The 60,352-nt window shown below is 37.6% G+C and overlaps 1 protein-coding gene across 2 annotated transcripts; it reads left to right on the top strand.

Annotated features, from left to right (window-relative positions):
- Positions 1 to 25,913: 25,913 nt before the first annotated feature.
- Positions 25,914 to 58,454, top strand: SOX30 (SRY-box transcription factor 30). Of its 2 annotated transcripts, XM_036848230.1 has the most exons (5): positions 25,914 to 27,234; positions 29,224 to 29,463; positions 30,679 to 30,858; positions 37,305 to 37,797; positions 57,908 to 58,454. In XM_036848230.1, exons 1-5 carry the CDS (start codon positions 26,226 to 26,228, stop codon positions 58,287 to 58,289), a joined length of 2,304 nt encoding a protein of 767 aa, XP_036704125.1. In that variant the 5' UTR covers positions 25,914 to 26,225; the 3' UTR covers positions 58,290 to 58,454. The 2 variants fall into 2 exon arrangements, with proteins under 2 accessions (XP_036704125.1, XP_036704126.1); XM_036848231.1 differs by lacking the exon at positions 37,305 to 37,797 and having other exon boundaries at positions 26,226 to 27,234; positions 57,908 to 58,026.
- Positions 58,455 to 60,352: the final 1,898 nt, after the last annotated feature.

Below are 60,352 nucleotides of genomic sequence, written 5' to 3'. Positions count from 1 at the left end.
GTTCTCTACATCTGTGTCTCAATTTCTGCCCTGCAAACTGGTTCATCTGTACCATTTTTCTAGGTTCCACGTATATGTCTTAATATACGATATTTGTTTTTCTCTTTCTGACTTACTTCACTCTGTATGACAGTCTCTAGATCCATCCACGTCTCAACAAATGGCCCAATTTTGTTCCTTTTAATGGCTGAGTAATATTCCATTGTATATATGTACCACATCTTCTTTATCCATTCGTCTTTCGATGGGCATTTAGGTTGCTTCCATGACCTGGCTATTGTAAATACTGCTGCAGTGAACACTGGGGTGCATGTGTCTTTTTGAATTACGGTTTTCTCTGGGTATATGCCCAGTAGTGGGATTGCTGGATCATATGGTAATTCTATTTTTAGTTTTTTAAGGAACCTCCATACTGTTCTCCATAGTGGCTGTATCAATTTACATTCCCACCAACAGTGCAAGAGGGTTTCCTTTCCTCCACACCCTCTCCAGCATTTGTTGTTTCTAGATTTTCTGATGATGCCCATTCTAACTGGTGTGAGGTGATACCTCATTGCAGTTTTGATTTGCATTTCTCTAATAATTAGTGATGTTGAGCAGCTTTTCATGTGCCTCTTGGCCATCTGTATGTGTTCTTTGGAGAAATGTCTATTTAGGTCTTCTGCCCATTTTTGGATTGGGGTGTTTGTTTTTTTAATATTTAGCTGCATGAGCTGCTTGTAAATTTTGGAGATTAATCCTTTGTCAGTTGCTTCATTTGCAAATATTTTCTCCCATTCTGAGGGTGGTCTTTTCGTCTTGTTTATGGTTTCCTTTGCTGTGCAAAAGCTTTTAAGTTTCATTAGGTCCCATTTGTTTATCTTTGTTTTTATTTCCATTACTCTAGGAGGTGGATCAAAAAAGATCTTGCTTTGGTATATGTCAAAGAGTGTTCTTCCTATGTTTTCCTCTAAGAGTTTTATAGCGTCCGGTCTTACATTTAGGTCTCTAATCCATTTTGAGTTTATTTTTGTGTATGGTGTTAGGGAGTGTTCTAATTTCATTGTTTTACATGTAGCTGTCCAGTTTTCCCAGCACCACTTATTGAAGAGACTGTCTTTTCTCCATTGTATATCCTTGCCTCGTTTGTCATAGATTAATTGACCATAGGTGTGTGGGTTTATCTCTGGGCTTTCTATCTTGTTCCATTGATCTATGTTTCTGTTTTCGTGCCAGTACCATATTGTCTTGATTACTGTAGCTTTGTAGTATAGTCTGAAGTCAGGGAGTCTGATTCCTCCAGCTCCGTTTTTTTCCTTGCTTTGGCTATTCGGGGTCTTTTGTGTCTCCATACAAATTTAAAATTTTTTGTTCTAGTTCTGTAAAAAATGCCATTGGTAATTTGATAGAAATTGCATTGAATCTGTAGATTGCTTTAGGTAGTATAGTCATTTTCACAATGTTAATTCTTCCAATGAAGAACGTGGTATATCTCTCCATTTGTTGGTATCATCTTTAATTTCTTTAATCAGTGTCTTATAGTTTTCTGCATACAGGTCTTTTGTCTCCCTAGGTAGGTTTATTCCTAGATATTTTATTCTTTTTGTTGCAATGGTAAAGGGGAGGGTTTCCTTAATTTCTATTTCAGATTTTTCATCATTAGTATATAGGAATGCAAGAGATTTCTGTGCATTAATTTTTTATCCTGCAACTTTACCAAATTCATTGATTAGCTCTAGTAGTTTTCTGGTAGCATCTTTAGGATTCTCTATGTATAGTATCATGTCATCTGCAAACAGTGACAGTTTTACTTCTTCTTTGCCAATTTGTATTCCTTTTATTTCTTTTTCTTCTCTGATTGCTGTGGCTAAGACTTCCAAAACTATGTTGAATAATAGTGGCAAGAGTGGACCTCCTTGTCTTCTTCCTGATCTTAGAGGAAATGCTTTCAGTTTTTCACCACTGAGAATGATGTTTGCTGTGGGTTTGTCATATATGGCCTTTATTATGTTGAGGTAAGTTCCCTCTATGCCTACTTTCTGGAGAGCTTTTATCATAAATGGGTGTTGAATTTTGTCAAAAGCTTTTTCTGCATCTATTGAGATGATCATATGGTTTTTATTCTTCAATTTGTTAATATGGTGTATCACATTGATTGATTTGCATATATTGAAGAAAACTTGCATCCCTGGGATAAACCCCACTTGATCATGGTGTATGATCCTTTTAATGTGTTGTTGGATTCTGTTTGCTAGTATATTGAGGATTTTTGCATCTATATTCATCAGTGATATTGGTAATTTTCTGCTTTTGCTGTATCTCTGGTTTTGGTATGAGGGTGATGGTGGCCTCGTAGAATGAGTTTGGGAGTGTTCCTTCCTCTGCAATTTTTTGGAAGAGTTTGAGAAGGATGGGTGTTAGTTCTTCTTTAAATGTTTGATAGAATTCACCTGTGAAGCCATCTGGTCCTAGACTTTTGTTTGTTGGAAGATTTTTAATCACAGTTTCAACTTCATTACTTGTGATTGGTCTGTTCATATTTTCTATTTCTTCCTGGTTCAGTCTTAAAAGGTTATACCTTTCTAAGAATTTGTCCATTTCTTCCAGGTTGTCCATTTTATTGGCATAGAGTTGCTTGTAGTAGTCTCTTAGGATGCTGTGTATTTCTGTGGTGTCTGTTGTAACTTCTCCTTTTTCATTTCTAATTTTATTGATTTGAGTCCTCTCCCTCTTTTTCTTGATGAGTCTGGCTAATGGTTTATCAATTTTGTTTTTCTTCCCAAAGAACCAGCTTTTGGTTTTATTGAACTTTGCTATTGTTTTCTTTGTTTCTATTTCATTTATTTCTGCTCTGATCTTTATGATTTCTTTCCTTCTGATAACTTCGGGTTTTGTTTGTTCTTCTTTCTCTAGTTCCTTTAGGTGTAAGGTTAGATTGTTTATTTGAGATTTTTCTTGTTTCTTGAGGTAGGCTTGTATAGCTATAAACTTCCCTCTTAGAACTGCTTTTGCTGAATCCCATACATTTTGGATCATCGTGTTTTCGTTGTCATTTGTCTCTAGGTATTTTTTGATTTCCTCTTTGATTTCTTCAGTGATCTCTTGGTTATTTAGTAACGTATTGTTTAGCCTCCATGTGTTTGTCTTTTTCACGTTTTTTTCCCTGTAATTCATTTCTAATCTCATAGCGTTGTGGTCAGAAAAGATGCTTGATATGATTTCAATTTTCTTAAATTTACTGAGGCTTGATTTGTGACCCAAGATGTGATCTATACTAGAGAATGTTCGGTGCACACTTGAGAAGAAAGTGTAATCTGCTGTTTTTGGATGGAATGTCCTATAAATATCAATTAGGTCCATCTTGTTTAATGTATCATTTAAAGCTTGTGTTTCCTTATTTATTTTCATTTTGGATGATCTGTCCATTGGTGTAAGTGAGGTGTTAAAGTCCCCCACTATTATTGTGTTACTGTCGATTTCCTCTTTTATAGCTGTTAGCATCTGCCTTATGTATTGAGGTGCTCCTATGTTGGGTGCATATATATTTATAATTGTTATATCTTCTTCCTGGATTGATCCCTTGATCATTATGTAGTGTCCTTCCTTGTCTCTTTTAACATTCTTTATTTTAAAGTCTATTTTATCTGATACAAGTATTGCTACTCCAGCTTTCTTTTGATTTCTATTTGCATGGAATATCTTTTTCCATTCCCTCAATTTCAGTCTGTATGTGTCCCTAGGTCTGAAGTGGGTCTCTTGTAGACAGCATATATATGGGTCTTATTTTTGTATCCATTCAGCAAGCCTGTGTCTTTTGGTTGGAAATTTAATGCATTCACGATTAAGGTAATTATCGATATGTATGTTCCTATGACCATTTTCTTAATTGTTTTCGGTTTGTTTTTGTAGGTCCTTTTCTTCTCTTGTGTTTCCCACTTAGAGAAGTTCCTTTAGCATTTGCTGTAGAGCTGGTTTGGTGGTGCTGAATTCTCTTAGCTTTTGCTTGTCTGTAAAGCTTTTGATTTCTCCATTGAATCTGAATGAGATCCTTGCCGGGTAGAGTAATCTTCTTTGTAGGTGTTTCCCTTTCATCACTTTAAGTATATCATGCGACTCCCTTCTGGCTTGTGGAGTTTCTGCTGAGAAATCAGCTGTTAAGCTTATGGGAGTTCCCTTGTATGTTATTTGTCATTTTTCCCTTGCTACTTTCAATAATTTTTCTTTGTCTTTAATTTTGCCAGTTTGCTGTGTGTCTCAGCGTGTTTCTCCTTGGGTTTATCCTGTATGGGACTGTCTGCACTTCCTGGACTTGGGTGGCTATTTCCTTTCCCATGTTAGGGAAGTTTTCGACTATAATCTCTTCAAATATTTACTGGTCCTTTCTCTCTCTCTTCTCCTTCTGGGACCCCTATAATGCGAATGTTGTTGCGTTTAATGTTATCCCAGAGGTCTCTTAGGCTGTCTTCATTTCTTTTCATTGTTTTTTCTTTATTCTGTGCCACAGCAGTGAATTCCACCATTCTGTCTTCCAGGTCATTTATCCGTTCTTCTGCCTCAGTTATTCTGCTATTGATTCCTTCTAGTGTAGTTTTCATTTCAGTTATTGTATTATTCATCTCTGTTTGTTTGTTCTTTAATTCTTCTAGGTCTTTGTTAAACATTTCTTGCATCTTCTCGATCTTTGCCTCCATTCTTTTTCCGAGGTCCTGGATCATCTTCACTATCATTATTCTGAATTCTTTTTCTGGAAGGTTGCCTATGTCCACTTCATTTAGTTGTTTTTCTGTGGTTTTATCTTGTTCCTTCATCTGGTACATAGCCCTCTGCCTTTTCATCTTGTCTGTCTTTCTGTGAATGTGGTTTTTGTTCCACAGACTGCAGGATTGTAGTTTTTCTTGCTTCTTCTGTCTGCCCTCTGGTGGATGAGGCTATCTAAGAGGCTTGTGCAAGTTTTCTGATGGGAGGGACTGGTGGTGGGTAGAGCTGACTGTTGCTCTGGTGGGCAGAGCTCAGTAAAACTTTAATCCGCTTGACTGCTGATGGGTGGGGCTGGGTTCCCTCCCTGTTGGTTGTTTGGCCTGAGGCAACCCAAAACTGGAGACTACCTGGGCTCTTTGGTGGGGATAATGGTGGACTCTGGGAGGGCTCATGCCAAGGATTACTTCCCAGAACTTCTGCTGCCAGTGTCCTTGTCCCCACGGTGAGCCACAGCCACCCCGCCTCTGCAGGAGACCCTCCAACACTAGCAGGTAGGTCTGGTTCAGTCTCCCCTGGGGTCACTGCTCCTTCCCCTGGGTCCCGATGTGCACACTACTTTGTGTGTGCCCTCCAAGAGTGGAGTCTCTGTTTCCCCCAGTCCTGTCAAAGTCCTGCAATCAAATCCCACTAGCCTTCAAAGTCTGATTCTCTAGGAATTCCTCCTTCCATTGCCGGACCCCCAGGTTGGGAAGCCTGATGTCAGGCTCAGAACCTTTGCTCCAGTGGGTGGACTTCTATGGTATAGGTGTTCTCCAGTCTGTGAGTCACCCACCCAGCAGTTATGGGATTTGATTTTACTGTGATTGCACCCCTCCTACCATCTCATTGTGGCTTCTCCTTTGTCTTTGGATGTGGGGTATCTTTTTTGGTGAGTTCCAGGGTCTTCCTGTCGATGATTGTCCAGCAGCTAGTTGTGATTCTGGTGTTCTCACAAGAGGGAGTGAGAGCACGTCCTTCTACTCCACCATCTTGGTTCCCAACTCTGCATTTTTACTTCCCCCCTACACATTTAATGTTTTGACATCATATTTTACATCATTTTATTTTGTGCATCCCAAAATACTTATTGTGGATATAGAGGATTTTTACTATTTTTGTCTTTTAACCTTCCAAATAACTTATAAATGGTTGATCTACTACCTTTAGTATATGATTGCCTTTACTAATGAGATTTTTCCTTTCATAATTTTCATATTTCCAGTTGTGGTCTTTTCTTTTCCACTTAGAGAAGTCCCTATAATGCTTCTTTTAAAGCTGATTTGGTGGTGCTGAACTCTTTTAGCTTTTGCTTATCAGTAAAACTCTATCTCTCCTTCAAATCTGAAGCAGATCTGCCTTGCTGGGTATGGTATTCTTGGTTGTAGGCTTTTTCCTTTCATCATTTTGAATGTATGATGCCATTCCCTTCTGGCTTGCAAAGTTCCTGATGAAAAGTCAGCTGAGAGTCTTATGGGAGTTCTCGTGCATGTAACTAGTTGCTTTTCTCTGCTGCTTTTATGATTCTTTCTTTATTTTTTGTCATTTTAATTATTATGTGTCTTGGGGTAGACCTCTTTGGGTTGGGTTCATCTTGTTTGTGACTCTGTTTTCCTGGACCCTAATATCTGTTTATTTTCCTATGTTAGGAAGGTTTTCAGCTATCATTTCTTCAAATAAGTTCTCTGCCCCTTTCTCACTCTCTTCTCCTCTGGGACCCAACGTTAGTACACTTGATGTTAGTACACTAGATGTTGTCCCAAAGGTCTCAAAATTTTAAGAGACCTCATTTTTAAAAATTCATTTTTCTTTTTTTCTGCTCAGCTTGGGTGATTTCCACTATTCTGTCTTCCAGTTTGCTGATCTGTTCCATCTAATCTACAGTTGATTCCTTCTAGTATATTCTTTACTTCAGTTATTGTATTCTTCAGCTTTATTTGGTTCTTCTTTATATTTTATAATTCTTTGTTAAACTTCTCACTGTTTTCATATATTCTTCTCCCGGGTTCATTGAGCATCTATATGATCATTTACCTTGAGCTCTTTATCAGGTAGATTGCTTTTCTCAAATTCTCTTAGTTCTTCTTCTGGGGTTTTGTTCCTTTGTTTTGAACATATTCCTCTGTCTCCTCATTTTGCCTAATTCTCTGTTTGTTCCCATGTTTTCGGTAAGTTGGTTATGTTTCCTGATCTTGGAGAAGTGACCCTGTGTAGGAGATGTCCTGTAGGGCCCAGTGGTACATTCCCCTCTGATCACCAGAGCTATATGCTCTGGGATGCCCCCTATGTGGGCTGCATGGGTCCTTCTTGTGGTGGGAGTGGCCCCCAGCTTGGTTGGCTGTTAAGCCTTGCCTCATGAGGTGGCTGCTGGTCTACTGGTGGGCAGGTTCAGACCCCGAAATGGCCAGCTGTGGGACCCTTGGGGCTCAGAGCTGGTGCTGGCCTGCTGGTGGGCAGGTAAGTCCCTGGTGCTAAAAGGCTGGAATGAGGCTCCAAAATGGTGCTTTACAGCACCAATGTCCTTGTGGTAGAATGAGTTCCCAAAAATGGTTGCCACCAGTAACTATGTCCCCAGTGGGAGTCCTAGTTGCCTCCCGCCCCTTTGGGAGGTTCTCCAAGATCAGCAAGTGGGTCTGACCCAGCCTCCTTTTATTTTATTTTTAATAAATTAATCTATTTTTGGCTGCATTGGGTCTTTGTTGCTGTCCGTGGGCTTTCCCTAGGTGCGGCAAGTGGGGCTACTCTTCATTGCGGTAAGTGGGCTTCCCATTGCGGTGGCTTCTCTTGTTGCGGAGCATGGGCTCTAGGTGTGTGGGCTTCAGTAGTTGTGGCTTACAGGCTCTACAGCACAGGCTCAGTAGTTGTGCTGCATGGGCTGAGTTGCTCCGTGGCATGTGGGATCTTCCTGGACCAGTGGTCAAACCTGTGTCCCCTGCATTGGCAGGCAGATTCTTAACCACTGTGCCAACGGGGAAGTCCCCCAGGCTCCTTTTAAACTGGTGCCTCTGCACTAGGATTCAGAGCATGTGAAATTTTGTATGCAGTCTTTAAGAGGGGAGTATCTGTTTCCTACAGCCATCTGGCTCTCCTGCATGCAAGCCCTGCTGGCCTTCAAAGCCAGACATTCTGGGGGCTCATCTTCCTGGTACAAAACCCCTGGGCTGGGAAGACTGATGTGGGCCTCAGATCCCTTGCTCCTTGGGGAGAGCCTCTGTAATAATTATTTCCTCCCATTTATGGGTCACCTATCCTGGCGGTATGGGTCTTCACTCTACTGCATCTCCACCCCTCCTACCCATCTTATTGTGGTTCCTTCTTTATATTTTTAGTTGTGGAAAACGTTTTCTGCTAATCTTCAGGTCATTTTCTTAGATATTTGCTCTGTAAATAGTTGTAATTTTGGTGTGCCCATGGCAGGAGATGAGCTCAGGGTCTTCCTACTCTGCCATCTTAGTCACACCTCCTCCATGTTTGACTTTTATTACTGGTTCTGACTACCTGGGGAACAAAAGTGTTTGAATGCTAATACACTGAATTTCCCCTCTAAATATTTGCAGCATAGTTTTCCTCTGTTTCTGTGAAGAAACGTCAACTTGGGAAGAGAATTCAAGGGATTTCAGAGACTGAACCATATCACATCACTGATACTGCATGAATTTACACCATTTAAGGAAATCTTTTCTCTCGGTAATATTTTGTTTTTGAAGATCACTACTTGAGAACATATGTTTTAGGCAGAATCTCAGAAACTACTACCTCCTTGGATTTGACTCATCATGGATGCAATCTGGAAGTTATCCTCCTCTTTAAATTACTATATTTAAAAGTACAATTCTGTAATTATAGAATTTCAGGATGAGTAACGGCAATTAAATCAGAATCTAAGCAGAGTAACTCTCTCTATATCCAAAATATCTTTACTCTCTAACTATATTTAGGCTTTGTTTTACATATGTCTGAAGATGAACATCATCTTTTCCATTTCCACACTGAATTTTGGCCCAACTTATCTTTATTTTCCCAGTAAACCAGGCTTGAAAATTTGGAATCATTGTTGGCTCTTCCCTATTTTTCTCTAATAATAATGGCTAACATGTTCAGTGTTTGTTACTTGTGAAATTCTGTATTGGGCCCTTTATATAGAATATTTAATATCCTCACAACAATTCTTTTAGGTATATACTATTATTACACCCATTTCATAGCTGAGGAAACAGCTTTATAGAGATTAAGTGACTTGCCCAAGGTCACATAGCTAGTAAGTGGTATAGCCAGTGCTGGAAGCCAGAAATGTAATACCTGAGGTTATGCTCTTAACCATTTTTTCTACACTGCCTCCAATGATATCATCACATTGATTTACAGATTTATCCATTCATTTATTATTTATTCATTGCACAAACACTTCTTAAGCAATCATTCTAAATCAGGGACTATAGAAGGAGCTAGGAATTGATTAAGACAAGGTCCCTACTCTAACAATTTAGGGAGAGAAGCATGTTAACAAAAAATTCAAGCATATTACAAGTGTTTAATAAACGTTATTTTTGTTTCCCTTTCTATCAATTTGCATGCTTTTGGCTGAAAATAACTGGGAACCTGACTTAAAAAAATTAAACAACATGGGAAATTTACTTACATCACAGAAAGGTTTGGAGTTTGGCAGTTCCATGGTCCATTCTGTGGCTCCGTGATGCCATCAAGGATTGGAACACTTTTAATTCTTCTGCTTCACTATCCACACCATATACATGAGAGCTCTCTCCTCATGTTCAGAAAATGACTGCCATGGTACCAGACATAACATCCTCACACTATAACATCTAAAGCAGAGGGAAGGAAATGAACAGAAAAGAGCTTTTTTGTATATCTGCTCTTTTACAGGGAAAAATATTTCCCCCCAGAAGCATCCAACATACTTCTCTTTATGTCTCAGTGGACAGAGCTTGGGTCACATGTCCACCACTATACCAATCTCTGACTATGGGGAACAGTACTTGGCACCGTGCCTTCTGAATAAAAGCAGGGTTCTGTTAGGAAGGAAAAAGATGGAGGGTAGGCAACCAATAGTATTGCCATATCCCCCTTCCAATATGAGTGCCAAAATACAGGTATACAGAAAGTGCTGTGAAAGCATTTATTAGATAAAGAAATGTTTCACTCTGGCTAGAACTACTGGCTTTTTTAAAAATTGAAGTATAGTTTATATATAAGTTATAGGTATACAATATAGTGATTCACAATTTTAAAAGTTTATAGTTATATAGTTATTTTAAAATATTTATTTAAAATATTTATAGTTATTTTAAAATATTGGCTATATTCTCCTCTAGGAGCTTTATGGTATTTGGTTTTATACTTAGGGGTCTTTAATCCACTTTGAGTTTATTTTTGTATATGGTGTTAGAGAATGCTCTAATTTCATTCTTTTACATGTAGCTGTCCAGTTTTCCCAGCACCACTTATTGAAGAGACTGTCTTTTCTCCATGGTATATTCTTGCCTCCTCAATTGCAGATTGATTGGCCACAGGTGCATGGGTTTATTTCTGGGTGCTGTATTCTGTTCCACTGATCCATATGTCTGTTTTCGTGCCAGTACCATACCGTTTTGATGACTGTAGCTTTGTAGTATAGTCTGAAGTCAGGGAGTGTGATTCCTCCATCTCTGTTCCTCTTTCTCAAAATTGTTTTGGATATTCAGGGTCTTTTATGTTTCCATATAAATTTTAAAATTATTTGTTCTAGTTCTGTGAAAAATGCCATTGGTATTTTGATAGGGATTGCATTGAATGTGTAGATTGCTTTGGGTACTATGGTCATTTTAATAATATTAATTCTCCCAATCCAAGAACATGAGATATCTTTCCATCTGTTTGTGTCATCTTCAATTTGTTTCATCAGTGTCTTATAGTTTTCTGAATAGAGGTCTTTTTATCTCCTTAGGTAGGTTTATTCCTAGGTATTTTATTCTATTTGACGCAATGGTAAATGGTATTGTTTCCTTAGTTTCTCTTCCTGATAGTTCATTGTTAGTGTATAGAAATGCAACAGATTTCTGTATATTAACTTTATATCCTGCAACTTTACCAGATTCATTGATGAGCTCTAGTAGTTTTCTGGTGGCGTACTTAGGATTTTCTACGTATAGTATCATGTTATCTGCAAACAGTTTACTTCTTTCTTTCCAATTTGGACTTCTTCTATTTTTCTTCTCTGATTGCTGTGGCTAGAACTTCCAAAACTATATTGAATTAAAGTGGCAAGAGTGGGCATCCTTGTCTTGTTCCTCATCTTAGAGGAAATGCTTTCAGCTTTTCACTGTTGACTATGATGTTAGCTGTGGGTTTGTCATATATGGCCTTTATTATGTTGAGGTATGTAGAACTAATGACTTTTTAAGGACTGGTACATTTAAGCTGAGTCTTGAAGGGTAGATAGGAGTTTACCAGGCAAAGGATGAATATCTCAGAACACTAGGGATGATGGACCTTAAAGAGTATTTACTGCAAACTCCATTCAACACATGCATTTCCTTCACAGTATTTTTCAAATCTGCCTCATTCCTTTCTATGACCTATGCCTCCAGCCAAGTCAAAGCCAACAGTGCTTTGGCATCCTCACGTTGGCAAACGGTGATTATATGTAGTAGGAGGTCCAAGATAAAATAAATGTGATAACCACATTTTTGCCAGCTGACCAAATGCTCTTTTGATCAAAATAAGGTAATAAAGGACATAATAGGCACACTGTAAGGGGCCTTAAATATTTGTTCCTTTCTCAGCTTCTTTTCTCTCTTTTCCCATCTTTCCCATTTATTAACTATCTTTTTTTTTTTTCATTTTGTTGTTTATTTTCTTAATTTAAAAAATACACACAAAAAGAAGTCCCATAATCTCACTTTTTTTCCTTAAAATTTACAAGTTAAGGTTTCCCTACCCTCTCACCTTGAGAGATAAGGCTTTTTTCTAGAATACTAGAGATATGTATCTGTACCTATCCATCCACGTGCCTATATCAGTATCTATAATTAATGATTTAACCTGATGCAAACCTTCATTAAAAAGATGGAAACTTGCATCCTTGGTTTAGGTAATCTATTGATATTATTCTATTTTTAGCTTTATCTGCTTAATCTGTGATAGTTTCTGGATTACAAGGCAGTTGTTTAAGTGTAGTTGATTGAAGGCAGATGGTTGCAGAGCAGGTGCCTTGAGGCAGTGTAAAGGGCTGAGAAGCAGTGTAGGACTCCATCCTTATCTCAAACCTTCCCCCACCCTGCCTGCTCCTACCCACACAATGACCGTTTCTCAGCCGCTTACACGAACTAAACTCCAGTTTTCAGACTTTCCAGTGTGCATTTCCTTCTCCCTGGAACGTCCTTCCATTCTTCTCAAAGCCCAGCTCTTCCTCATTTTTGTGATCCCAATTGATGTGCCAGCTCTACCGAGATATTCTCATTCTCCATCTAGAAGAGCTTCCCACCCCCAAACATTGTCTCTCCCAGTATTCTTTTGTTTTCTTTCAATTCACACCATAGTGGGTTATTTTTGTTTATCTGTGGATTAGCATCTGTCTCTCCCCAATTCAACAGAACAAGCTCTGTGAGGCTCATGGTGGTGCCCATCTTTTTCAGTACTGTGCACCCAGCACTTCACATAGGGGCTGGCAGATAATAGGTGTCCAATAAGTATTTGTGGAATTAATGAGCTGTATATATCATTAACACAAATCCACAAACGTATAACTAGCTTGCTTTGCAACCGTGTGGCTGTAAAGAAAGAAAAGGCTGCTCTTTGATTGCTTTTTATTCGTCATGTTTTACCAAATTGAAAGTTACTAGTAAATTTCTAGTAGTAGCTTTGTCAGTAGTAAATTACAGAGCATGCTGTGTTACTAAACTGGGTTACCACTCTTGAGAAACCCAAGCAACAGGGATAAGAATCTCTCTGTGCATTTCTATAATGACTTGGCAGAAGCTGTGGGATGGAGGAAAGAATTGGACTCACTCTCATCATAGGTCTGCTATTTTTTAGTCATTTATTAGTAAATTCTTTTCTTAAGAGCCTTGAAGAGCCTCCATTTTCTTACCTGTAAAAGGCAATCGTTTTGTCTCATAGGAACAAGGTAGATGATACATGACATACAGTTAAAACCTGCCATAATATATAAATGAATCTGCATGGCCTTGTTATTTTGAAATTAATGAAATGGGGAACACATGCAGCTGGCTGCCTGGGAATTCCAGGCATCTGTGAGCCCATTGCCAACAGTTGTTTCCACAAATTTGTTTTTGTCTCAGAGTGGGTTGCCCAGGAATCTATGTAATGTTAGTAAAAGTGTTTTGTGAATTGCAAAGTGCCAAATAAATTTATGGTGTCATTACTATTATTACTATTATACGGTTAAAAATAGATCCTATTAATAAATAAGAGAAATCTATTAATAGTGACTGTCAGCTTTTGCCTTTTCTTTTTTTTTTCTTTTTCTTTTTTTTGTACCTATTAATGCTAAATAGTTTTATTTGTTGTAATTATTGCTCTTTATTATTGTTATCATCATCGTTATTATTATCAGGTTTTTTTTTTTAAACATCTTTATTGAAGTATAATTGCCTTACAATGGTGTGTTAGCTTCTGATTTTTATAACAAAGTTAATCAGTTATACATATACAATATGTTCCCATATCTCTTCCCTCTTGCATCTCCCTCCCTCCCACCCTCCCCATCCCACCCCTCTAAGGTGGTCACAAAGCACCGAGCTGATCTCCCTGTGCTATGCGGCTGCTTCCCACTAGCTATCTATTTTACATTTGGTAGTGTATATATGTCCATGACACTCTCTCACCCTGTCACATCTCACCCCACCCCCCTCCCCATATCCTCAAGTCCATTCTCTAGTAGGTCTGTGTCTTTATTCCCGTCTTGCCACTAGGTTCTTCATGGCTTTTTTTCCCCTTAGATTCCGTATATATGTGTTAGCATACTGTATTTGTTTTTCTCTTTCTGACTTACTTCACTCTTATTAACTATCTTACACTCTTATTTTAGGGAACACCAAAATCGAAAAGCTATCACTTACTTTTATACCTCTGATAGGAACGAAATAGAAACTGAAGGGCACCATATAATAAAGACCAAAGAGCTCTACTTACTCTTTATTCAGTATTAAAACTATATTAGTTATCCTCTGCTGTGTTACAAATTATCCCCAAAACTTAGTGGTTTAAAACAATAATAAACATTTATTATCTCACATAGTTTCTGTAAGTCAGGAATTCAGTAGCTTAGCTGGGTGCTTTCAGCTCATGGTCTTTCATGAGGTTGTAATTAAGATGTCAGCTGGGTGTATAGTCATTTGAAGGCTTGAATGGGGCTAGAGGATCTACTTCAAATATGATTCACTTACATGACTGTTGGCAAGAAGCTTTAGCCCTCTCCATGTGATCTCTTCATAGGGCTACTTGATACATAGAAGCAGGGTAAAGTAGCAGAGAAAACATGAATCATTAGATGGTGTTAGTATAACTAGATTACTATATGAAATTAACTTGGATCCCTATTTTATATCACATAAAAGTTCCATATAGATTAAAGGCCTAACTATAAAGGTAAAATTATAGAACTAATGGAAGAAAATATAATAGAATTTCTTTGAGAAATTTGGGATGGAAAATATTTCTTAAACAAGACCCTAAAAGCCTAAAATATAAAGTGAAAAAATGATGGATGCAACCGCCATTAAATTAAGGATTTCTGTTCAACAGAGGATGTCAGAGACAAATGAACAGACGAGTCACAGATAAGAAGATATTTGCAATGTTTGAATATCTGTAATAAACAAGGGACTCATGCATATCCACAAGGAAAAAGTGGAAAACACAATAATAAAGTGGCAAAGGGTCTTAATGTACACATTATTCATGGGGAAAGGTGAAAGACTAATAAGTTTATGAAGAGATGCTCAACCTATCTAAAGATCAGAGAAGTGCAAATTAAAACAATTGGATGCTTCTATACACTGATAAGATGGGCAAAATTTATTGAACAAAACCAAGTGTTGGTAAGGAAATTGGAAAAAGGAAATCCTTATGTACTGCTGTTAGGAGTTTGAAGTGGAATAGCCACCTAGGAGAGCAATCTGTTAGTGAAGAGTTGTATGTGCATACCTTCTGGGTATGTCTGCAGAGCAACTGCTGTATAGGTTTATGAGGTCTTGTCCACAGCAACACTGCTTGTGGTAGGAGCTCACTAGAGGCACCCAAGAGTCCATCATTAGAGGAATGGAGAAGTAAAAAGTGGTGCACAGAATGCATAATTCAGAAGCTCAGAACCAGATATACCTATATGACAAGGGTAATCTGTTTAAAATTGTGCTTCATAAGGGCAGAAAGTAGATCAGTGGTTTCCAGGGCCTGGGAAAAGGGGAATGGGGAGTAACTACTAATGGGTTTGAGGTTTACTTTTGGGATGATGAAACTATTCTGGAATCAGATAATGGTGATTGTTGCACAATGTTGTGAACATACTAAAACCCACTAGATTACACACTTAAAAAAAATACTAAAAAAAAAAAAATCAGGGCTTCCCTGGTGGTGCAGTGGTTAAGAATCTGTCTGCCAATGCAGGAGAAATGGGTTAGAGCCCTCGTCCGGGAAGATCCCACATGCTGTGGAGCAACTAAACCCATGGGCCACAACTACTGAGTCTGCACTCTAGAGCCCACGAGCCACAACTACTGAGCCCACGTGCCTAGAGCCCATGCTCCGCAACAAGAGAAGCCACAATGAGAAGCCCACATGCAACAACGAAGACCCAACACAGCCAAAAATAAAAACAAATAAATAAAAGTTTTTAAAAAATCAGTGAACATATCCACTGTAGAAAATACAGATAAGCAAAAAAATTTCCAAAAAGTATGCTAAGTGAAAAAACTAAGAAACAAACTGAGTCTATATCTAGGATGACATGTGTAAATTAAAAAACAAATACATGTATACACAAAACATTGTATATCACTAAATGATACATATATAACCGAGGTTCCATTAAGTATTTTAAAGGGGATGGGGGCTTCCCTGGTGATGCAGTGGTTAAGAATCCATCTGCCAATGCAGGGGACACAGGTTCGAGCACTGGTCCGGGAAGACCCCACATGCCGCGGAGCAACTAAGCCCGTGCATCACAACTACTGAGCCTGCGCTCTAGAGCCCCTGAGCTACAACTACTGAGCCTGTGTGCCACAACTACTGAAGCCTGTGCACCTACAGCCCGTGCTCTGCAACAAGAGATGCCACGGTAATGAGAAGCCCGCACACTGCAACGAAGAGTAGCCCCTGCTCCCCGCAACTAGAGAAAGTCCACGTGCAGCAACAAAGACCCAACACAGCCCAAAATAAATAAATAAATAAATAAATTTATTTTAAAAAAATAATAAAGTGGGTGCCTGGGGGATGGAGGTGAGGGAGAGTAGAACTGGAATGGGAATGGAAATGGTGAATGAAGGAGAAGTGTCATAAAAAAATAAAATGACATGATATGACATGACATAACATAAAATAAAACAGGAATGAGGACTGCAGTAGGTAGAATAATAGCACCTCCAAAGATGTCCGTGTCCTAATCCTAGGAATGAGTGAACGTTTTACCTTATATGACAAAAGAGATTCTGCAAATGTGATTAGGGATTTTAAAACAGTGAGACTATTCTACATTATCTGGGTGGGTCCAATGTAATCACAACGTTATGTAAAAGATGGAAAGGGAGATAAATGAGCCAGAGAAGATGAGGTAATGATGGAAGCAGGGGTCGGAGGGATCCAACTTTGAAGATAGAAGAGGTTCATGAGCCAAGAAATGTGGGCAGCCTTTAGAAAGAGGAAAAGTTAAGGAATGGATTCTTTCCTAGAGCCTCCAGAAGGAATGCAGCCTTCGTGACATCTTGGTTTTAGTCCCATGTGACCCATTTTGAAATTCTTACCTAAAGAACTATGTATGTGTTGTTTTAAGCCACTACATTTGTGGTGATTTGCTACAAGAGCAATAGGAAACTAATACAGAGACTTGCACAAACCAAAAATAATAATCTGCTCATCTATGGAAAACAACTCAATTCTCTGCACTGAAAGCCTCCCCACCAAAGTCTATCTTCCCCCATAAACAATTAGCACTTGGTTCATTCTGTGTTTGTTCTAAGAATTACCGTGGCACCTATAATATGAAATTTCTAAAATGTAAGTTCAATTAAACTCATAATTTTTTAAAGATAAAAATACACCTTTTCCACTAATTACCATGGATATTTGGTTCCTGTTTGTATTAATCTGCTTGGGCTGCCCTAACAAAATACCACAAACTGCCTTGCTTAAACAGACATTTATTTTCTCACAATTATGGAGGCTGAAAGTGCCAGATCAAGGTCCAGTAGAGCTGGTTCCTGGTAAGAGCTCTCTTCCTGGCTTGTAGATGGTCATCTTCTCACTATGTCCACATACGGACTTTCCTCAGTGTGTTCTTGAGGTGATTACAGGAATGGAGAGAGTTCTCAGGTGTCTCTTCTCATAAAGATACTAATTCTGTCAGTTCAGGACCTCACCATTATGACCTCATTTAACCTTAATTACTTCCTTAGAGATCCCATCTCTAAATATAGGCACACTGTGGGTGGGGGTGTAGGGCTTCAGCACAGAAATTTTGGGGGGCATCAAACATTCTGTCCACAACATTGTTTTACTGGATTCATTTTAAGTCACCTTCTTTGAGGACACTGTTGTGACCCTGAACAGTTTTGGTATGAATTTAAAATTTCTTTTGAAAAGTAAGTTGTGTAAGGGAAGAGGAATCATTTGTCTTATTCCCTGTTATATTCCTAGTGCCTAGCACAGAGCTTGTCACATTATAGGGGTTCAGTAAATATTTACTGAATGAATAAATCAGTCAGTCAGCGAATGGAAATTCTCCTCTAGGCCTTCCTTAGTCAATGGAAAAGAACCAATCCCAGAACTTTCTGTAACACATTATCTATTAAGAAAAGAAAACAGAATATATTAGTTTCCAAGGGCTGTTATAACAAAGTATCACAAAGTAGGTGGCTTAAAACAACAGACGTTTATTCTCTCACAGTTCTGGAGACTAGCACTTTCAAATCAAGACTGATTCCTTCTGGAAGCTCTGAGGGAAAATCTGTTCAATGCCTCTTCCTAGCTACTGGCGGCTCCCAGCAGTCCTTGGCATTTCTTGGCTTGTAAATGCATCCTTCCAATCTCTGCCTCCATCTTTATATCATCTTCTCTGTGTCCTCTCCTCTTCTTATGACACTAGTCATTGGATTTAAGGTTCACCCAAATCCAGTGTGATTTCATCTCACTTGTTAAGTAATTACATCTCCAAAGACCCTATTTCCAAATAAGGTCGCATTGTGAAGTTCTGAACACTACAAGGAATCTGATGGCAGATAGATTTCCATCATTAAGTAAATAACACTTCCTGCTATGCCTTATATAAACTGTCAAGGAACCAACTACTGAAATTGATATTTTATGTTATTTGACAATTATTATTGATGCCCTTCCATGAGAGATAAGAGAAGAGAGCAAGAGTCTATCAGACCCATTAGCAAATCAAAAGATAGCTTTCTGTGAATAGAAACTTACTGTGTGTGAGTGGGGTTCAGATATTGAATTTAGCAGGTAAAAACTTCAAAGAAGCTATTAAGAATATGTTCAAAGAATTATAGAAAAGTATGATAATAAACAAATAGGAAATCTTAATAACTAGAGGTTATTAAAATTTGAAATGCTAGAGTTAAAAAGTACTAAAATTAAAATGAAAATTTCACTGGACACCTCAAAAGTAGAATTGAGATGGCTGAAGATTAGATTGGCTCAATAGAAATGATCCAATCCAAAGAATACAGGTATAAAGGACTGAAGAAAAATGAACAGAGCATCAGAGACTTACAGGATAATGGTAAGGGTCCCGACGTGTTAATGGGAGTCCCCAAAGGAGAAGAGAAAGCGAATGGGTAGAAAAAAAATACATGAAGAAATAATGGTTAAAACTTTTCCAAATATGATTTAAGAGAAAACAAAACATACAATCCAAATCTCAACAAATCCCAAGTAGGATAAAAATACAGAGAACCACACTTACGCTTATTACAGTCAGACTCCTGAAAATCAAAAACAGAGAAAACTGTGAAAGCTGCAAAAGAAAAATGACTCACTATGTATGGAAAAAACAGAAGTATAATTACTGGCTGACTTCTCAGAAACAAGAGCGTAGTGGAATGACATATTCAAGGTGTTGAAAGAAAAACAAGTCAACCATGAATTCTACATCCAATTAAACTAGCCTTCAAAGATGAAGGTGAAATAAAAATATTTGTGGATAAACAAAAATGAGATAAATTGTTGCTAGCAGACCTGCCTTCCAAAAAATACTAAAGGAAATGATGCTTGACAATAACTTGGATCTGTGGGAAGGAAAGAAGAACATGGGAAATAGTAAATGAGTGGGTAAATATAAAAGACTACATAATTTTTCTCTTATTTTCTTTGAAAACCACAAGTTTGTTCAAGGCAATAAATATATTACTTTATTATTTGGTTTATAATATATATAGCCATAATATATATTATAATAATAGCATAAAGGAAGGAGGAGGAAATGGAGTTCTACTGGTGAAATGTTGCAATATTTTATCAGAATCAAGTCAGTACAGGAAGACTGTAGAAGACTGTGATAGGTTAAAGATGAATATTGTAATCCAAAGAGCATGCACGTGTGTGTGCACACATATACTCTCATACACACACACTAAACCTCATAAACTCATCTAAAAAAATCAACTAAAAATCAGCTAAAAATATTTGTATAACCAAAGGAAAGCAGTATAGGAGAAACCAAAGAACAAAAAGCACAGAGACAACAAATTCCAGAACAACAGACAGAATTCTAAGCATATCAATAATTACATTAAATTGTACTGGACTAAAAACTCCAATTAATAGGCAGAACAATCAGATGGGATTAAAAAGCATATTCTGTTTACAGGAGAAATACTTTATGTTTAAAATACAACACATCAAATATAATAGGATGGGAAAAGGTATACCAAGCAAACAGTAACCATAAGAAAACTGGAGAGGCTATATTAAAATAGATTTTAATAACAAAAATATCACTAGAGACAGAGAGGGATATTTCATAATGACAAAAAGGTCAATTCATCAAAAAGTTACAACAATTACAAATATACTTGCACCTAACAAGAGAGCCCCAAAACATGTGAAGCAAAATTTGACAAAATCAAAGGAGAAATAGACCATTCAGTAATTATAGTTGATATTTCAATATTTCTCTCTCAATAATTGATAATACTAATACATATGACAAGAAGCAAATCAGAAAGGATACTGAATACTTGAATATTAAACAGCTATAATGCTCTACCCAACAACAGTAGAATATACATTCTTCTCAAGTACACATGAAACATTCTATAGAATAGACCATATGCAAGGTGATAGAACAAGTCACAGTACATTTATAAGGACTGAAATCATACAAAGAACATTCTTTGACCACAGTAGAATTAAATTAGAAATAAAGAGCAGAAGGAAATCTGGAACATCTCCAAAGAGTTGGAAATTAAACAGTACGCTTCTAAATAAATCATAGGTCAAAGAAGAAATCACCAGAGATATTAGAAAATATCTTCTACTGAATGAACACAAAATCATGCCATAGCAAAAGTAATGGAAAGCAGGTAAAGCAGTGCATAGAGAGAAACTTATAGCTTTAAATGCTTCTATTAGAAAAGAAATGATTTAAAATCAATAACTTAAAAAATCAACTAACTAAGCTTTCATTTTAAGAAATTAGAAAAAGAAGAGCAAATCAAACCCCAAGTAAGTAGAATGAACAAAATAATAGAGCCCACAGCAGAAATTAAAAGAAAAAAACCAGCAGAACAATAGAGAAAATCAGTGAAACTCATGGTTGGTTCTTTGAAAAGACTATGGAATTGACAAAACTTTAGTAAAATGACCAAGAAAAAAGAGAAAAGATACAGATTACCAAAATTAGGAATGAAAAGGAAACATCCTGAACTCTACAAAAATTTAAAAGATTATGAAGAAACATTATGAACAACCTTATGCCAGCAATTTGACAACTTAGCTGAAATGGGCAAATTCATAGACAGAAATTATCAAATTGACTCGAGAAGAAATATAAAATCTGAATAGACCTATATCAAATAAAGACATTAAATTATTTGACTTACTAAAAAATCTTCCTACATAGGAAAGTCCAGGCCCAGATGGCTTTACTGGTGAACTCTATCAACATTTAAGGAATTGATAATACCAATACAACACAAACCCTTTCAAAATTAGAAGCAAATGGAACACTTTCCAGCTCATTTTACCCTGATGCCAAAGTTTCAAAGATATCACAAGAAAACTACAGACCAATATCCATCATGAATATAAATGCTAAAATTCTTAAAAGAATAGCAACTGTATAAAAAAGATTATACATTATGACCAAGTAGGTGTATCCACTAAGGCAGGCTAGTTTAACATCTGACTATCAATTAATGTAATACACGTAGTAGTAAGACTAAAGCAGGGTCAGCAAACCACAGCTCAGAGACCAAATCTGGCATGACTTTTGTTTTTTTAAATAAAGTTTGATTGGAAAACAATCATGCCCACTCATTTACGTGTGTTCTATAATTGCTTCCATTCTACAATAAAAGAGTTGATCGGTTGCAACAAAGATCATATAGCTCACAAAACCAAAAATATTCACTATATGGCCCTTTCTGGAAAATGTTGCTGACCCCTAGACTAAAGGGGAATATGACAATCTCAAAATATGTAGAAAAAGCTTTTGATAAAATATCAATATTTACAATACATCAGAAATCAAATCATTTGCAACTGTGTAAATTTAAAATGAAAAAATTTAGATGTGAATTTAAAAAAAGAAAAAGCATTTGATAAAATGCAACAAACATTCATGATAAAGCTCTCAACAAACTAGGAAGGAAGAGAAAGAAACATCTTTAATTTGATAAAAGGCAGCTACATAAAACCTACAACTAACATCACACTTAAAGATAAAAGACATTGTTCTTCCCCTGACACTAGGTACAAAGCAAAGATGTCCACTCTCACCACTTGTATTCCACGCTAGACTGGAGCTTCTAGCCAGTGCAGTAAGGCAATGAATACAAAATCAATACATAACCAACTAGAAATGAAATTAAGAAAACACATTCATAACAGCATCAAAAATTAAAGTATTTAGAATGAAGTTTACAAAAGAAGTGCAGAACTGTACACTGAATATTATACATTGTCAAGAAAAATTAAAGACTGAAATAAATGGACATATATCCCATGCCTGCAAACTGAAGACTCAATATTGCTTAGAAGTCCATTTTTCCAAAATTGATATATAGATCCAGTGCAGGCTACCTAAATCAGCAGGCTTGTTTTTGGTGAAAATTGATAAGCTGATACTAAAATTTATATGAAAATCTAAAGGATCAAGACTAGCCAATATGATTTTGAAAAAGAGCTAAGTTTGAGAACTTATATGACATAATCCCCAAATTTACCATAAAGATATAGTAATCAAGACAATGTGGTATCAGCATAAAGACAGACATAGATCAGAGGAACTGAACAGAGTTCAGAAATAAAGCCATGCATATATTGTCAATTAATTTTCAACAAAAGTATTAAAGTAATTCAATGGGAAAAGGATAGTTTTTTCAACAAATGGTACTGAAACAACTGTAAGGTGTTAGGTAAGGAACTAGTTCTTTCTTTGCATAAAAATTAACTTGAAATGGATCATAGTGCTAAATGTAAGAACTAAAACTAAACTCTTCTAGAGAAAATCACGAGAGAAAAATCTTTAATCTCAGGTTAGGCAATGATTTCTTAAATATAATCAATGGCATATTGACAAATTAGACTTCATCAAAGGTAAAAATGTTGCTCTTCAGAAGACACTACTAAGAATGAAAAAAAAAAACAGAACAAAAAGACAAGCCACAGACTGGAAGAAAATATTTGCAAAACATATCTAATAAAGAACTTATATCCAGAATATATTAAGAATCCTTAAAAATCAAAAATAAGAAAATCAACAACACAATCTAAATAATAGGCAAAAGAAACTTTAACAGAACTAGGCAATAAAGATATATGAATAGGAACTAAGCACATGAAGAGATGCTCAACATTATTATTCACTGTGGAAATGTAGTTTTAAAACACAATTACTTAATATTATATGCTACTACTATAATATATTCTACATATACTATATAGGATGGATAAAATTTAAAAGGCTTTTGACACCAAATATTGGAGAAGAGGTGGAGAAACTGGGACCCTCATATGTTGTAGGTGGAAATGTAAGATGATACATTTTGCAAAGCAGTTTGGCAGTTTTGTAAAATGTTATACATAAACTTACCACATAACCTAGTAAGTCTGCTCCTAGGTGCCTACCCAAGTGAGATGCAAACCTATGTCACCACAAATATTTATACATGAATGGGTATCATATTCATAGCAGCCAAAACCCAGAAATAATCCAAATGCTCATCAGCCAGTCAATGGATAAACAAAATGAGTGGGAGACATCTTACAATAAAATATCCCTGAATAATTAGGTATTTCCATACTATGGAATACTATGCTGTAATAAAATAAAGAACTACTGATACATTAAACTTGGATGAACCTCAAAAACATTATGCTAAGTTAAAGAAGCCAGACATATAAGCCTACACATTATTTGATTCTATTTATATGAAATTTCTAGAAAAGGCAAAACTATAGAGACAGAAAGCGTATAAGCGGTTGTTTGGGGTTGAAGGTGGGAGCATATATTGACTGCAAATGGGAACAAGAGAACTTTTTGAGTTACCCCAACTTTTTTGAGTTTATGAAAATGTTCTGAAACTGGATTGTAGTGATGGTTACACAACTTTAAATATTTATTAAAACACATCAAATTGTACATTTAATTGTAAACATATATAAATCAAACCTCAGTAAAACAGTTTTTTGTTTTTTAAAAAAGATTGCTTTCTGCTTAAAATATACTCCCCGTATAATATTTGCACTGCTACCACAGAGAACTGACACATCACATGCTTTGAATTACTAATTCAGATTGGAATATGTATTACTCTTGCACAAAATCAACACTAACATGATTTATTCCTCTGCCTCTTTCACTAGCCTTTATTTTGTCAGTGGTTCTCAAAGTGTGGTTCAGGGACTGACTCTTTCAGAGTGTCTGCTAGGTTAACACTACTTTCATAATAATTCTAAGACAATATTTGCCTTTTTTACTTCATACTCTCATGAGTGTACAGTGAAGCTTTCTAGAGCCTATATGGCATGAATTATAACAAACAATGCAGAAGCAGCCGTGAGAATCCAACTTTTTTTTTTTTAACTAAGTCAGACAGTAGATTCACAATTCCACTCTTCTCATTTGGCGGAAAACATAGTTTTATCATGATAATGTGTTATGTTAATATGTAATGGGTTTATTATAGATACTTAAAATGAATTGATAACTATTAATTAATGAATGAATTAAAATGAATTGATAAGTATGACTAGTCCTCAGTTTTTATTTATAATATGGCAAATATTGATAGATAAAACCACATAAATAAAAGCTCTTTGGAATCTTCAATCAGTTTTGTGGCTATAAAGGGTTCCTGAGATAAAAATTTGAGAACTACTGCCCTTGACTACCTGCCAGTTATAAGAACTCCTATTTGCCACATTTGACAACAGGGCATTAGAAAGAGAGTTGGGTCAGGTCTTCTTTGAGAGCTAACTTGTTCTGGTGGCAAAAAATTATCTGCTTCAAGATAAATCTATAGCTTTTAATCAGGACATCACTTAGAAATGTAACATATGTTAATACAAGATTTCTTCTTTCTCTTGGTGATATTTAATGGAAATAAACACAATACAGTACTAGTAAAAGGAGAGGCATAAGCACGCGAAGGACTTGAAGCAATGCCTAGCATAAAAGTAAGCCCTTAATATAGGTAGTGATTATTACTATTTTATTATTAGACTACGACAGTCTTTATTCATTCAACAGGTATTTATTGAATGTCTACTATACGCCAGGCTCTATGGTTGGCATTGGAGATTTACAAAACAGTCAGCCCTCAAGGCGTATATAGTAAAGTGGAGGAGACAGCAGAATAATACCATAAAAAAATATGTAATTACGAATTGTGGTAAGAACTTTAAAAGAGGTGATAGAGGTACGAGTCCATAAAGGAGATTTGACCTGATTTTCAGAGTCAGAGAACACGTCTTTGAGGAAGTACTAGTTGAGCTGCAATTCAGAATAGGAGCAGGAGGTGTTAAGGAGACACAAGGGAGAAATACAAGTGAGGGCATATTCAAACATCTTTGAAGTAGGAGAAAGAATGATGAGAGGCAGTGTAGCTAAAGCTGGGGCTAGAGTGGTAAGTAGGAGAACTACAGCCCAAGCCATTTGGGGCCTTACGGACCTTGCCAAGACTATTAAACCTTTACTGCGTGGCCTGAGAAGATTTTTTTTTGGAGAGAGGGTGTGGGAGGACTAGATTTGTATTTTTCAAAGATTCTTGGCAGCTGGAGCGTAGTGGGACAAAAGCGAAAAGCAGGGAGACTATTTAAAGAGCTATAGCAGTATCCAGCTGAAAGATGATGTAAGAGCAGAACAGAGTAATGGCGGGAGAAACCGAAAGAGGCGGATGAATTTGGGATGTATTTTGCAAGCACGGCCCACAGGAGTGGTGATAAATGAAAAGTTTAACTAGCACAGTAATGGCCAAGTCGAACACTCTTCCCATCAAGATCAGCTAAGGGGGTTATTGAGAAGTTGCAAAATTTGCCTTCTTTTCCCTTGGCACAAATCCAAAGACCCCGGTGAGGGTCAGGGCACACGGGGTATTCTGGAATTGCAAACCGCGCGTACAAGGCAGGGATCTCCAGCTCTTGTGAAGAACTCACACGGCTTTATCGCCTGGAGGTCAGTGGCGTGGATCCGCTGTTTCCTGGGCAACGCCATTGTCGGGCGCTCCGGGTGGGGGAGGGGTAACTAAGGACAACGGCCGGAAGAGAACTCCGGAAGAGAGGGAGAGTCACAGGGGGAAAATGGGCAGCACGTGCCGCGGCCCCGGCCGTAGCGGGTGATTCGAGGGCTCGGCACGAGGGGTGCGTGGAGGGCGGGAGGAGCCGGAGGACGTGCCTGTGATTGGCGGGCCGGGGGTGGGGGGCGTACCAAGACGCTTGTGGTTGGGCGAGGCCAAGACCAAGGGCTGCTTTTTGAACCGCGTAGGGTTCTGGGTAGCAAAGGCCTTGGAAGGGTCTTAACTGAAAGGGGGAAGGGAGAAGGTCGCCAACAAACGGCTGAGCTCACAATCCGGGCCGGGACCCGGCCGGGGCGTCCCCCTCCCCCCATGGAGAGAGCCAGGCCGGAGCCGCCGCCTCAGCCGCGCCAACTGACGCGGGCGACCCCGCGGCGCCCGCTGCGCCCCGCTCCGCCCCCGCTGCCTGTCGAGGGCGCCTCCCTTCGGGCAGCGGCCGCGGAGCCCTCTGCGTCGCCGCCCACCCCGTGCGCGGCCGCCATTGCGACCGTAGCCTCGTCGTGCGGGGAGGCTACGGCGTCGGGCGTACAGCCCGCGGCACGGCGGGTGCTGCAGGTGAACCCGGAGCAGGTGTTACTGCTGCCGCCTGGGCCACCACTGCCTCAGGCCCGGGAGGAAGAGGCAGCCGCCTCTCCCGCGCAGGCGCGGCTGCTGCAGCTGAGGCCGGAGCTACTACTGCTGCCGCCGCCGCCGCCCTCATCCGAGGGCGCCCCCTGCAGGCCTCAGTTGCACCCGGTGCAGCCCTGGCAGCTGCATGTTAAGGCAGAGAAGCAGGAGCCGGACCCCAGTTTGGATCCGTCAGTGGGACCTCGGAGGGCCGTCAAGGCGGGCCCTAAGGCCTCCAGGGCGGCGAAAGCGGGAGGCCCCGGGCCGGCCCTCGACAGCCCCCGAGGGGACGAGAAGGGCAAGTTGGAGGAGGAGGAGGTCATGAGCTACAAGGCGAAAGGCGGGGAAGGCAAAAGCCTGGCGGCCATCAGAGAAGGAGTCATCAAAACGGAGGAGCCTGAGAGACTCCGCGAGGACTACAGGCTCGGCACAGAGCCTGCGTCCAGTGGCCTGATCCATGGCAGCAAGGATGTCACCCTGACCCAGCCGTCCAGTGCCTTTGGGCCGCACCAGCAAGACCTCAGGATCCCTTTGACTCTTCACACCGTGCCCCCTGGGGCCCTGATCCAGTTTCAGAGACCTCCACCTTCAGAGCTGATACGATTGACCAAGGTCCCCTTGACACCAGTGCCTATTAAAATGCAGTCCTTACTGGAGCCTTCTGTAAAAATTGAAACCAAAGATGTCCCGCTCACCGTACTTCCCTCAGATGCAGGTATTAGACGGCAGGGGAATCAATCTGGTTTTCAAACTTCGTCTGTTGCCCCGTAGCTGACATGTCAGCTGTTGAGAAGCATAAACTAGAAAAATAAAAAAATGGGTTCAGGGCAAAGTCTGCAAAGGTATCACTTCTGACTTGTACGTATACCAGTAAAATACGCTAACACGTTCAAGATTCCCAAACATTAAAAATAATTATTTTTTTTAAGGCCCAGTGAAGGATGAGATTTAGATGTGACTAATGTTTATACACAAAAATAGAAATATTCTTGCTAGATAACACAAAGCCCTCAGTTTATATGCTACAGATAATCAACATTTTAAAATATTGTATTATAGTAGCTCAGTATTTTTACATGTGTCAAACAGAAGAAAAAATAGTGTTTAATGAAAAAATAAACAGGAAAGTTTATACTGGATTTAGAGGTGATTTATCTTCTTTAAAAATGAAGAGTAAACATTTTCTAGGAGAAAACAGTACATAATTAATTGTAATGTATTCTAAAAGCTAAGAACTTATAGAAATACAGAAAATGAAAACACTGTAGAATAAGTTGTTTTCAAAGAAATGACCACAGTTACAGTAGTAACAATTACAAGTAGATATTTTATTTCTATCCGTTATTTCCAAATATATAGCTAGAAAAATCTTATTTTAAGATTTAATTCAGACAATACTATGGCAGTAAATGTAAATGGAAAGTCATATTAATCTTCAGTTCATATCTTCATTGACTTTTATCTTTATTGTTTTCTTATTTTCTTTACTAATTCTTCCTCCCCACCCCACCCTCTTGCTTTTTTTTTTTTTTTCTAAAATTTTATTGGAGTATAGTTGCTTTACAATGTTGTGTTAGTTTCTGCTGTACAACAAAGTGAATCAGCTATACGTATACATATATCCCCTCTTTTTTGGATTTCCTTCCTATTTAGGTCACCACAGAGCATTGAGTAGAGTTCCCTGTGCCATACAGTAGGTTCTCATTAGTTACCTATTTTACACATAGTAGTGTGTATATGTCAATCCCAATCTCCCAGTTCATCCCACCCTCCCCTTCCCCCCGTGGTACCCATATGTTTGTTCTCTCTACATCTGTGTCTCTGTCTCTGCTTTGCAAATAAGTTCATCTGTACCCCATCCTCTTGCTTTTTATCGTCAGTAATTTTTAAACTTTGTTTTCATTTTCTAAAGGAGAGAAAGGGGAACCTTTATAATACTTATTTCATCCTTTGTGCATTTTAAAATTTTATATATCAAGTAACCCTAAAATAAAGAGAAACAATATATGAAATTTATAGGCAGTGGTTTTTGATGAATTATGTAAGAGATGTGAATTTAAGCAACTTCCTTTATTGTAATTTCAGCTGTCTCTGTGACTTTAAAAAAGTCACCTTTCTTATTTTCCTCTTATTTTTTCTCCTGGGATGTGGAACTAGTGTTAGTGGCCCACCTTGGCAGGTGCTTCACCTTCATAACGAAATATAAATAATACAGTATATTAATAATATAAGTATTTTTGCTTGAATGGGCACTCCAGTGGCATGTAAATGAATTCCTTTTAACATTTAGGGTACACCCACGTAGTGCTAGGATTATAGTCATTAATAAGTCATAATTCCTGTCCCCCAGTAATAGAACATTTTAATGGGAAATAAATTAAATGTTAATTATTGTTAGAGGTATTAATATAGCTCAAAGAAGTAGTAAGCCAGCAGTTTACTGTGTCTTCAACATTATTACTTCCACAATATCTTCAACAATATTATTCTTTTTGAGGAAGAGAAGAGTCTTTCTAAGCCACAGTTTAGAATGCTGAGTTCAGGGGTTATGAGGAATTCTGGAATGCTGGCAGTTCCTTGGCTATATTGAAGTGTATATTTTCTCCAGATATTTAATAAGTAAATATAGGTGGAAGTGCACTTCACTTTAAAATTGTGTGTGTGTGTGGCACATTAATTTAGTCTCTTAATTTTTGTCGTGTAGGAATACCAGATACTCCCTTCAGTAAGGACAGAAATGGTCATGTGAAGCGACCCATGAATGCATTTATGGTTTGGGCAAGGATCCACCGGCCAGCACTAGCCAAAGCTAACCCAGCAGCCAACAATGCAGAAATCAGTGTCCAGCTCGGGTTAGAGTGGAACAAACTTAGTGAAGAACAAAAGAAACCCTATTATGATGAAGCACAAAAGATTAAAGAAAAGCACAGAGAGGAATTTCCTGGTAATCAAATGAAATGAACAAAGCCTCTTTCTAATTTCTTTAAATTTATTTAGGTAAAGAATAGGTTAGGTTGAGACTGAAAGACAAGAATGTAATTTTTTTCTGATCTGGTATGTACAATAGAGAAAATACTGGCTAATATTACAGTAATGATTTAATTGATACTGGGCATAAGTTTCCTTAAACAGAACAAAGTAGAGGGATATCTGGTCTCATATTTGCCAACTAATGCAAACCTGGGGACAAACAGTTTTACTGTCGTTTTGATTAAATATATAAATATAAACGTAATGAAGGTAAAGCTCCAGAGTTCTAGGCTATAATTTTTCAAATATGCTAGAAAATGAAGTTCAAATTAGAGCAACAGAGAAAATATGCAGGGCACGCTGCAGGCATTAACACCATGCTCCATTTTAATATTATATGGTTATCAGAATATAGTGCTGCCTTCTGATTGATAAATTTATCCTCATCATGATGTAGTTTGAAATAAATTCTGATTCTCTCCCCAGCAGTGAGGACATTGATATTAAGCTTGGTAAAAGCACAATGTATGGCCAACATATTGTGCATGGTGGGAAAAGAATAACTATTTTTCTAAAGTAGTAGCAGAAAGGTTCTAGGGGGGAATCGTCAGAGCAGCAGTTACAGGGAACCAGTGATTCTCTTGGTTATACAGTGGCTACAACTGCCCTAACTCCACTTTTCTGAGTTTGGAAGGAAATTGGGTGGTTTGTGGACTTGGAGACTGCCAAGTCTAAGAGAGTGACTCTTCCGGAAGAAGGCATAAAAATAGCGGCTGGTCATTAGTAACCACTTCATCGTAAGATATAGATAATTGTATCTTATAGAAAGTAAGGAAACAGGAGGAGACAAATAGTATCTTACTGGGACATTGTTTTATGGGTAGAGGAAAAGCTTTGGGATTCAAACTCAGTGCCTTTAATGTTGATTTTACTATAAATTCATTATGTGTCTTTGGATAAAAGACATTTGCCCTTTCTCTTTGAATTATGGGTTACAACATTGGCCACTAGTTAGGAGCCATATGGATATATATGCTAAAATGCACAGAAATAGTATCATAGAGCTGGAAAAGATACTTTAGACAATTAAGACTTAGAAGTGTTTTGGACTTTTAATGTGAAAAGAACTATTTAAAGGCTAAATAGGATCTATATGTTCAAATTAAAAATAGTTTATCTTCTTCTCTAGGTTGGGTTTATCAGCCTCGTCCAGGGAAGCGAAAACGCTTCCCTCTAAGCGTTTCCAATGTACTTTCTGGTACCACACAGAATATCATCTCTACAAATCCAACAACAATTTATCCTTGTTGCTCACCTACCTACTCTGTGGTAATTCCCAGCCTACAGAACACCATCACTCATTCCGTTGGTGAGTTGGTTTTATTGTAGACTACAAATTTTTTAATGGCTGTGTGATAATTTTACCTCTTAACTTGAAATTTTGTTTCTGTTAGCTTAAAAGTTTAGAACAACAATGTTAAGAAAAAAATCAAAAATAGAGTGAAAACATTAAATCAGAGAAAGAAAGATTTCAGTAGACATCAAAGCCCTTGGTTTGCTAGAGTAGCAAATATTCTATGTCAGACCTTTTAAGCAAATCAGGATGAGTCCATAGATTATGCAGATAATGCAGGAAATGACTGAGGTAATTCAATAGGAAATAGGAATGTGTTTTTACTATTAGCATAAAAGAATGCCTTGCTGATGGGGTATGAGGCATCCTGTCCTGGAATATAGTAATGATGACTGATCTCTTAAGACCATTTTTTTTGCTGCCCTAGAAAAGCAATGGAAGTAATCTATCTTCTACCAGATATTTCGTTCATTACATTGTCTTTCCCTAAATTTCTCCTCTATTATCAGTTCTTCACAACATTCCTGTCTTTTGCTTTTAAGAACCCAAAATTGAGAATCTAGTATCTTAAGAACTTGTTATAGGTCTATCCATCATTAGTTTGTTCTTCCAGAGCCTATTTTAGTCATCTCTTAGGCAGAGCTTTGTACGTTCAGTACTTGCTATCACTTGTCCTGAAACTACTGTTCTTTCCGGTTTCTACCTACTTATATCTATGTGCTGAGAGGTTTAGATATCTTGAAAATTAACTTATTAGGATCTTAGGCATTTTCAGTTTTTTTCCTGTGTATCATTATAGCAATGGATACCAACAAAGCCACATTCAGCGTATCTAGGCTCAAGGCAAAGAAAGCTGATCCTATCACCCTGTTCTCTCCCAGAACAGTCAGGCACTTTCACCCTTTGCTATTTGGTAGTATCTCTTTTAATCCTGTATTTCAATCTAGGCTTGATTGTGCTTTTTTTTAACTTACCTTATTTTATCTGTTATTTATGATTTGCACTTTTATCATCTGTTTCTTCTCTTTACCCCTTTTTCTAAGACCCCTCTTCCATGTCATTCTATCCACAGTTAAATGCTGTATGTTTTCTCTCCCCAGAAATATATTTATCAGTGTTCTTACTTGAGGCAGCTGACAGTTTTATACAATATATTATGCAATTCTGAGCAAAGATTTGGGGAGATAGAAAGTGGTAGAGCTCTTGCATCCATGATGTTTTATTTAAGTATGACAAGCAGAATTATAGGAAGCATTTCAGAGCCATATACAAAGTAATCAAATCTAAGGATAATGATCTTTTGTTTGCTTTTTTCTTTTTAAATTTCTCTTATTTCTAGTAATATGTAGTATCAGTAAAGATTTAATTCTTGGATCTCAAAAGATTGAAAAAATCATTATCTTTTAAGTATAAAATTTGGGAATTATTTTCCCAGATATATAAAGTTATGTGTGTAATAATTATGATATATATATATTATAGTTATATAATAGTTATGATGAGATTTATTGGCTACTCTGCTGCCCAATCATACAACTTTTGAAATATGTTCTTTTAGTTTGTACTCATCAGCTTGGCATTATATTACTTGGAGGAGTTGTTATCAGTTGCAAATTTGGAAATTTCACTATATATTTTATATTCTAAATCATTTATAAAACTGTTAAATAAGAACAAATTATAGCACAAATCCCTAAGAGAATCTACTTTTAATCGCTTATTATCTACAGATACAAATTTTTACACCATCCCTTTTTTTGTTTCTTTCAACTAATTTTATGTTATATTCTAAACATAAAGTCATGGTAATTGTGTTTTCCAAACTTGTTTTGTTTATTCCCATGGAAGAAAGATATCAAGTTAGTGAGGTATAATTTATCTCTTATCAGAAAAAATTTGCTCTCTTTTTTCCTAGCAACCTTTATACACTAATACATTGTATAGATTTCATCAGCTTTTCAAGTGTAGAAAATAGACTCACCAAACTATAGTTCTCAAGTTCACTACTTCCAATAACAAGTTCACTACTTCCAGTAACTTGGAGTTATGTTGACTTTCCAAAAATGCTCTGGCATAGCATTTTTGGCAGAGAGACCATTTGTGTTTACTTCATCTAATATTTTCTCAGTTCTAACTTTGAGTTTCTCTAAAGTTCTTCAGTGAATGCCACCTAAGATCTTGTGATATTCATTTTGTCAATTTGGATTAGAACATTCTGTGAACTTGCCCCTGCCATGAACATGAATTAGGGTTCAGATATCTTCTTAAGGTCTTCTTTTGTAGGAAGGGAGTTTTGGGTCTCTCTGTTCTTTCGGTTGCCTTTTATACCATAATGACTATTCCATTGATTCCACTGAGTCTCTTCTTTCTGTAAAAGTATTTTAAAAAGTCACTTAATATTGACTTTAAGATCCCTCAGATGTGACTCCTTCAATTTTCCTTTGGACCTCTTAATTTTTACTTGCATCTGACTCATACACTTTGGCTTCTCTTTTACACATTTGGACAAGCTCTTCATTTTAAAAAGATATCTTTCCCTTTTATGGGTTCTCTTTGATTTGGTCAGTTAGCCATAACAACTTTCTGATATTTGAGACACATTTTTTCCTTCTGGGTTTTTAACATTGTCATATAAAATAACCTTCATTTTTCTACGAACTTTTTATTTTAGTTATCCCTATCAGCCTTTTTTTCCTAGCCTGTATCTGTAGTTCAAAAAATCTAATAATTTTGTCTCTCACGTTTAATCCCACATCTCAAGCTTGTCTCCTGTTTCTAGTTTCTGAAAGTACTTACAGCCTGATAGTCCAGAATACTTTTTAGATACTTTCTTTTATCGTATGTCTTTGATGCCAGTTATGCCAGCATTTTCATTTTATATTAAGTGATCAAATTTATTTATTTTAAAGGATTCTGGAAGTTTGGTAGAAGCTATATTTATTTTAGCCTGGCTTTTAAATGTCAGTTTTATATATTTAGGAATTTTCTGGTGAGATTATTTCATTTTCTACACTTTTATTTCTCACACCTGAAATGGGTTTTCCTTATTACATCTAAACTCAGTTGACATCTTTCACTCTTCTGAATTCATACATTTTCTCTAAATTTTTACTTTAAAAATGTTAACTACTATTTTAATTTTTTGGTAGTAAACGTGATGTGATTTTGGCTTACCCATCTATTCTTATTTAACAGAAATAGAACAAAAAAAACCCTCCAACATTCTGATACTGTCTTGTCCCTGACTTAAGATCAGTTCTAGCAAAGTTTTATATCCATAAGAAACAAAGATATGGCTTGAAAATTCCTTGAAAAGTGATGTAGCTCATTATTGTAGGTTTTCTTATGAGGCAAGGAAGGTGGAATCTTATGGTTCAAACTATAGTAAGTCTTCTTAGGTTCCTCATTACCATTTCTGTCCCCAAAGTCCCATCTTTCTTAGCAGTTGTCTAACTGTTCTTCCCAAGTCTCCATTTCCCACCTCTGTCTCTATGTCTCTGCCTCTTACTCTATTTCTCTCTGTCCTCTCCTCCTCTCTCTGCCTCTGTTTCTCTCTCCTCAGCCATATGCTCGTCCACCTGTTCTTCTTTCTACCTCTATACAACTTTTTCTTGTAGAGAAATTTGGTCTGTCCTCAGTTTATGCCATTCTCTACTCCTTCCTGTTCATCCCAGTCACACAACAAAAGCCTGGTTGCGTCCTTCATCCGTTCAACACAGGTAGTAGAGTCTTCCTCTTTAGGAGTGGGTGGGAGAGATTTGCCAGAATTGTTGAAAGTTATTAATAACTTTAAATTTTTTCTTTTGTTCTTATCATATTGTACTATAGATCTAAAATTCTGCTCTGTACCTCATGTAACAATTAGATAATGCTAGCTGCCTCAACACTCACCTAAACATAACGGTTTAAACGAATCATGGTTTATTTTTTTACCCATGTAAAGTCCAAAATAAGTATTTCTGACTTTCTTCCAAGGGATTCATGGACACAGTTTTCTTCTACCCTATGGCTCTTCCATCTTTGATATGTAGCATCCAAGTGTGCATGACCTGCAGAAAGGAAAAGAGCATGGAGGATCATGCATGAGAGTTTTTTATGGGCCAGTTTCAGAAATGGTGCATATCACTTCTTCTTACATTCCATTGGTTAGCCTGAGCCACGGGACCACTCCTAACTTCAAGGGAGGCTGAGAAATGTAACCTAGCTGTATGCTACAAGGAGAGAAACCAGATGACTGGCTGGTCTTTTCCATACTTTATCTACAGTGTGATACATTAGATCTCTGCCCTTTCCACAAGTCTTCCCTATTCACTGACAGTTTATCAGTGAGGACTAGGTGTTGCAGACTTTAACCTCTTGTTTAGCAACATGAATTTTGACATTTAGGACAGCTTCATTATACTACCATATAATTCTCTATGCATCTGATTTATCTGATTTTTTACCTCAGGCCAAAATGGTGCTTGACACATGTTAGTTGCTTAGTGAATATTTGTTTAGTTAAATGAATGCATGATTTTATCACCTCATGCCTCGCTGGTACCCCTTATTTTATAAAAATATCTTTGGTAGAAAAGAACATTTGTATCAGCTAAAAGATGAGTCCCTTCCTTCTTCAATAACTGAAATAATATCATTGTTCTCTACGGCTCCTATAATTTGTGCTTCCTTTGCCTAAAATGACCATACTTCTTTTCTGAGGACTAAGAGCCTCTTGTACTGTACAGGGAAAAGAAATCTGCGTCAGAGGTAGATTTTAGGAGCAGATGTCTTGAGTGCAGTGATAATTCAGTGAATAAAACAGAGATTTTACAGGTCAGCCTGGCTTCATAGTTGCATAGAGAAGGAGATTTTTCTTATACCAGATGAATGGTAGAGATTCTGTCAGCTATAGGCTTATTTGTTTGGTTTTTTTCTTTCATCTAGTCATACCTTTCTTAACTATTATTAACCAGGTTCTGTGCCAGGTAATGGGGATACAAACATGAATTAAACTGTGCCTGCTCTTGAGCTCCCAGTTTTGTGATTGTGATAAGGGTGGCAGACCTGCAAATTTACACTATTTTATGATATGTGATAGATTTATAGGTTCTGAGGGAACCTGAAGAGGGAAATTATGTTCAGGAAAGGCCTAAGGCCTGTGTCTCACAGAATGGAGGGCTAGTCCATGTAACCCCATTAACTGAGAATCAGTATAGCTTCATCTACACCCTGCTCCTGTGTTGCCTCTACTTCACTGGGTCAGAGGCCAACTTGAAACAGATATACCCCTTAATTCCCTACCTCCAGGTTTAAGGGGGAGGAGGGGTAGTTATTTGACTTATCTGGAGAGAAGGAAGGAGAGGAAGGTATTACCTGGCCAAGGCTGAGAGAAGATTCACAATCCTTTTGGCCTCTGACAGAAACATTTCTAACCACAGGGTCTGTTCTTGGACTGCATCTTCTATATTAACAGAGACCTAACTGCACTGAAATAAACTAGATGATGAATCTATTGCTTTGGCTTCTGTCTGTATTTCTGTGAAAGAATTAAGTTAAATTTAGGCTAAGTGTGTCATTTGGATAACTCAGCAACTCGGTCAGCAGTCCTCTCTTCTTCAGGATCAAAAAGATCAAATACATGATTATTTCACTTGCCTCTAAAAATTCTCCTATATCCATCATGCCCTGCTGCGATAATATTCCTTTCTTATCTGTCACAAATTGCTGACCTATGGCAAGTCTTAGTCTCACTTGGGAATTTCCTTATGTATTCACATTGAATGCAATAAAGCAAAATAATTTTAGTGTTTCTTTAGTTTTTTCCAATTAAAAAATTAAATGTCATTTATAATTTAGTTTAATATAGAGAAGTATACAAAATAAAAGAAAAATGACCCATACCACTATGATGAAACCTCTATTAATATGTAAAATAAAATTGATATATTTAGAAAATAGAAAATTCAAATAGTACCAATAGATATAAAATGAAAGTCTGGCATCCCACGGCCCTGTCCCCTCTTCCAGATGACCACCTTTTAAAAGTAACCACTATCAGTAGTTTCATATTATTTCTTTTAGAAACATTTATATATATGTACCAGCATTTGTGTGTATTTGTCTTTCACTCAATCACTCAATCATTTTATTCATTTATTTATTCATCCAAAAAATATTTTTTAAGGGCCTATTCTGTGCCAGGCAGAATTTTGAGCCCTGGGGATACAGTAGTGAACAAAACAGAAAAGGTCTCTCCTCTTATGGCACTTAGAATCTAGGTGGGAAAGAGAGACAAGAATGTAAAATAAATGAACAAGATGGCTTCAGTTTGTTCAAGATGCTAAAATAGAGTGGTGATGTTCTTAGGTAAGGTGGTTAGTGAAGGCTTCTGGTTGTACAGTTTATTAAGTTCTGCTGAAAAAAGAAAAATATGGAGTGACTCAGTTCATGCCTGACCCATGCTATTTTTATTTCTGAAGGTGAAGCTCTACCTGCCATCCAGCTGCCCCCACCTGCAGTCCAGTGCCCAAGCCCCATCACACTTTTCCAGCCGAGCATCTCCAGTACTGCCCAGGTGGCTGTCCAGGCTCCAAGTTTGCCCCTCTGTCCACCACTCCCACCCCAGTGCTTTGCTGGGCCCTCCCAAATGGACACGCATCAGCTGCATTCTGGAGCCAGTTGTTCTGTGAAGAGACCTACTCCTGTCTCTCTGGAGAGCACCAGCAGGATTCCAACTAGTGCAAATACTGCCCACGCCAGATTTGCAGCTTCTACCATCCAACCTCCCAAGGAGTATCCCAGCCTCTCCACTTGTCCCAGAAGTGCTCCAATCCCCCAAGCTCCTCCTATTCCACACTCACATGTCTGCCAGCCCCCTCCCCTTGGCCATGCAGCCACATTGTTTGGGACCCCACCGCAATTCTCTTTTCATCACCCTTACTTCCTACCTGGACCTCACTACTTCCCATCAAGGTAAATGAACAATTTATTTCCTTTCACCTAAAACTACTTATAGCTAATGAATTTTTACCTCTGAAGGCCTCTCTTATTTACTGAAAAAGGAACTTCCTCATTACTGCTTGGGATCTATATAATTTAGATTAGTGGCTAAATAGGGGCCAAACAGTTAACATAAATACATGGAGGGGCCAGATGAGGACTGGGGAAGCCAAGGAGAGTGCATGCCCCATCTTATGAGGCGGCGCTACTCAGTTCCAGCCTACTGTTGCCGCATGAGAATACAGGTTCCAGTGTTGTCAGATCTGATTTTCCTCTTGAAAAAATAATCAGTTATACGTGACCTTAAGATCATTTAGTCAAACCCCCTTATTGTATAGAGGTGTGGTTCTGAAACTTTCATATATATATATAAACCACATGTGATCTTGTTAAAATGAAGACTCTGAGTCAGCAGGTCTGGGGTACAGTAGTTTCCTATACTGAGTTATAGTAAGCCTAATATTCTGCATGTCTAGCAAGCTCCCAAGTGATGTCAATTCTGCTGATTGTGGACCACACTTTGAGTAGCAGGGATATATGTCTGAAGTTATATAGCATCTCAGTGCCCTTTTTAACAAACCAAAACGTTTCTTATGTAAATTACCAGTAAAGGAATTTATTTTCACAGGGAAGTATCTAGGGAAAACAAATTTGTAACTTTTCATTTTGGAGTGATAGAATTTAACTTCTTTGCAAGCATTCTAATAGAGTGGCATTAACCTCTACTTTTCAGTTGCTGTTAAGTGTGTAGACAGAGATGGTTTCTGTTGAGAATGGAGTGTTACATGTTTAACACAATCTTTTATGGTTACTTACTTAGAAAGTAAAACTACTCCCCACTTGGGTACCAAGGCCTCAAAGAACTTACGAGGTATATATTATGTTGCTTCAATTCATAATGGGATTGCTTGCTTTCAAGTCCTTAGCCCAGAACTGGAAGAAAGTGGAACTAGGGGATCAGATCAGGAAAAAGGGAGATTTTACTATTTGTGGTTTGTTTTGTTTTTCCCAATAGGCTCTTCTTTAATAGCTTTCAGAAGTCTTTTAGTTCAAGAAATCAAACTTCAAGAAAGTCCTAAGGCCAGGGGTTGATAATCTCTTCTCATTGCTATTTCCTAGGATCTGAGATGTTATAGGAATTTTAGAGAATTTTACAGTGTTTTTTTTTAGTTATAAGAAGAGTGCTAAGGACATAGCTGGAATTTAATAAATGAGTAGGTTTGAGAAGATCAGCCTTAGTAAGAACCTCGAGGTCCACAAACTAAAACTGTGGAAATTTTATCTTTGTTACATAATTCATTTTGTAATACAGGAAAGACTTAGACGGTATTTACTGACATTAAAGGAGAAAAAGAGGCATCTAGAACAGGTTGTGTACCACAATCTCACTCTAGTTGTTATTGTTTTTTCTTTTTAGCATTTTGAGAACTTGGCATTTTTATCTATAATTCTCACAACAATCCTTTGTTTAGGCATAGTAATTCCTTTACTTTTTCAGATAAAGAAACTGATCAGCTGTTAAATGGCTTTGTTAAGGTCACACAACTAGTAAATGGCAGAGTCAGTAGTCAAACTTTGATTTGCTGTCCGATTTTGAATTCCATGTTTGTTTTTTTCACTGTATCAGTAAAGCTTCTCAATATAATGGCTTCTCTTGATTGGTAGCTGTTAGTTGCTAGCAGAGAATCACATGGAAAATACATACTGTATTTTTGAATGGAAAAATCATGTAGTCAAGTAGACTTTTGGGCAGGAAATGTTTCCTTATATAATAAATAGATAAAATCATAGGAAATTTATCTTCCTTACTCATGACAAGACTTATGGGATTTGGCTGTTAATGTACAAATCATCTGATAGTTTAAAGAACATTTTGAAAAGAAACTCTGAAAAGTATGTCCTTAGAAGACAGAAACTATACCTTTGTCTTTACTACCATTATTGCTAATTAATAATAATGCTATTAAAGGAAACAAATGAAGTGAGTTGGTAGTTTTATACTGAATTTTATTTCATGTAAGAATGTCAAAGAAGTATGTCAGCTATAAACATTAAGTTGCTCCTAACTTCTGCCTGTATGTGTGTGATGATAATTTTCCCAAAGATATGGATTATCTAATTTATGCTTGTTTAGATAGTATATTTCAGTAAAATCCAGCCTGGCTAAATAACAAAATTAATTGATTTCCTTTCAATTTTTCTATTGTCTTTTCTCACAACTAATAATAGAGTCTTCTATAAAGAATATTTCTTCCCTAATCTAATCCATTTATGTGTGGAATTATTCAACCATTTCAATACCATAATTGTAATGACTTTTGATATATATATTAAATATATACCAAATATACATATTTGATATTTTGCCCTGTGTATCTAGAGTAAAAATCAAGGCGGTTAGGCAGTTTAATCAAGGAGTCACTTTATGAAACAGATGGACACTTAGAAGTGCTGATCCCTAGCTGTGAGGGCTAACATCCTCCTGCCTTCAAATATTAACCATCTTCATACTGTGCTTATTGAGATACTCTCTTTCTGTACTATATTAATTTCTTAGTTATTCTTTTCACCCCCCACCTTTTCTTCTATTCCTCCTCCTTCTGGTAGTACTTATACTTTCATATGCACAAGAGATATCTAGGATCTTCATTCTGTTGGCCATTGAGTAAATAAATGTGTTCAAAAAGTGTATTGCAGTTAGGGATATAGAAAGGATATGAATGATAAATGGGAATTTATTAGCTTGAAATGTATAAAAAATATAATCAGACATAGCTATATCTATGTATCTACTAGGGAAGGTAAGTCCAAAGAATTCTAAATTTGTGGGATTATATAGCATCTTAACTGTAAAATTTTAGACAAACAGATCAAAAGTTAAAAGCAGTTATCCTTAGCACTTTGGTTTGGTTTGGTTTATAGACCTATTTAAGAATTTAATTGAAGTTTTGCACCTATTTTCTGTAATTATGCACATCTGCATACATATACAATATTTTGCCTAATCCCTATAGAGGACAGAATTTATAGTCCCAAAACATGATAGATTTAGCTAATGTGGAATACCTTCTGCTGTAACTGTCTATAAATGTTGAATTTAAATATGAACAATTTAATACCTAGCTGAAATCACAAGAAAGGAAAATAAATCCCCCTTTGTCAAAATGACAAACGAGCTGAAAACTAGTACAGTGGTCCTGGGGGTAGTTTGCAGATTCAGATAGTCTCAGCATTTATAAACTTGGGTTTTAATGCCTACATAAGGAGAGGATATGAGGTCATGACTCTGCTCAAGGTGAGGAGCTGAAACTAAAACCTCTTCATAAAGCTAAGACCTTAGAGAACTTCCCTGGTGGTGCAGTGGTTAAGAATCCGCCTGCCAATGCAGGGGACACGGGTTTGATCCCTGGTCCAGGAAGATCCCACATGCTGCAGAGCAACTAAACCTGTGCACCGTAACTACTGAGCCTATGTTCTAGAGCCCACGAGCCACAACTACTGAGCCCACACACCACAACTACTGAAGCCTGTGTGCCTAGAGCCTGTGCTCCGTAACAAGAGAAGCCACCACAATGAGAAGCCCATGCACTGCAATGAAGAGTAGCCCCCACTCGCCACAACTAGAGAAAGCCCACACGCAGCAATGAAGACCCAATGCAGCCAAAATAAATAAATAAATAAATAAATAAATAACTTAAAAAAAAAAAAAAGCTAAGACCCTAGAAAGGCCTCTCAACCTTGATAAAGTAATAGAAGATTTTTATCATTGACCCAGAGAAAGCACAAAGGAAAGTTGTTTTTATTCAGGGCTATATATGGAAAAAAGTCTTCTGTTAGAAATCAAAACCCTAGATTATACTGCACACTGGTTGAGAATCTGAAATCAACCTATCCACTTGATAAACTGAGAAATTAGAGATTTCCCTGGAGGTCCTGTGGTAAAGAATCCACCTTACAATGCAGGGGACATGGGTTCGATCCCTGGTTAGGGAACTAAGATCCCACATGCTGTGGGGCAACTAAGCCCACATGCCACAACTACTGAGCTCACATGCCTCAACTAGAGAGCCCATGTGCCACAAAGTACAGAGCCCACGTGCTCTGAAACCTGCGTGCCACAGCTACAGAGCCCACGTGCCCTGGAGCCTGTGCACTACAACTAGAAAAGAGAAAAAACCCACACACCACAGCTAGAGAGATGCCCGTGCGCCACAACGAAAGATCCCTCATGCCTCAACAGAGATCCCACGTGCCACAACTAAGACCCGATGCAGCCCCCCCATAGAATAAATACTAAAAAATAATTTTAAAAAACTGAAAAGTTAACACAGAAATTAGTTCTTGGATGACTTACCTGGGACAACTATTCTAGAGGAACACTTCCACCATTCAAGCCACTTGGAATTTGCAAAGGGAGAAAATTGTTATTAAAGGTGAGCTTTAGAAAATTATGGAACACGAGGAAAGTATTCATTAAGAACAAGAGTCAGTAGATGCTACAAATAGGAGAATTAACACCCCAAGAATTTGAAATAACTGAAAATCAGGGAGAGACTAAAAATCAATATTTCAAATGTTTAAAGAGGACTTCTGTACCAGCCAAGATGCAGTATAAGGAACTGAATCTACCCTCATCTGAAATGATAAAAAACAGACAAAATATATGAAGATATGGTTTTCAAGACACTGTTTACCAGGCAATGAATATGAAGATCCCTGAGAGACAGAAAATAAATGAGGTAAGCCTTGCAATCTAACCAGCTTACTGACCTGGAAACCGTGGCACAGTGAGGAGAAACACAAGCAGATCCTTGCTGACTCCCTGAGTTGAGGAGATGGAGCTGAGAGACCAGTGAAACCAAGTCAGTTAGAATTCTCAGGATAGAGTACTGGAGAGAAGAAAGCTGCACAGTGCAAGAACTCAGGATCTCTGCATAGGTTCCATCTTGAGTATTCAGCTGAATACTGATCAGTGTATGCTTGTGAGGAAAATTACCCAAGGCTAGTGGAAAAACTACCTGAAAATCAGAGACAACAGTTCCCAGCAATCACACCAGGTTGGAAATAGTTCCTGTTCTTACCAAACAGATTGGAAAACTTTGATGGGGTATTAAATACTTAGAGAGTCTTGTTTCAGCTAGGCCTAGACTAATAATTTTTTAATCAATTTTTATCTAAAAAATTTTATCTAAAAATTCTTAAGATCTGAAATGATCAAACTGTTTTCAAGTAATTAACTGCATCCAAAACAAAGCTCAAGGATATTAATAGAAATAGTATGATTAAAAAGATAAGTGAGAGGGAGTTTCATTTCTGGGGTGGCAGCATGAAGAGCTCTGTGAAGCTGCTCCCAAGCAAACAAGCATAACTGGTGAAAACTGTTTTTAAAAACTAACCACTTAAATTCTCTGGGCAGTGTCCTAAGGGCATACAGCAAATGAAGAAACATTTATTCAAGAAAACATCCTAAAACTTGGTGAGAACAGCAAGAGTCTATGACACTTGAGCCATGACAAATACCATCCCTCACTCCCACCCTCAGTTCATCTGGATGGAATGCCAACTCTGGGTGGGTATGGCCAAGAAGGTAGCTGTCACTCCCCTCAGCTCCTAATCAAGGGATACAATATCTTATGGAGAATGGTAGCATTTCTCATCCTCTCCAGCTCTTGAGTTAAAGAAACTAAGTTGATGGCGAGTGCGACCAAGAGGTTGGGGGTTCCTTTTCTTCGCTCAGCCCCTACTAACAGGTTAGCCACTCATCTCTAAGGATGACAGGCAGAGAATACTGCAACCCTGAACACGCTTGACCCAGGTCACTTGTAGAAGAGATGTTCTATGCTGACAGAGGCAAGCCAAGAAGACCAGAGATTTTGCCATAAGAACAGAGAGCTCAGAAGCTTTCCCCAAAAGGAATTTGACTTTATCTGAAACAGTGTGGGGAAGTTCAAGCCTAAGGACACTCTTGAAAACAATGAGATTTTGGTGATAAGCAAATAAAAAGAGAGTCCTCTTAATTGAGACCAAGAAGCTACTGTATGCCAGCTAGTATACCAAAGGGAACTAGGGAAAGAAACAGCTAAGAAGAACCCTCCTGCAGTCAGAACAAACCTCAAAGACTCCTCAAAATTTACCAGGTCTGAATTTAATTGGATCAGGCTGTGGAACGATCTCTGCCCCAAGGCATTTTGAAAACATTAGAGCAATCAGCCAGCAATTAGTGGAATCTTAACAGCTGTATGTGATAGCAAATGAGTCAGAGAGCTTAACACAAAAATCAGGGAAAGAGATAGTCAAAGAGAGTCCTGCTAAAACTGATATCATCCTAGGGTGTCTGTATTCATGTCCAAATCTGTGCCCTCTAAGGAGTGACACTCAAGGTTCACGCTGCAAAGGGAATAGACTTCACTAAAATAGTCTGTCCCTGGTGGTCCATTGGGTAAGACCCTGCGCTCCCAATGCAGGGGGCCTGGGTTCAATCCCTGGTCTGGGAACTAGATCCCGCTTGCATGCCACAGCTAAGAGTTTGCATGCTGCAACTAAGAAGTCTGCATGCCTCAACCAAGACCCGGTATAGCCAAAATAAATAAATATTTTAAAAAACAAAAAATAAAATAGTCTAGTCATGTCAGTAAACAAAAAACAAGCAAAAAAACAAAAAAAGTAGCCCTGGAGAAGTGAAAGAGAGTCATTGTCCAGAGTTCCTACAGTATATTACCTAAAATGTCCAGACTTCAACCAAAAATTATGACATGCAAAAAACAGGAAAGCACGATTTGTACATGGGGGAGAAAAACAGGCAAAAGAAACTACCTGTGGTAGGGCCCAGATTTCAAATTTGACAAAGGTTTCCAAGCCATTATAAATATATTCAAACAATTAAAGGAAACCATTTTTAAAGAAGTAAAGGAAGTTATGATGATGATGTCTCTTCATAGAGATACTATCCATAAAGACATAGAAATTATAAAAACAGCCAAATGGAAATTCTAGAGTTGAAAAGTACAATAACCAAAATGAAAAATTCACTAGAGGGGCTCAACAGTAAAATTGAACTGACACAAGAATGAATCAGAAAACTTGAAAATAGACTGGTAGTGATTATACAATCTGAAGAATATAGAGGAAAAAGAATGAAGAAAAATGAACAGAGCCTCAGAACACAGTCATCATTAAGTGTACCAGTTTATCTATAAAAGGAGTATCAGAAGGAGAGAGGAGAGAAAAGGAAGCAGAAAAAAGTATTTGAAGACCTAATAGCTGAAAACTTCCCAGATTTGATGAAAAATATTACACATTTAAGAAATGTAATGAATTATGAGTAGTCTAAAAGCCAAGAGATCCACAGCGAGACACATCATAGTAAAATACTGAAATCCAAAGCCAAAGAGAAAATCAAAGTGAGAGAGACAGACAGACAGACAGACACTCATCATGTACAAGGAAACCCCAATAAAATGAACACCTGACATCCTATGAGAAACAATGGAGGCCAGAATACAAATTTAAAGTACTGAAAAAAACCTGTCAACTTACATTTAGTGAAGCCATGTTTCAAAAATGAAGCCAAAGTAAAGACATTCTCAGATAATCCAAAACTGAGATTGCTAGCACACTTGAATTGTGAAAAATACTAAAGGGAGTTCTTCAGGCTGAAAGTAAGTGATCACTAATGGTAGTTGGAATACAAACAAACAAAATACCAAAGAGCCCAGTAAAGGTAAAAATGCAATTATAAAAGATAGTATAGGAAATCTAAAAAAGAGTGGATATATGTATACGTAAAACCAATTCACTTTGCTGTACAGCAGAAACTAACACAACATTGTAAAGCAACTATACTCCAATAAAAATTAATTAAAAAATAAATAAAAGATAGTATAAAAAAGACAGTATAAATCTTCTTTTGACTGGTTTTAAAAGCAGTTGTATAAAACAATATGCAAATAATTGTTTTGGGGGACCTATAACATATAGAAATGTAATATATTTGATAATAAAAGCATAAGGAAGTAGGTGGAGGCAAAGTTGTTTTAGAGTAAGGAAATGACGGCAGATGGTAACTTGAATCCACAGGAAAAAATGAAGAGAACCAGCAGTAGTGAATAAAAAGGTTAATATAACAAACTTCAGAGTACATACTTGCTCTCCTTTCTCTTCTCAGCTTATTTAATAGGCATAAAATTATATAAATTAATAATCATACCAATAGATTGCTGGTTTTATAACAAATATAGCTATAATTTATATAACAATAGTAGTACAAAAAGGGGGAAGAAGGAATAGAGCTATATACAAGCAACATTTCTATATTTTGGGACTTCCCTGGTGGTCCAGTGGGTAAGACTCCACGCTCCCAACGCAGGGGGCCTGGGTTCAATCCCTGGTCAGGGAACTAGATCCCGCATGCATGCCGCAACTAAAGATCCTGCATGCTGCAACGAAGATCCTGTATGCCGCAACTAAGACCCAGTGCAGCCAAAATAAATACATATTTTTAAAAATTTCTGTATTTTACTGGAATTAAGTTAGTAAAAATCTGAAGTTGATTCAGGTAAGGTAAGATGTATATGATTAGCCCTAGAGCAACCACTAAGAAAATAACGAAAAAATAGTGGAAAAGTTGTTAAAGGAACTAAAAAGTTATTCTAGAAAATATTTACTTCTTGCAAAAGAAAGCAGTAAAGAAGGAATAGAAGGCCACAAGGAAAATACAAGACACATAGAAAACAAAAAACAAAATGGCAGACATGAATCCAGCTGTTTCAATAATCACATTAACTGTTAATGATTAAACAATCAAAAGGCAGATATTGTATAACTGGATAAAACTCAAGATCTTAACTATATGTTGTCTACAGTAGACACACTTTATAGTCAGACTCTTCCAAAACGTGGGAGGGCCTCATTCCATGAGGCCAATATTGCTCTGCTACCAAAACCAGAGAAAGACAACATAAGAAGGAAAAACTGAAGGTCAATATCGCTAATGAATACAGAGACAAAAATCCTCAACAAAATACTAGCAAACTGAATTCAGCAGCATAACAAAAGGATTATACACTGTAACCAACTTGGATTTATTCCAGGAATGTGAGTTGTTTAACATTCGAAAATCGATTAATGTAATATACCATATCAATAGGATAAGGGACAAAACCACACAATCATCTCAATAAACCCAGAAAAAAAGCATTTGACAAAACTGAGCACTTATTCATGTTGAACATGAAGTATTCCAGCAAACTAGGAATACAAAGAAACTTCCTCAACTAGTTAAAGGGCATCTACCAAAAAAACCCTAACTAACATTATAGTTAATGGCAAAGACTGGAGATCAGCAAGACCCACTTAAGATCAAGAATAAGACAAGGATGTACATTTTTACCACTTCTATTCAACGTTTTATTGGAGGTTTAATCCAGGACAATTAGACATGAAAAATAAATAAAAGGTATCTAGATTGTAAAGGAAGAAATAAAATTATATTTATATATTGCACGATCTTATATATAGAAAACCCTGAGGAATCCACAAAAGAAGCTATTATAAGTAACAAATGAATTCAAGTTTTCAGGATATAAGACTAATATATATAAAACAGTTGCATTTCTGTACAGTAGCAATGAATAAATAGAAAATGAAATTGAGAAAACAATTCCATCTACAATAAAATAGAATTTAAAAACCTTAGGAATCAATTTAACAAAATAAGTGCAAAACTTATATTCTGAAAAGTACAAAACACCACTGAGGTAGAATGTCACTGAGAGTTACAGAATAGGGAGCCCCAAGAATCTCTCTCTCCACTGAAGCAATAATTAAGCTGGCAAAAACTGTCAGAATCAGCTGGAGGGGTGTTTAATGAAGAAGCTACTAAATTCTGATAAGAGAGCACTGTGGCATTTTTGCCACAGCCATCTCACATTTTCTAGTTCAGTGATGGCCAAGGGGATGGTGACCCATGTTCCTGGTGTGACTTGTTGCTATTAGAGGAGGCAGTACAGACCTTGTTCTTAAAGCATTATGGTTGTGCATTTTTGACCTGTCTGGTGACTTCCTGAGGAATTGGCTCAGGGGCCAATCTAGTTTGACTCTCCTTAGAGCTGAAGTGGCCTCCCAGCTAGTGTTTGTGGAAAATATTTAAAGGTATGTACTGTCCACAGCTGCCTGGGTTAAGGGACAACAGACAGGACAAGCAGCAGACAGACTGAAAAGCCTAGAAGAGACTGGGAAAGGAGATATATGGGGGAATAGAGGCTTTGAAAAACTCCCATGTATACTGAGGAATCAGTACACAGGGCACAAACATATCCAGAGCTAGCATATCCAGGGCTAGACACATGTTCACCAAACACTGGAGAAGACCCTAAGCTTTCACCTCTGACTGCTTTTTAGGCTCTGTGTAAATAGGAAGTCAAGGCTGAAGAAGACTTGTAAATAGCTTGACCCAAAACTTCCAAAATTTAAAGAAAGATAGGAATCCAAGAAGCTCAATGAACACTAAGTAGGGTAAATTCAAAGAGATGCATTATAATCAAGCTGTCAAAGCCAAAGAAGGAGAGAATCTTGAAAACAGCAAGAGGGAAGTGACTAATCTTGTACAGGAGATTCTCAATAAGGTCAACAGCCAGTTTCTCATCAGAAGCCACGGAAGTCAAAAGACAGTGGCATAGCATAGTGCTGAAAGAAAAGAAACCGTCAACCAAGAATTCTATAACCAACAAAACTACCCTTCAGAAATGAAGGAGAGCTTCCCTGGTGGTGCAGTGGATAAGAATCTGCCTGCCAATGCAGGGGACACGGGTTCGGTCCCTGGTCCGGGAAGATCCCACATGCCACAGAGCAACTAAGCCCGTGCGCCACAACTACTGAAGCCTGCGTGCCTAGAGCCCGTGCTCTGCAATAAGAGAAGCCACTGCAGTGAGAAGTCCGCACACCACAACGAAGAGTAGCCCCCGCTCACTACAGCTAGAGAAAGCCTGTGTGCAGCAACGAAGACCCAACACAGCCAAAAAAAAAAAAGAAAGAAAGAAAGAAAGAAAGAAAAGAAATGAAGGAGAGGGAATTCCCTGGCAGTCCCGTGGTTAGGACTCAGCACTCTCACTGCCAGGGCCCCAGATTTGATCCCTGGTTGGGAAACTAGGATCCCACAAGCCACGCAGTGCGGCCAAAAAAAAAAAAAAAAGGAGAAATTAAGATATTCCCAGATAAACAAAAGTACAGGAAGTTCATCACCAGTAAACCTACCCTACAAGGAATGCTAAAGGAAGTATTTCAGAATAAAATGAAAAGGCAGTAGACAGTAACTCAAAGCCAAACAAAGAAATAAAGAACACTGACAAAAGTTACTAAAATAACAGATACAAAAGCCAAGTATCTTTTTTCTTTTGTTTTTTTGGCCTCGCCAGATGACATGCAGGATCTTAGTTCCCCAACCAGGGATCAAAGCTGTGCCTCCTATAGTGGAAGCACAGAGTCTTCACCACTAGACCACCAGGGAAGTCCTTCTTTTGTTTTTAAAAGCCAAGTATAATTGTATTTTTGGTTAGTAACTTTTTTTCTATATGATTTAAAAAGCAAATGCATAAAACATCTATTATAAAATCTATGTTAATAGATATAAAATGTATAAATACATAATTTAGGACAGTAGCAATACAAAGGAAGGAAGGCAGTGTATACAAGCAAAATTTTGATATGCTAATGAAGGTAACTTAGTATCAATTCAAACTAGATTGTTATAAATTTAAGATGTTAATTATAATCCCCATGGTAACCACTTAAGAAAATAACTTAAAAATATTTGAAGGAATTCCCTGGCGGTGGTGGATAGGACTCCATGCTTCCACTGCACCCCTGCACCCCAGCTCGGGAACTAAGATCCCGCATGCCACATGGTACAGCCAAAAAAAAGAAAAAAGGCAGAGTAAGTATTTCCTTATCAGTAATCCCTTTAAATGGATTAAATTAAAAGGTAGATTGGCAGAATGAATTTAAAAAATAATCACACTAAATCTTGTCTCTAAGAGACTCACTTTATTTATTTTAAAAAATAAACATGATATTCACTGAGCAGATTTTTTTTTTTTTTTTGCTGCACCATGTGGCTTGTGGGCATCTTAGTTCCCTGACCAGGGATTGAGCCTGTGCCCCCTGCAATGGAAACGCAGAGCCCTAACCACTGGACCACCAGGGAATTCCCACAAGAGACTCACTTTAGATCCAATGACACAAATAGGCTGAAGTGAAAAAATAGAAACAGATATTCCGTGCAAGTAGTAACCAAAAGAGAGCTGAGGTGGCTATAATAATATTTAACAAAATAGACTTTATGTCAAAATTGTTACAAGAGACAAAGACATTACATATTTTATTTATTTATTTATTTATTTATTTATTTATTTATTTATTTATTTATTTATTGGCCATGCTACGTAACATGTAGGATCTCAGTTCCCTGACCAGGGATTGAACCCAGACCACAGCAGTGAAAGCCTGGAATCCTAACCACTAGGCCACCAGGGAACTCCCACATATCTATTTTAAAACGTTAAGAAGGGACTTCCCTGGTGGCACAGTGGTTAAGAATTCGCTTTCCAATGCAGGGGACACGGGTTTGATCCCTGGTTTGGGAAGATCCCACATGCCATGGAGCAACTAAGCCTGTGTGCCACAACTACTGAGCCCAGGCATTGCAACTACTGAAGCCCACGCACTTTAGGGCCCATGTGCCACAACTACTGAGCCTGCATGCTGCAACTACTGAAACCTGTGCACCTAGAGCCCATGTGCTGCAACTACTGAGCCCACATGCTGCAACTACTGAAGCCCACGTGCCTAGAGCCCGTGCTCCGCAACAAGGGAAGCCACCACAATGAGAAGCCCGCACACCACAATGAAGAGTAGCCCCCACTTGCTGCAACTAGAGAAAGCCTGCGCACAGCAACAAGGACCCAACACAGCCAAAAATAATAATAAAACGTTAAGAAGATATAGCAATTATAATCACATACATATATAACAACAGTACCCCAAAATATATGAAGCAAAAATTGACAGAATTGAAGGGAGAAATACACAGTTATGCAATAATTGTTGAAGACTTCACTACTTTATTTATTTTTTGTTGAGATATAATTGACATATAACATTATATTAGTCTCAGTACACAACATAATTATTTTTCTTGTGATGAGAACTTTTAAGATTTAATCTCTTAGAAACTTTCAGAAATACAATACAGTATTATTAACTATAGTCACTATGCTGTACATTACATCCTGAGGACTTACTTGTTTTATAAATAAGAAGTTTGTATATTTTGACCACTTTTATCCATTTTGCTCACCTCTCACTCCCAATCTCTGGCAACCACAAACTGTTCTCTGTATCTATGATTTGGTTTTCTTTGTTTTTTGTTTGTTTGTTTTTAGACTCCTCATGTAAGTGAACCCATATGGTATTTGTCTTTCTCTGACTTATTTCACTTAGTATAATGTCCTCAAGGTCCATCCATGTTGTTGCAAATGGCAGCATTTCCTGATATCATTGTGGTTTTAATGTGTATTTCCCTAATAATTGTGATTTTGAGCACCTTTTTTTTTTTTTTAAATGAAAGCTTCTTTCTTTCTTTCTTTCTTTCTTTCTTTTTGGCTGCGTTGGGTCTTCATTTCTGTGCGAGGGCTTTCTCTAGTTGCGGCAAGTGGGGGCCACTCTTCGTTGCGGTGCGCGGACCTCTCACTATTGCGGCCTCTCTTGTTGCGGAGCACAGGCTCCAGATGCGCAGGCTCAGTAGTTGTGGCTCATGGGCCCAGTTGCTCCACGGCATGTGGGATCTTCCCAGACCAGGGCTCGAACCCATGTCCCCTGCATTGGCAGGCAGTTTCTCAACCACTGCACCACCAGGGAAGCCCTTGAGGACCTTTTTTTTTTTTTTGGCTGCATTGGGTCTTCGTTGCTGTGCATGGCCTTTCTCTAGTTGTGGCGAGCAGGTGCTACTCTTCATTGAGGTATGTGGGCTTCTCATTGCGGTGGCTTCTCTTGTTGTGGAGTATGGGCTCTAGGTACACAGGCTTCAGTAGTTGCAGCACGTGGGCTCCGTTGTTGTGGTATGCGGGCTCTAGGGTGCGTGGGCGTCAGTAGTCGTGGTGCGCAGGCTCAGTAGTTGTGGCTCGTGGGGTCTAGACCACAGGCTCAGTAGTTGTGGTGCACAGGCTTAGTTGCTCCAGTGTGTGTGATCTTCCCAGACCAGGGGTCGAACCCATGTCCCCTGCATTGGTAGGTGAATTCTTAATCACTGCACCACCAGGGAAGTTCTTGAGCACCTTTTCATGTACCTGTTGGCCATCTGTATGTCTTCTTTGGGAAGAAAATGTCTGTTTAGCTCCTCTGCCCATTTTTAAATCAGATTTTTTTTTTGCTATTGAGTTATATAAATTCTTTATGTATTTTGTATATTAATTGTTTATCAGATGTATGATTTGCAAATATTTTCTCCCATTCGGTAGGTTGCCTTTTCATTTTGTTGATGGTTTCCTTTACAGTACAGAAGCTTTTCAGTTTGATGTAGTCCCATTTGTTTATTTTTGCTTTTGTTGCCTTTGCTTTCGGTGTCAAATCAAAAAAAAAAAAACAAACAAACTGCGAATTCAGATGTCAAGGAGCTTATTGCCTATGTTTTCTTCTAGGAGTTTTAAAGCTCTAGGTCTTATGTTTAAGTCTTTAATCCATTTTGACTTGATTTTTGTGTATGATGTAAGATGGGGTCCAGTTTCATTCTTTTGCATGTGGCTGTCCAGTTTTTCCAACACCATTTTTTGAAGCTACTATCTTTTCCCAATTATCTATTTTTGTTAGTTAATTAATAACCATGAATTAATTAGCCACATATGCATGGGCTTTTTCATAGCTGTTTTCTGTTCCATTGATCTATGTGTCTGTTTTTATGCCAATACCATACTGTTTTGGTTACTATAGTTTTGTAATATAGTTTGAAATCAGAGAGTATAATGCCTCCAGCTTTGTTCTTCTTTCTCAAGATTGCTTTGACTATTCACTGTCTTTCAGGTTTCCAGAAAGCATTTGGGATTGTTTGTTCTATTTCTGTGAAAAATGCCATTGGATTTTGATAGGTATTTCACTGAATCTGTAGATTGCTTTGGGTTGTATGGATATTTTAACAATATTATTTCTTCCAATCCATGAGCACAGAATATCTTTCCATTTATTTGTGTTTTCTTCCATTTTTTTCATCAGTGTCTTATAGTTTTCAGTGTACAGGTCTTTCACATCCTTGGTTAAATTTATTCCTAGGTATTTTATTCTTTTTGATGCAATTGTAAATGGAATTGTTTTTCTTAATTTCTTTTTCTGACAGTTCGCTGTTAGTGTATAGAAATGCAACTGATTTTTGTATATTGATTTTGTATCCTGCAACTTTACTGAGTTCACTGACTAATTCTAACAGTTTTTTTGGTTGAGTTTTTAGGTTTTCCTAGATATATTATTATGTCATTTGCAAATAGAGACCGTTTTACTTCTTTCTTTCCAATTTGGATGCCTTGTATTTCTTTTACTTGCCTAATTGCTGTGGCTAGGGCTCCCAGTAGTATGTTGAATAAGTGGCAAGAGTGGGCATCCTTGTTCTGTTCTTTATCTTAGAGGAAAAGCTTTAAACTTTTTACCATTGAGTATGATATTAACTGTGGATACTTTAAATAATGAACAGAAGACCATCCATCCAAAAATGATGAAGATCAAAAATGAAATAGAAGACTGTATGATACTTTAAACCAACTAGATCTAACAGAAATACATGGTCTCCACCCAACAACAGGATATAAATTCTTCTCAAGTGAAAATGTATATTCTGTAGGATAGACCATATGTTAGATCACAAAATGAGTCTCAGAAATTTTTAAAAGATTGAAACCATACAAAGTTTCTTCTCTAACCATGATGGAATGAAACTAGTCATCAATTACAGAAAGAAAAACTGGAAAATTCACAAATATTGGAAATTAAACAACACACTCTTAACCAATGGGTCAAATAATACATCACAAGGAAAATTAGAAAACACTTTGAAATGAATGAAAATGAAAACACAACATACCAAAACTTAAGGAATTATATAGCAAAAGCAGTGCTGATAGAGGAATTCATAGCCGCCCTGGCCTACATTTAAAAAGAAAGATGTCAAATTAACAACCTAACTTTATACCTTAAGGAACTAGAAAAAGAAGAGCAAATAAAACCCAAAGCTAGCAGAAGGAAGGAAATAATAAAGATTAGAGTAGAGATAAATGAAATAAAGAATAGAAAAACAATAGGGAGTTGAATGAAATAGAGAAAAAAAGGTCAACAAAAGTTGGCTTTTTGAAAAGATCAACAAAATTGACAAACTTTTATAGCTAAGCTAAGAAAAAAGGAGAGAAGACATAAATTACTAAAATCAGATATGAAACTGGGTACATTACTCTGCCCTCACATAAAAATGATTATAGGATAATAATGAATAATTGTACACCAACAAGTTAGATAACCTAGACAAAATGGACAAATACATGAATTACCAATACTGCCTCAAGAAGAAATAGGAAATCTGAACAGGTGTATATCAAGAGATTGAATCAGTAATTAGAAACCTCCCAACAAAGAAAAGCCCTGGACTAGATAGCTTCACTGGTGAATTCTACCAAACTTTTAAAGAAGAATTAACACTAATCCTTCTCACATTCTTCCAAAATATATAAGAGGGAACGATTCTAAAGCCAGCATTACTCTGTTACCAAAGCTAGAAAAAGATATCACAAGAAAGAAAATTACAGAATCAACAAAATACTAGCAAACTGAATCCAGCAGCATATTAAAAGGATTATACACCAAGACCAAGTGGGATTTTCCCCAGAAATTGTAAGTGTGGTTCAACATCAGGAAATTAATCAGGGTAATACATTTCATTAAAAGAATGAAGGAACAAAACCAACTGATCATTTCAATTGATGCCGAAAAAGTATTTGATAAAATCCAACACCTTTTGATGATAAAAATCAATTCCTGATTTCAAAACTTAGCAAACTAAGAGTAGAAGGGAACTTCTACATGATAAAAGGCATTTATCAAAAACCGACAGTTAACATCATACTCAATGATAAAGGACCAAAAAAGCTTTCCCCCTAAGACTGGGAACAAGACAAGGACATCTGCTTTCACCACTGCTGTTCAACATTGTACTAGAAGTTCCAGCCAGAGCAATTAGGCAAGAAAAAAAGACATCTAAAATGGAAAAGAAGTAAAATTACCTCTTTTCACACATGATACTATATATGGAAAATCCTATATATAGAAAATCCTAAAGAATCCACAAAAATTTATTAGAGTGAATGAATGAATTCAGCAAAGTTGAAGGGTATAAGATCAATATACAAAATTCACTTGTATTTCTGTACACAAGCAATAAGCACTCAAAAAAGGAAATTGAGAATACAATTCTTTTTACAATAGCATCAAAAAGAGTAAAACACTTAGGAATAAATCTAACCAAGGAGATGCAAAACTTGTAAACTGAAAACTATAAAACATTGCTGAAATAAAGAAGACTGAAATAAATGGAAAGGTATTCATGTATATGCATTGGCAGACTTATTATTAAGATGGCAATACTTCCCAAAGGGATTTACAAAATCAATACAATCCTTTTCAAAATCCCAGCAGCTTTTTTGCAGAAATGGAAAAGCTGATCCTAAAATTTACATGGAATTGTAAGTGACCTGGAATAGTTAAAACAATCTTGAAAAAGGAAAACAGAGTTGGAGGACTCACAATTCTTGACCTCAAACTTACTACAAAGCTACTTTGTATCAAAAAACATGGTATCAAGAGAAAGAGGAGACAAGCCACAGACTAGGAGAAAATATTTTCAAAAGATGTATCTGATAAAGGACTGTTATCCAAATACACAAAGAACTCTGAAAATTCAATAATAAGAAAATGAACAACCCAGTTAAAAATGGACAAAAGACCTGATCAGATACCTCACCAGAGAACATGTACAGATGACAATTAAGCATATGAAAAGATTCTCCACATCATATATCATTAGGGAATTGCAACTTTAAACAACATTGCAATATCACTACACACCCCTCAGAATTGCTTTTCCCACTACACCATGATGCTTCTGTAGGTATTCATTTTCATCCATGTAACCTTTTAGGATTACTCTTTTTTTTTTGCAATAAATTTATTTATTTATTTTTGGCTGTGTTGGGTCTTCGTTGCTGCATGCGGGCTTTCTCTAGTTGCGGCAAGCAGGGGCCACTCTTCGTTGTGGTGCGCGGGCTTCTCATTGGGGTGGCTTCTCTTGTTGCGAAGCACTGGCTCTAGGCGCACAGGCTTCAGTAGTTGTGGCACGCAGGCTCAGTAGTTGTGGCTCATGGGCTCTAGAGTGCAGGTTCAGTAGTTGTGGCATACGGGCTTAGTTGCTCCGTGGCATGTGAGATCTTCCCAGACCAGGGCTCGAACCCGTGTCTCCTGTATTGGCAGGCAGATTCTTAACCACTATGCCACCCGGGAAGTCCAGGATTACTCTTATCTTTACTGATCTTTTTGTTCTCCAGATACAATACTAACTTGTTTTTACCACACCAATATAGCCATGTGATGTTTGCATTATAGCCCACTTTAGCACATATCAAGTATATACTACCTGGATTTTAGATTTTTTTTTAATTAAATTCTCCACCAAACCTTGTGTAATATCTTGCCTATATTGAGTCCTAAAAGAATAGTTAGTAGGTGAATTGTTCCTAGCTGAAGAGAAGAAGGCTTTGTGGAGGAAGTAGATTTGAGCACACCCTTGAAGTATTTGTGGAATCCAATGGATGGAGAGATCTAAAGGTGCAAGAGCTACGGAGCAAAGTCATAGTAGCTGCAAGTACAATGCATTCAGGACGTATGTATTAAATTAAAAATGCCTGAATGAGGATGTGGCAGTAGGAATGGAAACCTGAAACGTTTCAGAAACTAGGTGATATTGAACACGGGCAGGGTCCCTAGCACTTGGAGATTTGGGGGTAGGACACCAACCACTGAAGAAACCCTATATTTCCAAAGAATTTGAGATGATAGTCTATTATGTCAATCATACTTATATTTTTAAAGGGAAGGAGACAAAGTTGACCTTTTAAAAAAAACATGTGGGAGCATGAAATGAAACACCCAGCTTGTCTTGGGTTTTGCTAATGAGCATGATTATTATGCTTATATTATCTGTCACTAGATGGAGTCCATGAGTCCAGGCAACTTTTGGTTGGACTTTTCTACGTAACTCTTCCTATGATTCCTGTTCTGTGCCTTTGAAAGGTGGAGTAATACTTTCTTTAAAAAATTGACAAATGGGTTTGAATGGCAGAATTTTTAGATTTGCCTTACAAGAAAAACCATTAGTTTGTAAAACAGCAAATTAATCTTTTCAATTCTTCACATTCCCACACTCCAAATTTTTTTTTGGAAAAGATCTCTAAAACCACAGTTTAATATCAGTTCTAAATCTTTCTGGTACTGAGTGTTTTAATATAATTAATTATTGAATGAGAATTTAAAAATTAAGTTGTTATCCTCTGTTCGAGTGCCCTCCCCTATCCCCAAGATCTCTTGATTTCAACCCAGTTATACATTTCCCGCCACCTCCTGTAAATTTTGCTTCAAATACTAGTAAGAACAATTGTTACACTGCTTACTAAGTGTCAATATTTAGCACAGCACAGCAGGTACCTGCATTTCTAAAACCTTACATGGCATAAGGCATCATGAGAGAAAGGCCCAGATAAGTAATTTTTCTTTATCAAGGCTGCCAAAGGTAAGAAACCTGAGGCTGATAATAGGTAATAGTTATAAGCTTACTTTGCCAATTGTTTTATGTTGGGACTAGGCAACATGTGGATGAGTACATGAAGTAGTTGCAGAAAGTTATCTTGGGAGCTCTCTAGGCCCCAGTTAAACTTGCTCAGGTAATCTGTATACAAGGCAACATGTGGACAAGTTATGATCGAATTCCTTTTTTGTCTTTCTGCTACAGCACGTGCCCATATAGTCGGCCTCCTTTTGGCTATGGAAATTTTCCAAGTTCAGTGCCAGAATGCCTTGGTTATTATGAAGGCAGATACCAAAAACATGAGACTATGTTTTCAGCTTTAAATAGAGACTATCCTTTTAGAGACTACCCAGATGAATGTGCTCACGGCGAAGATTCTCGGAGTTGTGAGAGCATGGATGGAACCTCTTACTGTAACAGTCATGGCCGCAGTGGGGAAGAATACTTAAATCCCGTGCCTCAGCTGGACCCTGGAGCCTTGGAAAGTGTGTTCACAGCCCCGACATCGACTCCCTCTAACATCCAGCAAGTCAATGTCACTGACAGTGATGAGGAGGAAGAAGAAAAAGTGCTCAGGAATTTATAATTATAAAACAAATATGCACAGAAAATAAACATTTCTTAAAATATATTCTGGGTCACTTGATGTGAGAAAAAAAGCCTAGAATGCTTTGCTGAGAGTTTTTAGCCATGAGCTGAGGAGTCAAAACCAAATGCAATTTATGCCTTCATAAAGTTTTGATTAGTGAAACTGGAATCCTGATGTTTCATCATAGGAATATTTAAGATATGAAGTAGTTTATTTTTATGGCTGAAATTTGCATCAGCGTATATTATCATTACTTTATCTTGGAACGTGCAAAACACTGAATCCTCACAATTATATGTGAGGGGAAAGGGGGGGGTGTATATTCTGGCATGACAAGTGTGATTTGTATTTTATCTCAGGATACATTTATTTTTCTTTATATGATGTTTTGTTTGGTGTTTATGTAATACTTATGGATGTTTCAGTTTTTATGTAACATTTTGAAAATATTTTGATAACTTTTAGTAGTAAATTGGGACTCAGTTACTAACTTTAATTTACACTGATAACCAATTATAAGTTGCAAATGTGTTTTAATGGAACCTGAGTAATTCCTTCAGCTAAATTAGTCGTTTCTGCTCCTAAACATTTTCATCATCTTTTTTGGATATCTTTTTACATTTGGTATGCATTGTTCTACTTTTGTTATAATTAAATAAACATAGAGAAAATTGTTCTTGTTGGATGTTTTCTGTTTGGGAGATAGAAATAAGCAAAATGAGTATTGTTCAAATGAGAATGGGTTCCATACCACATGCAGATATTCATTTTTACTTAATAGTCTCTAGAATTGTACAGATCCTATTAGCTTACTTGAAACTGTATCAGCAAAGATGGTGTGCACATATTATGATGCCATTTCCAAACTCTTTACAGATGTGTACCTATGACTTAAGCACTCCCTAAATGGAAGAGCTCTTCCAGATTTGGTTCAGGCAGCTGTCTTTTCAGGTAGACTACCTATTTCCTCTTCATTTGTTAGGTCTGGTGTGTTTTGACCCTGCTCCTTCATCTGCTGTGTGTTTTTCTGTCGTCTCATTTTGCTTATCTTACTGTGTTTGGGGTCTCCTTTTCACAGGCTGCAGGTTCGTAGTCCCCGTTGTTTTTGGTATCTGTCCCCAGTGGCTAAGGTTGGTTCAGTGGGTTGTGTAGGCTTCCTGGTGGAGGGAACTAGTGCCTGAGTTCTGGTGGATGAGGCTGGATCTTGTCTTTCTGGTGGGCACGTCCACGTCTGGTGGTGTGTTTTGGGGTGTCTGTGGTCTTATTATGATTTTAGGCAGCCTCTCTGCTAATGGATGGGGCTGTGTTCCTGTCTTGCTAGTTGTTTGGCATAGGGTGTCCAGCACTGTAGCTTGCTGGTCGTTGAGTGAAGCTGGGTCTTGATGTTGAGATGGAGATCTCTGAGAGATTTTTGCCATTTGGTATTACGTGGAGCTGGGAGGTCTCTTGTGGACCAGTGTCCTGAAGTTGGCTCTCCCACCTCAGAGGCACAGCCCTGATGCCTGGCTGGAGCACCAAGAGCCTTTCATCCACACGGCTCTTCAGTATTTCAGATGCAGCCTCGTAGGGATTGCAGAATCTGGGTGAGGTGGCTGAATTTTTTCCCTATATCTGAGAGATCTGCATAATCATCCTAGCAACCTGACGGCGGCGCGGGTGACCCAGCCCCGAGTTCGCGTTGACCAGGCCCCAGGCAGCTGTCTTTAAAACCATGGATTTCATTTAAGAGCACATGGAATTTGTTTAATTCACAATGAGCAAAAAAATCCTATTTGCGATGTGGCCTCTGGGTAAATGCCCACTTACGGATGGAGAGAACCATATTAGAACAGGATCAGAACCACCAGAGTTGGGATCAGGGTAAAAGAGATCTACAAGACACAAAGTGAATTGATGATCAGAAATAGCCACAAACCAATACACTTTTCTCTCAATGATCTGTGTAATTTATGCAAATTGAGATCTTTTACTTAAAACTGCTTGGAAATTATGTATGGAAACCTATTCTAAGCTTCCAACTTCTTCCTTTACTAAACCTGTTCCTTAAGCAAAGGCTGTTA

The sequence above is a fragment of the Balaenoptera musculus genome, chromosome 3, assembly GCF_009873245.2.
Source record: "Balaenoptera musculus isolate JJ_BM4_2016_0621 chromosome 3, mBalMus1.pri.v3, whole genome shotgun sequence".
Classification (NCBI taxonomy): Eukaryota; Metazoa; Chordata; class Mammalia; order Artiodactyla; family Balaenopteridae; genus Balaenoptera; species Balaenoptera musculus.
This window is presented reverse-complemented; position numbering and strand designations above follow the sequence as displayed.

What these genes read in the sequence shown, in the direction of transcription:
- SOX30 (XM_036848230.1), top strand. Translation starts at nt 26,226, where the DNA reads ATGGAGAGAGCCAGGCCGGAGCCGCCGCCTCAGCCGCGCCAACTGACG. An exon ending in GCACAGAGAGGAATTTCCTG is followed by an intron (nt 29,464 to 30,678) that starts GTAATCAAATGA and finishes CTTCTTCTCTAG; the next exon opens with GTTGGGTTTATCAGCCTCGT. An exon ending in CACCATCACTCATTCCGTTG is followed by an intron (nt 30,859 to 37,304) that starts GTGAGTTGGTTT and finishes TTATTTCTGAAG; the next exon opens with GTGAAGCTCTACCTGCCATC.